Genomic DNA, 71,269 nt, shown 5'->3' with positions numbered 1-71,269 from the left:
CAGAACTACTGATATACACTGCTGAGGGGAACAGTGTGCGAGACAGGAGAGGTCTGCTGTACCATGTAGGTAGCTTGTTGGCTGGCTGACCAGGGATCGAACTTGTGCTGCAGAGGCTGTGGATAGCTTCATAGTACTGTGCTTACCCCTTGTGCCATCAGAGAGGCCCTGACTATGTATTCTTAATAACTAGGTGAATGAGAAATCTAATATAGAGTATTTAATTGGTCAGTTTTTTCCACTTATAGAGCTAATAATGGCATCAATTAAAAAGGAATTTTTAAAGATTTAATGAAATTATACAAGGTCAACCCAGTGTTTAGCACATAAATAATACTCAGTATTAGTTATTACTGTTAGGTTTATGACTTATCCTAGAAACATTATTCAGTAACCACTTCCTGATAGCTCATGTTGATCATACTCTTGTTCACTTTGTTTTAGCTATCACCCTTGTCTTAAGTTTTACTTGTTTTGCAAAAAACCCAAAATGATTAAAAGAACATTCTACCTACTTTGTGTCCAAACAAATCAAGAGAAAAATTGGTTTTCTAAAAAAGTAGGAGCGTGAAAGGGACATACAGATGGACACCTGGGATCAGGATCATGGTCATGAATTTAAAATGAAACCAGTTACCATAGTAGCATGCCAATTTTTCTCTTGATTTATTTATTTATTTATTTTTTATAAATTTTATTGTTATATTCCCCATACAATTGCAGCCCCCCATTCTGACCACAATCCCTCCCCTCCCACCCCCGCCCCCCTAAAAGTGTCTCTGGTTCATAGTTTTTTGTTGATTTTGATTTTCACTTTCTTATAGTTATTCATTTTCCTGGTCCATTATTTAAGTTTTCTAGATTCCTGCTATGAGTGAGACCATCCGGTATTTTTCTTTTTCTTTTTGGCTTATTTCGCTGAGCATGATCCCTTCCAGCGCCATCCATGTTGCAGCAAATTGCATGTGTTTATCTTTTTTGAATGCTGAGTAATATTCCATGGTATATATGTACCACATCTTCTTGATCCAGTCATCTATTTTTGGGCATTTGGGTTGTTTCCAAAGCTTAGCTATTGTAAACAGTGCTGCTATAAACATAGCGGTGCAGGTGTTCTTTGGAATTGATGTTTCTGTGTCCTTTGGGTAAATACCTAGGAGTAGAATTGCTGGGTCATATGGAAGCTCTATGTTTAGTAGGTCCAGAAATCTCCACACAGCTTTCCACAGTGGTTGGACCAGTTTGCACTCCCACCAACAGTGCAGAAGAGTTCCTTTTTCTCCACACCCTCGCCAACATTTGTTGTTGCTAGTTTTTTTAATATGTGCCATTCTCACTGGTGTAAGATGGTATCTCATGGTAGTTTTGATTTGCATTTCCCTGATGACAAGTGATGTTGAACATTTTTTCATATGGCTGTTGGCCATTTGCATTTCCTCTTCAGAGAAGTTTCTTTTAAGCTCTTCTGCCCATTTTTTGACTGGATTATTTTCTTTGTTGTTGTTGAGTCTCATCAGCTCTTTGCAGATTTTTGTGATCAGTCCTTTATCATTAGTGTTGGGTGCAAAAATGTTCTCCCAGTTGGTGGGGTTTCTCTTTGTTTTTGTTATTGTCTCTTTTGCTGTGCAAAAGCTCTTTAATTTGATATAGTCCCAGCTGTTTATCTTTGCCTTCACTATCACCGCTTTGGGTGATGTGTCTGTAAAGATGTCTTTGATGTGCAAATCACGTAGCGTTTCGCCTATATTTCCTTCTATATATTTTATGGTTTCAGGTCTTATGTCTAGTTCTTTAATCCATTTTGAGTTGATTTTTGTGTATGGTGTGAGGTGGTGGTCAAGCTTCATTCTTTTGCATGTAGCGACCCAGTTTTCCCAGCACCATTTATTGAACAAACTTTCTTTGCTCCAATGCATATTCTTTGCTCCTTTGTCAAAGATTAGTTGACCATAAATCTGTGGGTTTATTTCTGGATTTTCTATTCGATTCCATTGGTCTGTATGTCTGTTCTTGTTCCAATACCATGCAGTTTTGATGATTATGGCTTTGTAGTATAGTTTGAAGTCTGGGAGTCTGATGCCTCCATTCCCTTCTTTTTTTTTCAGGAGAGCTTTGGCTATTCGGGGTTTTTTGTGATTCCATATGAATTTCATCAATAATTGTTCTATTTCTTTGAAGAATGACATTGAAATTTTGATTGGAATAGCATTGAATCTGTATATTGCTTTTGGAAGGATGGCCATTTTAATAATGTTTATTCTTCCAATCCATGAGCAGGGGATGTCTCTCCATTTCTTTGTGTCTTCTTCTATTTCTTTTAACAGTGTTTTATAGTTTTCTTTGTATAGGTCCTTTACCTCTTTTGTTAGATTTATTCCCAAATATTTGATTTTTTTTGTTTCAATAACAAAAGGGATGGTCTTTTTGATTTCTTCTTCTTCAGATTTATTGTTTGTGTATAGGAAGGCTACTGACTTTTGCGTGTTGATTTTGTATCCTGCCACTTTACTGAACTGATTGATGAGTTGAATTAGCTTTTCTGTGGAGTTTTTGGGGTTCTCTATGTATAATATCATATCGTCTGCAAATAGTGATAGTTTGACTTCTTCTTTTCCTATTTGGATTCCTTGGATGTCTTTCTCTTGTCTTATTGCCCTGGCTAGGACTTCCAGTATTATATTGAAAAGCAATGGTGAGAGTGGACATCCTTGTCTTGTTCCAGATCTTAATGGAATTGCTTTCAGCTTTTCACCATTGAGAATGATACTGGCTGTTGGCTTGTCATAGATGGCCTTTATGATGTTGAGGTATGTTCCTTGTATCCCAAGAATTTCAAGGGCTTTTATCATGAATGGGTGTTGCACTTTGTCGAAAGCTTTCTCAGCATCTATTGATATTATCATATGGTTTTTATATTTCTTTTTGTTGATGTGTTGGATAACGTTGATTGATTTTCGGATGTTAAACCATCCTTGTGCCCCTGGAATGAATCCAACTTGGTCGTGGTGAATTATCTTATGGATACATTGTTGGATTCTGATAGCTAAAATTTTATTGAGGATTTTTGCATCAGTGTTCATTAGGGAGATTGGCCTGTAGTTTTCCTTTTTTGTGTTGTCCTTGTTCGGTTTTGGTATTAGTGTAATGTTGGCTTCATAGAACGTGTTTGGTATTGTCCCTTCCTTCTCAATTTTTTGGAAGAGTTTGTGAAGGATAGGCACTAATTCGTCTCTGAATGTTTGGTAGAATTCATTTGTAAATCCATCAGGTCCTGGGCTTTTGTTTTTGGGGAGGTTTTTGATTACCATTTCAATTTCGCTGCTTGTAATTGGTCTGTTTAGGTGTTCTATTTCTTCTTTATCTAGCTTTGGGTGATTGTAGAGTTGTAGGAATTTGTCCATCTCCTCTAGATTGTTAAACTTGTTTCCATATAACTGTTCATAGTAGTTACTGATTATTCTTTTGATTTCTGCTGTGTCCGTTGTCATTTCTCCTCTTTCATTGATGATCCTGTTTATTTGTGCTTTCTCCCTTTTTTCCTTTGTGAGCCTGGCTAGGGGTTTGTCTATTTTATTGATTTTTTCAAAGAACCAGCTCTTGGTTTCATTGATCTTTTGGATTGTTTTTTTAGTTTCAATTTCATTTATTTCTGCTTTGGTTTTTATTATTTCTTTTCTTCTACTGGTTTTGGGGTTTTCTTGTTGTTCTTTTTCTAGATCTTTGAGCTTCGAGATTAGGTTGTTTCTTTGCGTTCTTTCTTGTTTCTTGATGTGAGCTTCTATTGCTATATATTTTCCTCTTATTACTGCTTTTGCTGCATCCCATACATTTAGGATATTGGTGTCCTCCTTGTCGTTCAATTCAAAAAATTTTTTAATTTCTTCTTTGATCTCCTCATTAGTCCAATGGTCTTCCAGTAGTGTGGTTTTTAATCTCCATGAGGTAGGAAAGTTCCTTGCCTTCTTTTTATGGTTTATTTCTAGTTTGATGCCTTCATGGTCAGAAAAGATGGTTGATATGATTTCAATCTTGGTGTATCTGTTGATGTTTGTCTTGTGCCCCAGTATGTGATCGATCCTGGAGAATGATCCGTGTGCGCTTGAGAAAAATGTGTACTCCGTTTTTTTGGGGTTTAGTGTTCTATAGATGTCTGTTAAGCCCAATTGCTCTAGGTCTTTATTTAGAGCTTTGGTTTCTTTACTTATTTTTTGTCTTGTTGATCTATCCATTGTTGATAGTGGTGTGTTGAAGTCTCCCAGTGTGTACTCCGTTTTTTTGGGGTTTAGTGTTCTATAGATGTCTGTTAAGCCCAATTGCTCTAGGTCTTTATTTAGAGCTTTGGTTTCTTTACTTATTTTTTGTCTTGTTGATCTATCCATTGTTGATAGTGGTGTGTTGAAGTCTCCCAGTACGTATGTGTTTTCTCTGATGTCTGTTTTCAGAGAGGACAACAGTTGTCTGATATATTTTGGTGCTCCTTCGTTTGGTGAGTATATGTTAATGAGTGTTATTTCTTCTTGAAGTATTGTCCCCTTGATCATAATGTAGTGACCATTGGGGTCTCTTTTTATATTTTTGAGTTTGAAATCTGTTTTATCTGATATAAGTATAGCTGTTCCTGCTTTCTTTTTTGGTCCATTTGCTTGTAGGATTGTTTTCCATCCTTTAACTTTGAGCCTATTTTTATCTTTTGTAGCTAAATGTGTTTCCTGGAGACAGCAAAAGGTTGGGTTTTGTTTCTTAATCCAGGCTGCAACTCTGTGTCTTTTTATTGAAGAATTTAGTCCATTTACATTTAGAGTTAATATTGATATGTTAACATCTGTATTTGCCATTGTGTTTGTCTTTCCTTTGATTTTATTTATTTATTCTTTTAATAACTTTTTTTTTGGGGGCCTTCTTTCATTGTTATTCGTCGCTCTGAGGTTCTGGCTTTAGGACTCCTTGTAGTATTTTTTGGAGTGGGGGTTTAGTTGCAATGAAATTCCGGAGTTTCTGTTTGTCTGGGAAGGTCCATATTCTTTCTTCAAAGAGGAAGGAGAGCTTTGCGGGATAGAGTATTCTTGGTTGGCATCTGTTTTCTTGGAGTCTGTTGACTATGTCCCTCCACTCTCTCCTTGCCCGTAGTGTTTCTTCGGAGAAGTCTGATGTCAGCCTGATTGGTTTTCCTTTGAATGTTATCTGTTTCTTCCCTCTTGCCAGCTTCATTATTTTTTCCTTGTCCTGGATTCTTGGGAGCTTTACTATTATGTGTCTTGCTGTATTTTTCCTTTCGTCGTGGAAGTTTGGTGTTCTTCTTGCTTCTTGTATATCAATTTTCAGCTCCTTCTTCACATTTGGGAAGTTCTCTTCAATTATCTCTTTGAATATTTTCTCTGTTCCTACATCTCTCTCCTCTCCTTCTGGTATTCCTATAACTCTTATATTTCCTTTCCTCATGGAGTCAGATAGTTCCCGAAGTCTTTCTTCGTTCTTTTTCCTTCGTACTTCTCTTTCCTTCTCTGTTTTGGTTCTTTTTATTTCTGTGTCTTCAAGATTACTTATTCGTTCTTCCATTTCATCTATTCTGCTTTCATTGCTTTTCCCAGAATTCTTTAGTTCTTCCATTAATTCTTTGATCTCCTGCATTTCTTTTACTTCCCTCTTTAGGGACTCAATTTCTTTCTTCTGACCATTGTTTTCCCTCTCTAGGGACTCAATTGCATTCTTCTGATCGTTGATTATTTTTCCCTTATCATTGTTTTCCTTTATGACTTCTGTCAGTTTTTTAATCACAGCAATTTTAAATTCTCTTTCTGGAAGGCTCAGAAATTCTTCCAAGTTATTGTCGTTGCAATCTGGGGGCTGGCTTTCTTTTTGTGGTATGCTTTTTCTCTGGAGAGTTGCTAGGTTGCGTGTGGTTCTTCTCCTCCCTACTGTCTGTTTTCTAATTTGCCGTATGCGTTGGGACACTGTGTTGTTGGGACTTGCCGGCATCTTGGGTGGGCTTCTCTGTTCCCCTCTGGTTCTTCCAGGAGTCATCTGTCAGTTTCAAGCAGTCTTTACTGGAGAAAGGTCCCTGTTCTAAAATGCCGATGTGGGGACACACTCCCCTGTGCGCCTGGTCTGCCCCGGCGGTGGGTTCCTGCTCCCCTCTGGGCTTGGACTGCAGGCCAGAGGGGGTCTGGCGTGGGCGAACTTCCCCCGCTCACCTCTGGCTCCTGAGGAAGCCTTCTGCAGGTAGTCTTTACTGAAGAAATGTCCCTGTTCTAAAATGGTGATGTGGGACACACTCCCTGCGCTTCTGGTCTCAGGCACACTCTTCTGCGCGCCTGGTCTGCCCCGGCTGTGGGTGCTCGCTCTCCCTGTGGGCTCAGACTACTTGTTCAGAAGGGGCCCGGTGTGGGCTAACTCCCCAGCTGGCCACTAGCTCCTTCAGGAGCCTGTGCTGGGGTCAAGTCGCTAGGTGGCACCAGAGATCTCTCCTAGAGCCCTTGGGGAGCTGATTTTCCACCCCGTGGGACAGGGAGCAGAGCGGGGATGGTAGGGTACACCTCAACGGCTTTGGGGTGCTGTGTCTGCCTTGTGCCCCACCGTCGTGGGGAACCCACGCCCCTAATTTCGTGCCCAGGGTCTCAGTTCCAAAGCCCTCAGTTCCAGGACGCGGGCTGTAGCCCAGATCAGTGGCGCGGGAATGGCGCCTTTTGAATCCCGCTCCCCTGCCTGGGCGCCTTGTTCCTGCTCACTCAGGGAGGGCCTCCGCCCGGGTCTCAGTTCCAAAGCCCTCAGTTCCAGGACGCGGGCTGTAGCCCAGATCAGTGGCGCGGGAATGGTGCCTTTTGAATCCCGCTCCCCTGCCTGGGCACCTTGTTCCTGCTCACTCAGGGAGGGCCTCCGCCGTCTCCCCGCAAGCCTAGGTCGCAGGTGCAGGGCCCTGGGCAGCTGCAAACTGAGCGCCGCTTTCGCGCAAGCTTACCGGGCGCCCGGGGCTGTGTGCTGGTGCTGGTCTCCTCCTGGTGGGCGGGGCTCTCTTTAATGGCGCCTGGAGCTCACCTCCGCGGCGGATCCTGTAGGATTCGCCTTAGCTCCCATTCACGGGGTGTGGTGGCTGAAATAGTTCCTTTCCACTCACAGTCCCGCTTGCTGCATCCGTTTTTCTTGTTGGGCGTTTTGGTTTGTTGTTTCCCTCGTCTCTGCCGATCGGAGAGTGCCGCCTCTGTGGGCGGGGGAGGGGAGCAGGGTTCTGCGCTTCCCTCCCTTCTCGTCCTCTTTTATGGCAACTTTCTTCTTCGGGCAGTTTGCTGGAGTTGTCCGTTTATCTTCCGTGTCCCAGTTCTCACTGGGACCTGCCGCTTTTCCTCCCTATTAACTTTTTTTAATGGGAGATCTTACTCGCAGCGTCTCCTCGCCGCCATGTTGCTCCGCCCCTCCAAAAAAGATTTTTTCTCTCTTGATTTATTTCATCACATTCTTTGTTTGCTCTTTTCCTTTGTTCCACTCTATTTTGTTATATTAGGTTCCCAATCCTGATTTTTCTTTTTTTTTAATTTTTTTTTATGCATACAACAATGGGGGTGTAGGCCAGAGATGTGGGGATAAGAGGATTCACCAGAGACACATTGGGGAGCAGAAAATTTAGCATTTTTAGCATTTTTCAGGAAGTATGTATTTAGGATGACACAAAGGTAAGTGTTTCAATAATTTTATGAAACAAAAGTAAGTAGTAAGGTCCTCCCTGGTGGCGCAAGGAGTTAAATCTTAGCACTATGATAGCTTTGTCAGCAGTTAATGCACACCAATTCAATCCCCGGGCAGGGAGGTGGCCCATATGGCACAGCAGACCTCTCCTGTCTCACCAGTTCCCCTCAGCAGTGTATTTCAGTACATCTGCCTGTTCTGCTCTCCATTCTGTCTCTGGTGAATTCTCTGGCTCCCAGCTCCTGTACGTCTGGCCTACACCCCAGCTCTTGAATGCATAAATAAATAAAATAAATCTTTAAAAAATGTAAGCAGTAAGAGCAAAAGTTTGGAAAGTCTTAGATATTCAGTTCTTAGGATCTTAATCTTAAAGAGGACCTCCTGCACACAGAGAGGCATCTGATAGGAGACCTAATCTGGCTGGTGTAAAGAGGATATCACAGAATATCACTTTCTTCATTTTTGTATTCTAATCTTCTGAAAAGTTTCTATCTATGAGTGAATTTAAGTTAAACAGTGTTGTTTCAATCAGGAGAATTTTAAGTGGTACACTTTGCTTTGCTATTGATTTCACTGTAATTGACAATAAATCTATTGTAGTAAGAAATCCATTTGCAAATCATGTATTTTGGAACACATTTTCCAGTTTTACCTGTCCTATAGTTCTCAACCAGCTCAAACAAAGATTTTTTTTCCCTAGAAACAATTAAATTTCCAAATTAGTGTACATAATTAACCATACTATGTGTTTCTTAATCACCTTGCAAGAATAACTTTCCGGAATGTGTGCTCAGAGTTCCAACTTGGTGTGGCAAGAGTGGTGTGTGTCCCTATTGGCAACTGTACTTTCTGTCCTTTTTATCAGACAAATAATAACACAAACACTCTGAAATACTTTAACATTTCCATCTCCACTGATTCACATGTCAGGAAAATAAATTAATGTCAGGATGAAGAGAGAGTTGGGAGGCAGAACCATTTTATAATTGTCTTTTTTTACTTTTACCAAATACATATAGGCTGGAACAGTTGCGTGCCTACCTTTTGTGATGGCAGAACAGGAAAACAAATGTAAGCTTACCCCATAACCCCACCTAACTCCACTTACCACCTTGCAGGGTCTAATAGAGATATTTGGACAAAGTAAGCCACCAGTTCAAGCTCTATCCACACCTCTCCTGTCAAGCAAAAGGGCACCAACACTTGACCAACCTCTCAACTAGACAAACATGCCTGCATTAGGGGTCTGTCCTGGGAAGCAAAAACCTGGGAAGAAAATTTTATAAGTCTGGAAATACAGTAGGATAATATGGGCAAATGATTGTAGGATTTGGGACTCCAAAAACAGTCTAGAAAGAAGAATAGTGTCCTTGGAACTCTTCCTCTTCAGCTTAAAATAGAGGAAAATACAGAAAGAGAAATGTCAGAGTTCTGCCTTCTAAAACTTACGGATCTGATCAGATCCATAACACCCAGGAATGTATTTCTTCCAAGTGAAGACTAACCAATAGAAGAAAGATTCTGGAAGACTAAACACATGAAAAGATGAAAGGAAAAAAACTATAGCAACCATGAAAGCTCATCTGGTTGGATGAGGACGGTGAGGCTGAGCAGTGCAGGACAGTTTCTGCTTTGTGGCATCTGCTAGGTAGTTAATTTTTCTTATTGGTTGCTCCTATTTTACCCCAGGCACCTAAGGCTTTTAATCAGAACTTTATCTTCCTTTATCTTTAGCAAAACTCAGTTGTCTGATAACTTGTCTCCAAATAGCTATCTTCTGAAACACAGCATAGTTTTAATTGATTTTCAAGCAATAGAAAAATAGTGGGGAAAAGCAGTATCTTTCCCTGGAGATATTGCTGTTTTTTGTTTGTTTGTTTGTTTTTTTAACATGAAAACTGTAGGAAAAAATCATAATTAGAATCTAGAGAATCTTTTTTTACTAATTGAATGAAATAAATATTTCAGGGGTTAAAGACAGCGCTATCAAGCTATCGCCAGCCACTGCAGCACAAGTTCGATCCCCTGCCCTGCCAGGGAGCCACCCACATGGCACAGTAGACCTCTCCTGCCTTGCCTGCTGCTCCCCTCAGCAGTGTATTTCAGTACATCTGCCTGTTCTGTTTCCCACTCTGTCTCTGGTGAATCCTCTCACTCCCCGCACCTCTGGCTTACACCGCAGTTCTTGTATGCATAAATAAATAAATCTTTAAAAAAATAAAAAATGGTTTGGGAGAAGCAGCAGATCCTACTAACCCAAGCTGCTTGAAAATAACTGGCAGTAGAAAATCTTCACAACAAAAACTTCCTTTCATATTTATAGTAAAAATGTATTATTCTGCACAGAAATGACTTGGGTAACTCTAATTCTTAGATGGTTTTAGAAGACGTTAGATCTCCTATCCAACAGTAGTATCTGGTTTAGATCTTTGTACCTCTGAATGCACCTTGTTATATCTTTCCTTAGCTTCTTTTTATCTCTATTTTCTATTTTTAACTTGATTACAATTTGCTACTGGTCACTAACAATAAATGTTCCTGGAGGAAAAGAATCTTAAGTAAAGCACAAATTCCCAAATTTCTGCTTACTTTTGCCTACTTTAATAATCTAGATTTTTTTCAATACCTAATTATTCATGAGACTTAAGCATGGTAAACTTTCATGTTCTCTGATATTTCCAGGCGAACTATCTGCAAAGCATCTGCAGTACCTCCTTCTGGAGGCAACTGACTTATTTCCAGCAGGAATCCTTACTTATAAAAGCATCACAGTATTATTTTTGGTAAATTTTAATATTCAATATTCCTCTTGATAAGACTGGTGATAGGTTGTTTGTGGCGAATCATACTCAGACAGTATGTCAATATGTCCATTCTAAGGAAGAAGAAACTAGATGAGAAAAATGGACTTGTCGATAACTGCATAGCTACATAGGCAGAATTAGAAATCAGTTTCCAGTTTTTAAAGCCTCTGCTTGATTAAGTTAATGAAACAGAAGTTCTTAGCAGTCTTTTTAGCTCAAGAAACTGTATGTTGGATAAAATGTCACAAGTTAGCTTATTAAAAATGCAACTTTGAAAATGGAAGGAGCATTTTTAAGGGAGGAAATTTATTGTCCAACCTATTGCTTGTAAGATTTTTATGAATTGATTCTAAATTAAAAATTACCTAAAAATGTGATAAAATTATTGGGCTTAATTTTAAACATATATTTAGTGAGAGAGAAGGGATCAAAGTATATTACGCTTTGTGGGAGAAAGGAAATTTGAAATGGAAAGAAGAGAGAAGAAACTTTATTTTTCATTTTAGAATTTTTACAAAAATGTTTTGGGCTCTATAATGGTTTTGCATGGCCTTGTATATCAGGACAATGTAAGAAAATGTTCATGAAATTAGTTCAATGCATTCATGCCTCTCTTTAGTGGTATTATATTTAGAAACATTATCCTCACTTCAGAAAAACAATAACTGATTTGTCTTATTGGTCTTCAAGATCCAAAAGTTCTTTTGTCTCTAATAAACAAGAAATTAAACCTAAGATTAGACTCTCATTTCTTTGAGTTTCATTTCCTTTATAGAGGATCTGCGTGAGAGCCTTAAGCCTGGCTTGAACAGCATTGCTTTTTGGCAACTTCATCACAAGGTATCTCATTATTTCATGTCAGAATGTTCTCACTATCTGGGAAATTTCACTGGATAAATGCTTTCAGCTACACGCACCTGCAATAGCTGAATGGGCAGAACCAACATAGCTACAAAACAAGGTATTGCCTAAGGCAGTTCATAACTGCCTTCAAGTTCTAGGCATGCCTGTGTTTGTCGTGTCTTACTTTTGAGTGTGTTTTAAGTGTACCTTTATGCCAAGTTAATCATATTTAATTTTGCATTTCATGGTGGTTATGGGAAAGAGGGATTTGATAGAGTAATTATGTATGTTTCTTTAAGACTCATTTTTTCCTTAGCTTTCTTTTATGCAAAAAGTGAATTATCTGGATGCAATTTTCTTTTAAGAATTTTGGAGCTCTCATATAATATATTAAGTTGAAAATAAAGTTCTGCACATGAAAATTCTTTAAGAATTTATTGATGCATTTCTTTCAAATGTTGTTCTTCCTTCAATGTATGGATTCAGAAAGTTGGAGTTAGTTTTCTTCTAGTCTTTCCCCTCAATGTAAATCCACTAACTCTCTCTATTTCTCTCTCTGTGTGTGTGTGTGTGTGTGTGTGTGTGTTTCCCATTCTGTCATTCTTGTTGTTAGGTTTATTGTTTCATGTTTGCTTTTACACAAAATTGTGCGGCTTTTAGAGTTAAATGTGTTTTTACTAGGATGGTGTCTAGAAATAGCTGCACATTCATTCTTTGAAATGAAATTCCACTGGAGATCATTCTCACTGATTATGATATTATCTAATTGTATTAATCATAGTTATAGGTGATAGACATATGTTTGCTAATTTCATGCTCATTCTCCATGAGTAGGAACTACTGTTGTGCTATTTTTACAGAGAATGAAACAGGCAGAAAGATTGAATGATCAACATTACTCTAACAGTAAGTGGCATGGGCATGATTTAAATATACCCACTCTAATACCAAAATACTCATACCTATTCTTAATGCTATTTGACTGTATAATTTTAATACTACTACTAATCTTACCAATTGTCGTTTCTTCATGTATTATAAATGAGATTTTACTTGAGATGTTGCCTGTGTCATGGTATTAACATTTATTTTTTCTATTTATGTTATGAAATATTTTTTAGTAACGGTGAAACAAAATCAGACTTGCTAACTAACTGCTCACAGTCATGTAACTTATAGTTGAATCCAGATGCCAATGAGTTTATTTTTGTTTTTTGGAGTTTTTTTGTAGCTAAGGACTAAAACTCATTTTTATTTTTATATCTTAATATTTAAAAATTTGGTATTTATTTTGTTTTGTCAGTGTCTTTGATGATAACAGGGAAGAGTTTGGACATTTTATCAAAACAATAACTTTAAACTCCAAAAAAATAATGCCTCTGACACCAAATTGTGAAAACAGAAAATATTGCCTTGAGGGGAGCCATTTTACTTAAGGGAGAATCTCTATGAGACTTTTCTGGACAACAATAAACTAAGATATGTTTTGTGACTTTGGCAAGTCACAAAAATGTGTAAAGGGAATAGAGAGGTTTATGTTGAACTGGAGACTGAATGTCCCAGATAATATTATAAAATTCTTAAAAGGTAAAGATAAAACAAATAGAAACCCTGTTACCAATAGCAACACTGAAAATTCTGCTGGCCAAATAAATTACTTCAAAAGGCAAATTCCAGCTATAAAATTTTGGTTGGTCACTTCATTGCAGATAATAAACATTTTATTTTCAAAAGTGAATTATGGTATTATGGGTTTAAAAATAAATAAGAGTTTTCATATATCCTATATATAAAGTACTCAGTGTAGGAGAAAAACACCAATTAGTTTAAAATAACTTCATATTTCTTATGAACTGGAGATGGTCTGCCGCTTTACATCACACTCAATACTGTTAGTTGTTTTTATTCATGTGTAAAATAGTTCATTGAAATCTATCATTTGGATTATGCCCATTATAGTGCACAATATCATGAGGTAAGGACAGAGCCACACACACTTTATTAAAACACTACTTTTCTGTTTTATTTCAACTACTCTTCAAGAACTTCAGTTGCCCTTTAATTCCTCCAAGATTTTTCTAGAAATCCGTAGGGGATTTCTCAAGAACCCAAGGTCCTGTTGTAGTCTCTGATGTACTCTCTCCTCCTGTCCTAGCTTGCAAAGACCTATCTTCTGTGTTGCCAGTGCCCAAGTAGTAATCATTTACTATATCTTTCTAAAAGTCATACACCCTAAATTTATTATTTTTAATCCATTTCTGCATTCAGTATCCTGATGGATGGCACCAAAGTAAACCTTTCTCATAGTGATAGGAATAAAGGCAAATCTGAATGATAGTTCTCATACAGCACTAAAAATGACTTTACCCTTCACATGCCAACCCATTCTGAATTAAAATGTTTGCTTTGAGTCCCTTCACTCCTGGAGGAAGCTGTATAGATCCACATAGGGAAAAGCATATCTAAATCTTTTATGGCCATTATAGACATAAATAGAAACATTATAGATCAATAAAAATAAAGTGTTTTTCAACATAAAGTCATTTGAGCTTCCTTAGACAAATTCTTCTTTAGGGGTATCTTTGTAAATATCATCTTTTCTTAAAATTACTGCCAATAAAGCCAAAAGATAAAGCTTTAAACTTGTAAATTATAAACCTACCCATTTACCACCTTCATTAATGTAAAATTTGAAAACAGTTTCACCCTATGTTTTAACAAAAAATAGATTATAAAAATTGATCAGGGGCCTCCCCCAGTGCGCAGTGGTTGAGCGATGAGCTGCGAAGCTGCCCGCAGCCTCCGCAGCGCTGGTTCCATCCCCGGCCTCCAGCAAGGGTCCCACATGGTGCGCAGACCTCTCCTGTCTTGCCCGCTGTTCCCCTCAGCAGTGTGTTTCATCAGTCTGTCTGTTCTGCTCCCTGCTCTGGCTCTGGTGAATTCTCTCACCCTCCCGCTCTTCTGACTGTACCCAGTGCTTGCATAAATAAATAAATAAATCTTAAAAAAAAAATAGATCAGAACCTGCTCAAGGGTCTTGGAGCTGTACTTTGTGAGGCTCAGTGTTGGGTAATCTCATGAATTGTGCCTGTCATGGGGTCTTTGACTCTACCATGACAAAGCAGAAAGCTCTGTCTTCATCGCAGATTCAGTATTACAGAATTCCATGCATTACACTATTTTGCTCCCTTATTAGATTGGGTCCTTTTTTAACATCTACCAGTGCAATTCTAATAGGCTGCACCACTTTTGCCCAAAACCATTACTAAAAGGAATTACTCACCCGAGGTTAAATCATATACTAATTGCACTTATCTCTAAGGCCACTATGCCCTATGATTGATATAAAGCCTGTCACGAAGTTCTCAAAAATGGCCTAGTAAAATCCTCATTAAAGCGTCATGATGTAAAAATCCCTCCCTACATACTACAGTTTAAGAGCTAGAATCAAATATTCTTCCCATGCTAAAAGCCTCCCATCATTCATGTTGATGAAAACTGTTTTACTTATTTTATTTGCCAATGTTCACCGTCCAAGCAAAAATAGGTCCTTTTGGGACCCACCAACAAAGCTTTCCCTATCCCATCTTTTATATAAGATTAAGAAATAAAACAAATGTTTAAAGATGAAGCCAACAAATTACTATTATAATTGGCAGATGCCAGGCTGGAAAATATTACCTCAATTCTCAAAGAGATGTACAATTCCCAGAATTAGGCAGAATTCATCCGGTAAGTAAAAGCATAGTCTTATTCACAAGAAAGAGAAATAGCCATTCTGTAAAATTTCCTAATCAAATAAGACACGTCACCTCTCAGTGTACAGAGTGAGTAAAGGAGAAAATAGTATCTTCAAATTAAAAAACTAAGCTACTTTTGCTCTGAGAAAATCTCAGAAGCATCCTCATTTCCACTGGGGCAATGGCCATCTGTTCACTCTAACCTCACCAATCAGGCAGTCGATTTTTAACATTTTGAGATTTTAAGACATAAAATTCACAAAGCCCAACCTGAGAAGATGCTTTCTTGTGCTTACGAGAAAGTACCAGAAGCACTACTGTACAGGGTCCTTTGTGGTTTGGAGGGTTTCTGCAGTTTAAATATTTCTTGGTGTCTACTTCTGCTAAATCCTTGAAAGGATGCATTTCTTGATATGATATATTTGTTAATATGATATAATATGATCGTAACTACCTATTTGATGAAATGTAGCCAATTTTGCTTTTAAGCTGTTAAATAGTTGCCTTATATAATTTGATGCTCTTTTTCCCTTGCATATGTATTGATGAGTATATGTCATCCTTTTGTATTGTTCCCATAATCATATATAATATTCATCCTTGTCTCTTGTTACCTTTTTATCTAGAAGACTGTCTTATCTGATATTCCCAACTCAAGAATTGGAAGAATTAATGCTGTGAAAATGACCATCTTATGCAAAACAGTACAGAGGCTCAATTCACTCCCTGTCAGTGTTTGAATGGTATTCTCCGAAGATATAGAACATCTATGTTCATCAGATATGCTGGTCTGTAACTTTCACTTATTGCGATGTCCTTTTCTACTTTTGGTATCAGAGTAACATAGACAAATTGACAGAATCAAAAGAGATATTATTGCAATTAATAAATAAAGTTTGTAAGGTCTTTGTGTATAAAGATGAAAACACAAATCAATTGCACTTCAATATCCCAGTAACAAAAATTATTAAATAAAATACTAAATGATATCAGAATAGGTAAAATGTGGAAGAATGACTAATAAAAATTGTGTAAAACTCTTACACTGAAAATAAAAATACATTATTAAGGTCAATTAAAGAATTTCCAAATAAAGGAGTTTTTGTTGTGCACTTGTCACTTCCTCACAAATTGATCCATTTATTTAATACCAATAGAGATCACAGCAGGTATTTAATGGGAATGAACAAGCAGAAATTTAAATAGAAAAGCGAAAGATCTACAATTGACAAGGCAACATGAAGAAGAAGAAATTAGAGGCATTATACTACCAAACATTTAGTTGCATTATTAAGCTGTATCAATTAAAGTAGAATGGTAATTACAAAAGAATAGAAAAATAATCATATGAAATAAAATAGAATCTTGAAACAGATCTGCACATATGTGAATAAATGACTTATGACAAAACTGGCTGCAGTACAGTGAAGAAAGAACGATCTTTTTATTAATTTGGACTCAGTCAACTGAATATTTCTATCAGAATAGACATATCTGGAGTCCTAGCATACAATTATTCGCTCCAGATAGACTGTAGATTTACACGTGAAATATAAACAAAGAATCTTTTAGAAAAATTAAACAACTTATATTTTGCATGAAGGATATAAACGCTTACGATGAGGAAAAAATTGAATATTTAGACTATCAAAAGATAATATTAGCAGCTTTTTTTCCCCTGCTTGCTTGTGTCTGTGCAAGCATCCTGTTCTCCTTTCCTTTTCCTAATATACCTGTTCTTTAAATATATATATATGTATGTATGTATATAAAAAGAAGCACCATTAAGAGGTCAAAACTCATCCACAATCAAGGAAGATATTTGAAATATATATAATAAAAGAGGAATTATATCTGACAAGAAGCAGAACACATATACTTATATATACATATGTATAAACACACAGACATACCTGTACACACACACACAGCTCTCCAATCAGCAGCAACAACAAAAGACAGTCAACACAGAAAAACAAGCAAAATATTGAACAGGCACTTCACACACAAAAAAAAAGTTAAAATGAACTTTATCATGAAATATTAGTGAACATGGGGGAAAGTTATAATCTCAACATGGTACACACTCTCCAAAATGACTAAACTAAAATTATTTAAAATTCAGTGATGGTGAGATTGCAGAACTGACTCTCCCAAGCACTGCTAGGGTAAATAAATACATTGGAAAGGGCTAGTGGTATTTTTTTAAAGCTTTGCATATGGTATTATAATACTTTTTTTTAATACTTTTTTTTTATAGAGGCATGCTTTTTCTTTGTTTGTCTGTTTGTTTGTTTGTTTGTTTGTTTTGTTTATACATGCACTGGGTACAGTCAGAAGCGTGGGAGGGTGAGAGAATTCACCAGAGCCAGAGCGGGGAGCAGAACAGGCAGAAGGACCGAAGTACACTGCTGAGGGGAGCAGCGGGCGGCAGGAGAGGTCTGCGCGCCAAGTGGGACCCTCCTCCAGTGGCCGGGAAGGAGCTGGGGATCAAACCGGTGCCGCAGAGGCTGCGGGCAGCTTCGCAACCCAGCGCTCAACCGCTGCGCCACCGGGGAGGCCCCTGAATATGGTAATATATAGCAATTAATCCTTTGCTACACTCAAGGAAAATGCACAAAACACGTATATAAAAATTTGAACAAGATCATTAAAGCTGTAGATTTGGAAAAATCAAACTGGAAACTTCAAATGTCCATTAAAACAAATAAATATTGGTATATTCCCATGATGGAATGTTCTGTAATAATGAAAAGAAAAACTACATCTACATCCAGCATGGATATAAATATTTCAATTACAAGTTGAGTAAGAAAAGTAGAAAGTTAAAGAGTTCATCTATATAATTCCATTAAGGTAAATTTTAGGAAAGGCAAGCACAGTCTATGGTGTTGAAAATCAGGATTGAGGCACTCTTCTGTATTGGGGAATAAGCTTACTCATATGTGTTTTATCTGGAAAGATTTATCTGAATACTAAATATTTGTATACTCTTGTATGTGTGTGTTGTACTTAAGAGAAATAAGACTGGGCCTCCCGGATGATGCAGCAGGTTGGGTGCAGGGCTGTGATGCTGTCCGCATCCTCTGCAGTGTGCCAGTTCAATTCCCAGCCAACCAGGGAGATACCCACATGGCACAGCAGACCTCTCCTGCCTCACCCGCTGCTCCCCTCAGCAGTGTCTTCATCCGTCTGCCTGTTCTGCTCCCCACTCTGTTTCTGGTGAATTCTCTCACCTTCCTGTGCCTCTGGCCTGTGCCCCAGCTCTTGTATAAATAAATAAATCTTTACAAAAAAAAAAAAAAGAAGAAGAAGTAAGACTACGCTAACACTAGAAATTCAGAAACTGAAATAGAATTTTTGCACTCAAATACTATAGTACTATAGTACTATAGTATTTGAGTAGGCTGCTTGGAGATTTTACTTTATATCAGTTTACTTTAGCATATATTCCTGTCTTTTTGTCATTTATTTTATTTGTGTTTTTGGCTTTGTTGCAGAGGCCCAATGCAACTCTAGTCTAAAACCTCAAAATATGTCAATAAGAGCAATTCAGGCAAAACAATGGAAAGCTGTAGTGTTCACACTAATCTATTTGGAAATTTAGTTTTTAATCCATGGAAGGAATAATTATACAGAAAATAAGTAAAAATGTTTTCAATGAAACTGAATCTACACCAATTGCTTAAGCTGATGAATACTTCACGCATTGAGCAAATTGTACAGGAAAAATTACCCACTTCTTTTAAGAAAGAGCACATTTGGCTAAAGTCCCAAGATTGAACGTCATCATTCACTGAACTTCCCTATTACATCTCCAATTATGTTAAACTGCTGGTTTTAAGTTTTATTTTATTAATTTTTTACATTTCAAAATATGAATCCAGTCAGTACAAAAGGAGTGTATTTGTAGTTATTTATCTGTCTGTCTACCTCTATTAATTTACCAATTTGAAAGTTATTTGGAATAAGAATAATCACTTGGAAATAGTTGTTAATAGATAATACAGTCATTGAATCATCTTTGATGTTTATGTAGGATGCATAGTACAGGATGCAAAAATGTTACAGCAGGATTTTTGTCAGGTAACCAGGCAGCACACAGAGAGGAGCAGGGAAGCTCTTTATTTACACAGGCAAGATTTACACCGGCGGACCCAGGGGAGCTCTCTCCCCTAAGTCTGAGCTCCGAACAAGTAGGTTGCAGACTATTATTGACTAAAGCAAGGGGTACAGTCATCCGGAAATGCAGGAATCAGGGTGCTTGTGTCCTTGAGGGCACTTACCAGTTGTTCCCTAAAACTTTCTGTCTACAGGCTATGTCCCAGCTTCAGCTAATCAAAAGGTCAGCCTGACATTTTCCACTTCATTTCCCCCCTTTTAATTTTTATTGTATCTATGATGACACAGATCAGGGTACAGCCTTGGAAGACAGTTTTTTATTGTTCCAGTGTGTGCAAGAGAGATAACAGTCAGTTCCAGGCATTGTCCAGTGTACTGTTTTGTTTAGTCCTCCTGAATTTTCTCACCTCATCTCTGGAGTATATCTTGGTTAGCACTTCTAAGAATTTATTGTCCTTATCTGAGAAATCTGTTTATCTCTCCCAAAATCCCGGCCTGTACTGACCCTGAAGCTGCCTAATTAACCTTAACTTGCTCTGGGACTCATCCCCCGCCTTCTACAGATGGAGCCCCTAACTGCTGTTAGGACAAAGGGCATTGATCTGATCAGTAACTGCTTCCTGATGAAAATGGGCAACATGGGGAAGAAGTCAGGGCTCCACCACAGGGCGAAGATCTAAGGGATCTCAGAAGGACAGTGGAAGCGTCATATTTGGCTCCATCTGAAGGACCATTTGAAGTTGGCTGGTCTTTCGGTGAGAGGGGATGATTCTGGCGAGGGCGTTGAGGATACAAGGCCAGAACAAGAGAACAATAAAAGAAATTAGTGAGGGAACAACCAGGACAGAAGTTGGTTTCCTATAGTAGCAAAGATTGTTTATAACCAGCTAGGCCCTTGTCCTGCCTGTCTTTTAAGGTCATCTATAATACAGGTATTAATACCTCCAGGTTTTGGTTTTTTGGTGTTTTTTTTGGTTTTTTTTTTAACCTCATTAGCAGTGTTAATCCCCTTCCAGTTTATTTTATGAAAATCTACAGAGAGAATCACAAGAATCTTACTTTATGAAATCTTCAACAAGCTCAGGAGTTTTAATACTCTTTCTAGTATAAGAAAGAGGACATACATAGAGGATACAAGTTGAAGACAAATTTTTGTTCTTTCTCCTTTTTCTACTCTATTCATCATTGTACAAAACATTTCTCTATAAGATTTACGACAACAGTTCTCTTCCTCCCTGAAGGACATAGAACAGTCAGTCCCATCTTATGAAAGGCTACATTACAAAAATTACCATATTACTCATTTATTGGGCTTTATGCATTTTACCAAAGACATTCCTTTCTAATTAGTAAGTTGCAAATCAACTCTCAAACTTCACATTAACTTAGATAAGCTAGAGATTGTCATCTCTATTTATTTAAAAAATAAACAATTTCCAATATGACATAGTTTATATAAGAAAAGCATTTACAAACCTAACCAAATGTTTTCAGGTAATGTTCCTCTAATAGTGGGGTTCTGAGAATGGGCAGAGCTTAGGCACTATTGCCTAATTATGTTTATATGATGGTATTTTAAGAGAGAATCAAATATCTGGAGGAGAGTTTTTATTCATAATTCCATATGGTGTCACATAGTGACTAAAATGACATTTGGGATTCAAATGAACTTAGATATGTTGGTTTTCACTTTTGCATGCTTAGAAGTTTACAAATTTATAGAAGTCTTTAAAATTATACTATTTGTTTTTCTTTTTTAATGCAAGGCAGTTCCAGAAGATAATTTCATGATAGGAAATATTATTTATTCCCTTTCATACCACCCTATTTCAATATGTTCTTTTCCTAACTTCTCCTTATCTACACCCTTTATTCCCTTTCAGGAGGGGACACATTACTCCCTACTCCTTAACTGTGAGCTGAAAACTGATTTTCCTACAATATGTAGAAGGATAAAAAATGAAGAGTAACTTTACAATGGAAAAACCTGGAAAAGACTACTTCAGCAAACTGATGAAGAACAACAGTGATTAGTCATGTAATTAGTATACACCCTCACTGTGATAAGATGAAAATGGTACTTTAGCACTGTGGTCTTTTCCCCCAAAATATATCACCCCAGTTTAACTGTGAGAAAATATATAAATTCTACTTAAAGGACATTCTAAAAGATAGCTAATCAGTGATATTTGAAAATGTTAGGATCACCAAAATCAAGGAAGTTCTGAGAAAGTAAATCTGTCACATCTAAGAGGGACCTACGAAGACACGATGATCAACTTCAGTGGGGTGTTCCAAATGGGATCCTGTAACACAAAAATGACTTTAGAGAATAACTGAGGAAGTCTCAATAATATTCCAAGTTTAATTAATAGTAGCATATTAATGTTTGTTCATTCATTGTGACAATGTGCCATATTAATGTAAGATAATGAATGTAGGGGAAACTAGATGTAGGGTTCACAGGATCCCTCTATACCATCTTTGCAATAATTCTGTAAATGTAAATTTGTTGTAAAGGAAAATAATTTTTTCTAAAAGCTCAATTTCTATCCTTGAAACAAGAGAGGGAAAGTCAAATATCTACCATCTCTCTTACCATATCCCCAGACCCTTGGCAGCCTCTGAAGGAAACTTTACAGATCCCATGGGTGCCTGGACTTAACACTCAATGAGACTAGATGATCAAAGTAACTATAAATAAGACCTAGAATGAAAGAACTATCCACTTCTCTTTTTTTTTAAGGCCCATCCTTTAATTCATTTGCTATGATCTTTTCTTTACAGGATCAATTTTGTGCTAATACAGTCATTAGAATTGCAAAGCATTTGACATTTTCTTGTTTGCATCTAAAAAGTGTTAAGGTATATGGCTTATAATTATGTAAATTCGGTAAAGGAAAAGCTTTGAGTTGTGAGTATTGCAGACTCCTATTTCTGAATTTCCTTGAGTGTTCTTCAATAGCCTAGAAACAATAAAATATTAATAAAAATAAATCTGATTTAAACATGTGACAATATGCTCTAACAACATTAGTACAGTTAAATGGCATATTGAATGTGTTAATTATTCATTCCAAAGTTAAAAGGAAATTTATTAAAAGCACACAATAAAAAATTTTATATTAGAAATAGTGTATACTAATTCACAGTACTAAATTTCAAAGTTTATCGGGTTAAATAATTTGCTTTGAAGTGAAAATGTAGTAAACATTAACTAAATATTCTGTATCAAATTGTATAAAGTCATTAGGACACCCTTGAAATTGAGAAAATGCATGATTCTAATTACAGAGTAGAAAATCCTTTTGAACATCAAGTGGGCTTCAACTCTTTGCCTTCAACAAGTAATGAGAGAATCTAATAAGGGACACCCCAATAAAGGTTGTTATCTAGTAGGTCATTATTTTTGATGAATTTGAAGATTTTTGATAATTGATTTTTGTCAGAAGTAATACAACAAGTTGAGTACTGCTGGAAAATAAAACTTCTTTCATCTTAAAACACAACAATAAAATACAATAATAAAAATTTAAAGGATAGAATTGATGCAGCTTTAAATCTTTTTACTAAGATGTAATCATATCTAGATAAAAACTAATTTTAAAAAAGAATGCTCATCTGTCTTATTAAAGGAGACATTTATTGCATAGTTAATCTTAAAGATCCATGATTTAATGATTTAGGACCATAGGTTTATAATTAAAATGTTCATATATTCATGATTTTATTACAGACAAATATAATAGGATGAGTATCAGCATAAGCATGAATATAGTTTTGTGATAAAATTATTTAGATAAACTTATATTATAATTTTTTAAATAGAAAAATAATCATATGTGAAAGGTTCGGTGTGGTAAGGAAAAGGAGAGCCAGGCTAAACTTTCTCAAAGGAAGGGAAAATTTATTGCACCCGTGGGTGAGCTTTCCGGACCCAAGGTGGGGGTCCATGAAGTCACGCCCTTTGTCAGGGGAAGGGTCGTTCTTATAGGGTGAGGAGAGGTTAGGTGGGAGAATTGGGTTGGCAGGGATGGAAACAGGTTTAGGTGGCACAAAGTTGATTTTCATGGAACCGAGTTGTTTTTCTCCTGTAAGTTGTTTTTCGTGGAGCCGGGTTGTTTTTCTCCTGTTTATTGCCTCAGCTTTGGTTTGATGGTATCAGTGGTACTGGTGTCAGGGCCGTCTTATATTTTTTCTATATGGGCTTCCTCATTCCTGGCCCCTGAATCGACCTTTCAATATGAATTTCCAATTGTAAAATAGCTTTTTCATGTACTTTATATGAATAATGGTGAGAATCAAATCACCACAGTATTTGATCCATGGGGAACATTTACAGAATGTTTTGAAGGTTTGTGTATGTATGTATGTATATGCTATGTATGTTTCATTTGTGTGATTTAATATATGAAATAGATTGTGAATTAGCAAGAGAGGTTTACAAATAAATATTATTAAGATAACATGACTTTAAATGTGTCAATGTTCAAAACACAGAGCTAAGTAGTTACTGAGCTTGTGCTAATATCATAACTATAATGAAAGTAAAAACCTAAACTAGTCTTCTATGAGCATAGCTTTATTTGATGACAGCTGAATGGCTCCAGAGAAATAATGATGCACTAGAATAAAAGAAAGAAGTTTACAAAAACATGGATGGACCTGAAGTGGATTATGCTAAGTGGATAAAGTCAGAAAGAGAAAAACAAATACCCAATGGTGACATTTTATATGTGGACTATAGAGAAACAAAACAAAGGTTTAGATAAAGACAAATCAATAATAAACCCTGGAAATCTGATTGCAGAAGTGAGGCTACCAAAATGGGGATGGGGAGGAAGAGAACAAAGTGGGGAGGAGCACAATGGACTAGGGTGGAGGATTATGGATGTTTTGGTGGTGGGTGTGGTGTGGTAACAATACCTAAAGGGGGAGATCCTATATCTCTAAACATTGTAAACCATTGTTACCTCAGTGAAAACACAAAAAAGAAGTCAGAAGCTACTAACTGTAAGATAAGCTATCCAAAGGACAAAGGCTAGGAGGTTTTAGAGAAAGGAGAATTTATTTTGTGAAAGGTGGTAAGAAAAACTTTCACTGAGGTAAAACTACAATTGGCCTTTTAATCTAAGGAAGTGGAAATATTAACTCTCTTCTGTGAGTCTGTGTGAATAAGCTGGACAGAAAAGGGAGTGATGGAAACAGAAGCACTGGTGCAGGAAGCACAAAGAACTGCCACGCACTGATGAAGAAAATTGATTACAAAAGTAGGAAGCAACTATAGCCACAAAATTTCACAAACCAATTACCAAATTTTATAGATGAGAAAACAAAAATTTTATTTAATTGGTTTTGAACATTTAACATCTAACGCACACTCTTAAATTAAAATATTGTTTCCTTAGGAGTCTTTGTGGCTCTTTCTCTTTATTCAATAATGGCAAATGCTCACAATAGGCACATATGCTGGACAAACACTAGTCCTTACTCTGAACAACCTGCTGAAATTTTTTTTTAAGATTGATTTATTTATTTATACGAGAACCAGGGTACAGGCCAGATGTGTGGGAAGATGAGAGGATTCACCAGAGACAGAGCGGGGAACCGAACAGGCAGACTGACAAAATGCACTGCTGAGGGGAGCAGCGGGCAAGACAGGAGAGGTCTGCCGCGCCATGTGGGACCCTCGCCAGCCAGCAGAGAAGGAACCTGTGCTGCAGAGGCTGCAGACAGCTTCACAGCACTGCGCTCAACCGCCGCCTGCGCCACCAGAGGAGGCCCAACCTGCTGAAAATTTTTAAGCCATACTTGGGCTTCTTGAAAATAGTCCTTGAATTGATCAGTGAGGTACCACATGTGAGAAAGTGATTATATCACTGTCAGATACTATCACTATCTTTACATCATGTGCTTTGAATAGAGAAAAATAGAATGAGATAATACTAAGGGTTTTTATTTATGTATTTGAAAAATGTACCATTGATTGTGACAGCAAAATTTTATAACACAAATTATCTCAGTCATTTCAGTTATGGTTCAAGATGTTTATAATGTGGTAGAACTCTCCTCCAGAATAAGGAGAGTTCAAGACATTCTAACCAAACTTGAATCTGGGACCATGGGTTTAGCATGTAATTTGCCACATGCTGATATAATAGACAGGCAAATGATATTTCTACACCTGGAGATATAAATAATTACCTCTAAGGCAAAGTTGGAGTTGAGAAGACAAATGTTTCAAGAAAACATCTACCAAAGAACCTGAACTGATAGGCATAATGTGGCACAGTATGTAGAGGGGATTTGGGTCTGGAGAGCATGGTGGAGTTTCAGTCTAGAGCATTTTCTTTAGGCAATGTTTAGATTTTTACAGCAGCAATGACCTTATCTGGGGTGTTAAAGGTGCTATTAAGGGATTAAAATCTATTTAGACACAAGATGAAGTAACTGAAGTTCTCAAATAGTGACCATGGCAATAGATGATTCTCAGAAATTAGAAGAGACTGTTGAAACCAGGAAGAGTGTCCCCAAGAAAATGCTCCAGGCCTCTCAGTCCAGTCCTTTGGAGCAGAGCTGCAGTTCTCAGGAAAGAGCCCTAAGGAGCCCTAGGGAGACTGATGTCTTTGAAAGTTCAGAAATTCAATACTCAGATATTAGAAATTTGGATAATCTGGACTTAGTCATAGAAACATTTCCAAAATCTGAACCATATAACCTGTGTTATCCAAATAGAGGCACAGTAAGAAGATGAGCTATGACTCAAGGAACAATTTGAAACAGAGACAGTGGAACAGTGGGTCAAATTTTCAGGAACAGGAAATTAGTGTGGAACAAGGAACTATAGTGTCAGTGTGCAAACAACATTTCGTGGAATACTTTCATAGGGACAGGAAATTAATTCTAAGTCATATATAGAGAGGTTAGCCCTCATATTAGGACCAATACGGAATCTCAGAACAGTAGAAAAAAATGTGGGACCTGATTAATGACAGTGAAAAATCAGTTTTAAAATAATCATTTGATTGCTCAAGTCAGAACTGCCCATTTCAACAAACTACATTTCTTTCTTCATATTTGTGAGTGAGGCTCTTTAAATCTCTGTGCGAAACTGAAGTACAGTTCCAGCCATTTCCTTCTTATAAATAGCATCAAATTTCTCACTTTGGGCCACAGTGAAGTAATTCTTCCAATCACCTGTAGTCCCTAAAAATGACAAAAAAAAGCATGAAGGTATGAAATTATTCCTTTATGAAGAAAAAGATAATATATATCTAAAGAAAATGTTGGAAGATATAAAGGAGGGTTTTCTTTGTATTTGAATGTATAAAAACATCATTTCTGTCTTATTAGTAATTCCTCCCACCTTGAAAGTTGGCTTATCACTAAACAGAGTCTGACTTTCAAAATACTTTCTGAGAAGTGTAGATTTTCTTGTCTAATTTATGGAAGGTAAAATAGATTCCTGGAGAACATTCTTTTAGTGTTTCCAATAGTCCTAGGTCATGGGATTATCACTGGATTAATAAGCAGGGCATTTTTTATTTTGAGTTACTTTTGGAAACTGTCACAAAGACCAGGTCATCAGCACAACAAAAACATGAAATAGAAAACTGACAAGCATTGCTTTTCAAAATGTAGAAATGATAATGCTATGCTATTTAGAGGATGCTCACTTCCCTGAATTCACTAGATTTATGTTTATTTGCATTTTACATGAGGATAGCATTAAAATTAAACATATTATACCCCTGAATAATCTTTACAGAAGTAAAGTTTTCAGAATATAAATTTACACTAAATCCTTGTAAATATTTATTTGAAATAAATAAATTTTAAATTACTGCAATGTGCTTGAAGGAAAACATTTTTGTTATCTTATGATTGTTAAGTACATCCTATTGAATTGTAAGCTTTATTAATTCTATGATGGCTTGATGAAAGTTTCAGAACATTTTAATGAAAAACATCCCCATAGATAAGGTTTTTTCCAGGTTTTTATTCTTTGCTCTATGTCTCTCAGATGGCAATACCATAATATATATGAGGGTAGCACATACTTGAGATAGTACTCACCAATGATGATGCTATTAAAAAGTGAACATATATTTAAACTATAAAGATTACAATAAATTATTCCAATTATCTTTTATTTTGAGAGTAAATTATATAGATTTGTTTCACAAGAGAGAAGGAAATATAAATTTTTTCTATAAAAAAATGCGGTCAAAGTTTAAAATTTCCTGTTTTGCAGCAATTTAGGAAATTGATACAAACACTGGATATCATCTAAATATCATCGATCCTCTTCCACTCTTTACTATTGTTTGCCTAAATTTTGGTATTAACTTATCTAACATAGCATCCTTCAAGACTGAGTGGGCCTGGTTCTTTGTTTCTACTTCACTCTCAGCCCTACCTAGCATCCATTTACATGCATACCTCTTCCATTACATTATGAGCATCTTGAGGAAGATATGTCATTCAACCCTTAATAGTTTTTAGAAAATGAGGTAGGTAAGTCTGTTTGTGAAAATTTTTTACATGTTAATTAATGAATGCATGGATAATTTCAAATGTATGTTGAATGGATAAATGAATAAATATATAGATGAATCTTTAGTTATGCTAATAAGACTTACTACTTTTGCTTGTATTATTTATGGTCAGAAAAATATTCTAAATGTGTATATATTGTTTACCATAATCTTTTTCCAAAACTTTGCTATAGATTTTCTTAGTTATATAGTCATAGTTTTAACAGATTAATTAATGTATTCATAGTCACAGACTGAGATTGTAGTATAGCATTGATAAACCCTGCATTAATCAGATCACAAAGGATCTATTGTTTGCCACTTTAACAACTAATGTTAATAAGATCTCTAGTTAGATTTCCCTAATTAGATCTATATGTACTCTTTTCTGTGGAACTGGGGAAAGAATCCAGATATTGAAGTAATCTTCTGTATGTTTTTAACCCCAATTATATATCAAAAGTTGGTATCAATTTTCAGATGACTAGAGATAAAATTCTCCTGGAAGTTACATCAATGATAGAGCAGAATGAAAATTTGTCTATAAAGGCTTTTTTTTTTTATTCTTCCACCAGGAAAATATCTTGTGTGTGTGTATGTATGTATGTGTGTGTGTTTTTGAGAGAGTCTTGTTCAAACTTATAATGCACTATTCACAATGGAAAATTTGAGTTGCCCTCTTAACTCTGGAAGCTATTGTTGGGAAATTAAATGTATTTTTTGAAAGTAAAAGCATGACTTGAAAACAGCAAGACTACTTGTTAGCTTATCAAGTTAAAGAAAAATGACTTAGAAAAAAAATGCAACCATACAACTCTTTTCAAAATCAAGAGTTTTGATCCACGTGTTCATGTGCAAAACAAATTCTTCGGATTGTGCTTTTGTCCAAGAATACCAACTAGAATTCTACTTCTTTCTCTCCAGTTCAACAAAAAATATTGAAAATAGAAGTTACTGGCTAACTCCTTGAATTGAATTAGCCAGTTTGTGCAATGTATCTGTTTTTATTATCAAAACACTTTTTATACAAATCACATACAATAAGCTACAATACACAGGATTTGCTTCATTGGAAATAAAGCTGAATTTCAACTGTGTCGAATTTCTGATTGGTCATCTCTCTAAGTTAAATTTAGTTTCTATGCTTTCTCTAATTCAGATAGTATTTTTATGGAGCAAAATTTTCCCATACAGTAAAAACAAAATACTTTTCTCTTGAATCCTTCTTCATGAGTGTACACACTTTCAAAATGATAGAAGATTGTATTACACCAAGCAATATTTATCACTAAGGAGAGAAAGGACACTGATGTTGCCTTTAACAAAAATTTAAGATTTAGGACAACAAATTTGAAATGACTTACATAAGAATTGGTAAAACCATTCTTATTTAGCATCCTAATAGGAAGAAGAATAGATATGAAATACTTGAGGTATTCTGATAACAGTTTTACAAATACTATTCCTTTTAATAATTTCTAATCTAATACAGCAACTTTTATGGTAGGTATTTTGAGTGTCCTTATTTCTTGATGAGGAAAGTAGCTAATATTTAAAAAAGTGACTTAGAAGAGATTAGAACACTGACTTTCAATTCAGAGTAAGTTACAAGAGAATTAAAAAGTGGAGTAGCTAAATCAAAAAAAAAGTGGACAATAGGATGGTAAAGAATAGAACTGAAATTTTTAAGTGCTGAACCGAATATAGTATATACATAAGTTGCCTTTCAAAACTTATACAATATAATAATGTGATGCTATTTCAATAAGTTAATAAATCAATACAGTTATCTACGGGAAGAAGAAAATAAAAAAAGAAACTTTTTTTAAGTTTAAACTCAATAAAATATTCACCTTTGCGCATAAAAGGGGACTTGCTGTGATCCATCACTGAACTCGGCAGATGGGTATAATTCACCCGTGGGTTGTCCTTCATTATTTCAAATGAGGTGTGATGAACGATCTTATCCAACACCTCATCATTCAGGTTCTTTTCTAGAAATCTAGCAATCTTCTTGATTTCCTGCTTTGGATTCTATCATTGGATAGAAACAAACCCAAAACATAAAACAAATAAATCTTTAAAATAAATGAAAAGTTATGTATTATTTACAACCTTTTTTCCTGAGTTGATTTTTAGGTGATTCATAAGTTCTTTTTTTTTTTTTATAATTAATGTATTTTACTGTTTAACAGTTTAAGTTTTTTTTTTTTTTAAGATTTATTTTTATTTATTTATACAAGCACTGGGTACAGTCAGAAGTGCAGGAGGGTGAGAGAATTCACCAGAGCCAGAGCAGGGAGCAGAGCAGGAGGAAGGACCGAAGTACACTGCTGAGGGAAGCAGCGGGCGGCAGGAGAGGTCTGCGCGCCATGCGGGACCCTCCTCTGGTGGGCTGCGGGCAGCTTCGCAACCCAGCGCTCAAACGCTGTGCCACCAGGGAGGCCCTGATTCTTAAGTTCTGAATATTGAATCTGCATTTATTTGTATCTATTCACAATTCTTAAATTAATCACAGAAATGAAAAATATTAATTTGCATTTATCAAATTAAGAATGGAAATATTCTTTATTCTAGTATTTTTTTACATTCAAATTACAATAACATTGGGCCTGATATTAGTAATATTTAAAGGAAAAACATATCAAGCTACTTGAAGCTTAATTTGTAGACAGATTTGAATAGTGAAAGCTTTAAGGGACCTCAGTGCCATTTTATTCTTTCTGCTTTTAATATCTGTTCTTAATCAAAATTCCTTTTTTGATTTTATGAACCATACTTACATACAAATAATAAATTCATGGACAACTTCATGCTTCTTTGCCTTAAGCCATAAATAGTGATGTGACTTTGCTTGGACTTAAATTATTAAAAATAAACTCCAATGAAGATGCAAATACATCATGACCTAATTATCTTTTTTTTAAGTTTGTTTATTTATTTATTTATTTATACAAGAACCAGGGTACAGACCAGATGTGCGGGAGGGTGAGAGGATTTACCAGAGACAGAGCGGGGAACAGAACAGGCAGACTGACGAAATACACTGCTGAGGGGAGGAGTGGGGGCGACAGGAGAGGTCTGCTGCGCCATGTGGGACCCTTGCCAGCCGGCAGGGATTGACCTGATGCTGCAGAGGCTGCGGACAGCTTCACAGTGCTGCTCTCAACTGCCTGCGCCACCAGGGGAGGCCATGACTATCTTTAATGTAGAAGGTAAGCATCCACATTTAATAATTTGTCATATTATTTATGTGTGGTTTGGCAAAGAGTTCACTTTAAAAGAGGTTCTAGCAATATTTTATGTATCAGGTTTCTGTGAGAGAAGTATAAGATGGTTTCTTAAAGAATGTGATGAGTAGAAGGAGTACAAGTTCAAAAATTATGAGAGTGCAGAAAAAGCCAAAAGAAAAGTTAATAGTAGTACAAGGGAGGGCCTCCCCGGTGGTGCAGCGGTTGAGCTCTGGGTTGCGGGGCTGCCGGGCGAGGGTCCCTCAGACCTCTCCTGCCACCCGCTGCTCCCCTCAGCAGTGTACTTTGTCGGTCTGCCTGTTCTGTTCCCTGCTCTGGCTCTGGTGGGTTCTCTCACCCTCACGCACTTCTGACTGTGTCCAGTGCTTCTATAAATAAATACATAAATCTTTAATAAAAATAATAAAAACATAGTAGTACAAGGGAAAGAATAGGTGGACAAACAGTAATTTCTGTCAAGGATTCAAAGCATTCATAGGGTCACGTTATTTTATAGAACAGTAGCATTTAAAGCAAAGAGTGCTGGTGTTTAGTGAATCTTTCTCTGCTATATTTCTCTTTCACTTCATTGATTAAAAATGTATGCAGGCACTCATAAACCTGATGTAAGTTTTTAGACCTTACATCAGGTTTGAACTTTATTTTTTTTTATGCATAGAAGAACTGGGGTGTAGGTCAGAGGTTGGGAGGAGTGGTGAGGGGATTCACCAGAGACAGAGTGGGGAGCAGAGCAGGTGAATCTACTGAAATACACTGCTGAAGAGAGCAGTGGACGAGACAGGAGAAGTCTGCTGAGCCAGGTGGGTTAGCTCCCTGGCCAGGGATCGAACTCAGGCATCAGTGGCTGTTGATAGCACAGAGATTGATAGCACAGAGATTTTAATCCCTGAGTCACCAGGGAGACCCTGAATTTTATTCTTGATAAGTAATATTTTTTTTTCCTATTATTGTTACTGTTATATTAAACCACAGATAGAACATTCTCTAAAAAAGATTACATGACAGGGAAAAAACATTGTCTACTAAGTATGTTGCAGATAGCAGATTTGAGTGGCATTAAGAATATGTGACTATGCTTATAAAGTTGGGCCAGACTGTAAATCAACATGAATGAATTTCTTTGAATAAGGCATTTAGGTGAATAAGGAGAGAAATGGTTTCTATAGTGTCATGTGGAGAACAGTGTAATGTCAGATTGAGACTATGGATGCAAGCCCAGTCCAAGAAAGGTATTTCTCCATCCTGTAGAAATGATTAAACAATATTGAGAACCTAACATTGCACTTATCATAAAGGTAGTAAGGATGTCTAGGAAACAAAGAGAGATGTGCAGTACAGTTGTGCAGCCCACATTTTAACTCTGGTTAATCATCCAGTCGTAGGATATCACCCCTTAAAAAAATGGCTTCAAAAAGACACTTTAGCTTTGTAGCTGTGTATTGCCAGCAAACTTATATTAATTATCTCGAGTCCTGGATCAAAGGGTAATAATAAGTTCAAGACAACAGATTTTCCATGGGCTGCACAAAGCTATAATGGAAAGCAAAGGCCAAGGCAGCAGAAAAACTCTTTTGATAAGCTATTAGCCATATTCTGGAAGTTTCTCAGAAATACCTGGAGTAAGAGGCATTTTCCATGGGACATAATTTCTGTTATGCCAAATGGGACTGATGTCACTGAAATGTTTGTTATTACACCTTACTCATTCATTAAGTCAACTGTGCAACAAGAACCCCTATTTATGTGGTGGTGCTACATTAGTTAATGGGATTGCAGTTACAAAGATGATAGCTATTGTACCTCTGTCACTAATCTGAAAGTCTAAAAAGAATCCTCTTTGCTTCCAGGCTTTTACAACTAGAGAAACTTGATTTCCATTACTTTCCAGGTATGCTCGTATGCTTGTTTGTGGAATGGATGTTGGTCAATTTACATAAAATAGATGAAGAACAGTGATCTGGAACTTTGTAATAGTATTTGAACTAATATTAATTCATATAGGAGATGAAATGAATGTTTACAAGTCCCTAAGTTAAAAGAGAGGTATTAAGAAAGAAAAAGATGATGACTCATTTGAAAGAAATAACAGACAAGGCATATGAGCAAACAGGATGTTCAGTACAGATGAAAGGAAATCAATGAGGAAAGCTACTTTCAAACTTTCAAAAATGAGTTGGCAGCATCAGTAATTGAGTAAGAACAAATGATTACATATGACAGAAAAGCAAGATGAGTTTAGTTTTGACCATGCTAAATACAAAAAAACATGGGTTTGATTTCAGAGTCAGCTTCAAAATGAACTTTTCTGGGTATTTAGCATAAATGGTTTTGGCGACAGTGAGCATGGGAGTGATTACTAAAAGTTAGCAAAGAGTTTTTTAAAATGACTGTGAAAGAGAGACACAGAAAAACCATGAAAATAATATCCCAGTAAGTGTAGGACAGAATTTCAAAAAGAAAAAGTGGTCAAAATATAACAAAACTGTTAAAGGATAAGATAAATAAAAAGAAGTCACTGAGTTGATTTTTGTGTATGGTGTGAGGTAGTGGTCAAGCTTCATTCTTTTGCATGTAGCGACCCAGTTTTCCCAGCACCATTTATTGAACAAACTTTCTTTGCTCCAATGCATATTCTTTGCTCCTTTGTCAAAGATTAGTTGACCATAAATCTGTGGGTTTATTTCTGGATTTTCTATTCGATTCCATTAGTCTGTATGTCTGTTCTTGTTCCAATACCATGCAGTTTTGATGATTATGGCTTTGTAGTATAAATCACTTGTCATCAGGGAAATGCAAATCAAAACTACCATGAGATACCATCTTACACCAGTGAGAATGGCACATATTAAAAAAACTAGCAACAACAAATGTTGGCGAGGGTGTGGAGAAAAAGGAACTCTTCTGCACTGTTGGTGGGAGTGCAAACTGGTCCAACCACTGTGGAAAGCTGTGTGGAGATTTCTGGACCTACTAAACATAGAGCTTCCATATGATCCAGCAATTCCACTCCTAGGTATTTACCCAAAGGACACAGAAACATCAATTCCAAAGAGCACCTGCACCCCTATGTTTATAGCAGCACTGTTTACAATAGCTAAGCTTTGGAAACAACCCAAATGCCCAAAAATAGATGACTGGATCAAGAAGATGTGGTACATATATACCATGGAATATTACTCAGCATTCAAAAAAGATAAACACATGCAATTTGCAGCAACATGGATGGCACTGGAAGGGATCATGCTCAGCGAAATAAGCCAAAAAGAAAAAGAAAAATACTGGATGGTCTCACTCATAGCAGGAATCTAGAAAACTTAAATAAGGGACCAGGAAAATGAATAACTATAAGAAAGTGAAAATCAAAATCAACAAAAAACTATGAACCAGAGACACTTTTAGGGGGGCGGGGGCGGGAGGGGAGGGATTGGGGTCAGAATGGGGGGGCTGCAATTGTATGGGGAATATAACAATAAAATTTATAAAAAAAAAAGTCACTGATTTTACAGTCAGAAAACATTAGTGATCTTAGCAAGCAATGTTTGTGTACGCAGGAATGGAAGACAGCAAAACAATCATATTCTTTTGGATTTCACAGACTAATTCAAAAAATTAATAGTAATCCTTTTATGCCAAGATGTAGACAGAAGAATTGTTCAGGATAAATTTCTACCATTTTACCTCTTTCATATCTTCGTAGTATAAGAAAAGTATTGGGTGTTCTTCTTTTTTCTTCCACCAGCTCTTAACGTGATCAAACCAAGGACCGTATGCCACTAAAACCAGGAACACAGTTTATTTCTCTAAGTATTCATCCAATTATTTTTTTTTCTGAGCAATAAGTTAAATTGTACAAATATTTTGTGGAATTTAGTTACTAAGGACACTGACAACATAGGCCATTTTTTTTTTAAAGTCAGACATTTATTGATATAGAACAATCAGATTAAAAACAAACCCCATATAAAGTACAAAGGAAGTATTGCAAATGAAAAAAACTTGACGTCCATAGATTATACTTGGCCTCAGAGAGAAGGACATTTTTCTTTTACAAAATACTGATATCGAGTATTTATCTAAGTACTTTAAATGTGTGTGTAAGAGAACTAACAAATGATCTGGGAAAGCTAAAGGTTTCTACTGTGAATAGAAACTGAGAATGTACTTTAAGCAACTGAAATGAGATTCAAATTACTTTCGTTAAGTTGATGAAAAATATTAGGTTTGCATATTGAATAGCATAATAAAATATTACATATATTTGATTCAATTTTTTGAAATGGTATTTGAATGTATTTATCATTAACTAAAAATTAAGTGTTTTGAAAGGAAAAATAACAACAGTGATTCTTAATAAGTTCATGAAAATTGATTCAATTAAAAAATTATTAAATTTTAACCACAGCTTACTTACCCTTTCCAGTTACAAATCTCTCCAGATATTCTCCCCAGGTGCCAGGAAGAGGTTCTAAGTTATTCATTAAATCAAAATGGTAATATGAGACTGCAACATCCTTGGCATTTCGAGCCAAATATATCATCTGTAAGGGAGGAAGAAAGAAATTAATTGAAAGTTAATTTAGGGAATATAAGCTAGCAAGGTAATAGAACTCCTCTTTCTTTGCGTTTTTTTAAAGATTTTATTTATTTATTTATACAAGAACTGGGGTATAGGCCAGATGCATGGGAGGGTGAGAGCATTCACCAGAGACAGAGTGGGGAACAGAACAGGCAGACTGATGAAATACACTGCTGAGGAGTGCAGCAGGCAAGACAGGAGAGGTCTGCTGCGCCATGTGGGGCCCTTGGCGGCCAGCTGGGATCAAACCCATGATGCAGAGGCTGCTGACAGCCTCACAGCACTGCGCTCAACCGCCTGCACCACAAGGAGGCCCTTTCTTTGCATTCTTTCCAGCAACTGTTGAGGGTCTTTCTAACCTGTACCGTTCTCAGCGGTGTGAGTTGACCTCATTATAGTTTCTACCTGCATCTCTCTCTTATTAAAAATTATGATGATTTTTTTTCATGCATCTGTTGGTCTTCTGGAAATCCTCTTTAGTGAATTGTCTGCAGCTATGTGGCTGATTTATTAATTGGGCTGTTTATTTATTGTTAAATTGCATAATTTTTTTATCATAGATATAAACACCTTGTCAGTTGCGTAATGTGTAAATATTTCTTTCTATTTAGCAGGTGTCTTATTAATCTGCTTATATTTTCTTTAGCTGTGTAAGACTTTTTAAATCTGAGTATATTCCAGTTGTTGATTTTTACTTTTATTACCCTTGCTAATGTGAGCAACTCCCCAAAAACATCTTCGTCACTGATGTAATGAAATGCATTGCCAATAATTTCTACTACTTATTTTATTGCTGTAGTTCTTATTTCTAAATCTGTAATTTTAAATTTATTTTTTTGCAGGAGTTAGAGAGTAAACCAACTTTATTCTTTTACATGTGGCCATCTGGTTTTCCCAGCATCATTTATTTATGAGACTTTCCTTTTTGTGTTGTATTGTCATAGTGCCTTTATCATTTATTTAATATTGATATAGATTTCAATTTATTTTTGGCCTCTTGATTTGGTTCCATTGACCCAGTTGTTTATTTTTATGTCAATACCATATTGTTTTAACTGTTATTTTATTGGATAGCTTAAAACTAGATAACATGATGTTTCTGTTTCATCTCCCTTTCCTCAGGATTTCTTTGCTATTTGAGGACTTTTATGGTTCTTTTATGCTTTATAATAATTTCTTATAAGAATATTGTTGGTAATTTGATGGTGACTGCATTAAATTTATATATTACTTTTGTTAGAATAGTCATTTTAATTGTATTGATTTAAATCTGGAAAGCTTGAGAATGTAGGTTTAGACTAGAATATCTACATTTCTTAATGAAACAATTTCTTATATTACTCACTTCTCAAGTAAAACATTTGAACATTTGCTCACTATGTGAAAGAGTAAAGGAGTAAGATAACACTTAAAAATGTCGTAGTCTAAAGTATACCTTGCAGTTGTTTTCCCAGAAAGACTTAGGAAGAAGATCAATTGGAAGATGTGTCTTCACCACCCGGGGTGATGGAGTCTCCTCTAATTGTTCTACACCTGGGAAAATGTAATTTGAAATACAGAGATATTAGTCTCCATGGAACACATTCTGTATTTTTCTTTTTTTAAAAAAGAATTATGTCTGACTCACTCATTTTAAGAAACCCTATATTTTGAATTTAAAGCAATCTTATGCTTCAAGTCAGTCCTGAACTTCAGTTCTATAGCATTGACCCTCTGAATTCAGTCAGCCACACAATAGGAGTGATACTTTCTCAGTTGGTCCTTCTTGGCTTATGTGCTTCACTAACTCCAGTAGGAGAGAAAATTTGGTTACTACTCTTTAAGATGGCCTACATGTCCTCTTTCTTCTTATTCCAGATATTCAGCAGCATTTGAGAACCACACCTTGCCTTATGAATCCTTCCACATGCCTAAAGAACATCATATACTTCTAATTCTCACTTAGCTCACTAAGTATTTCTTTTCAGTTTCCTTTGCTAGCTCCTCTTTTTCTACCAAGCCTCTTCATGTTGGCATTTTTCATAGTTATATCCTGCTGTTCTCTTTGCTCTACACACTTCAAATAATATAATTGAATCTGAATATTTGAAATATCAAATGACCTCTCAAACAATATGTCTATATTAAATTGTTAGTAACCTGATCCCTAAATATATTACTTTACAGCTATTTTCCATATGCTCCATAGTCCCTTCAATGATCAAGATAAAATTTTGGGAGTCATTTTTCATTTTGTAATTTTCCTCATGTTATATAGACCATCAAAGAGCCAAAAATAGGGCCTCCCTGGTGGCGCAGGGGTTAAAGTCTCAGTGCTATCAACCATTGCCAGCCACTGCGGCATGAGTTCAATCCCCAGCCAGGGAGCTGACCCACATGGTGCTGCAGACCTCTCCTTTCTCACCCACTTCTCCCCTCCCCTTCACTAAATCCACCTGCTCTGCTCCCCACTCTGTCTCTGATGATTCTTCTCACACACCCCCATACACCTCTGGCCTACACCCCAGTTCTTGTATGTGTAAATAAATCTTTAAAAAACAAGCCAAAAATATATTTTTTCTAGTTTCCCAATCTCATCTTCATACAGCATCCAGTGAGGTCTTTATATTTAAAGAAACAGCAATATAAATTCTAACTATTTTTTGAATGCAATTCATATCTTTCTCATTGTGTTTAGAATAAAATTAAAGAATCTTAAGAATTAGAAACCCAAGATGATTTGTGCTTTTCTAATCTCCAATTGATTTGCAACCCACTTTTCCTTTCTTCCATTCAATTTCTCTTGCTGTCTTGTACTACACCAAGGTATACATAGATTTAGATGTCAATTATGAATAGATATCTCTAAACATTTATTCTAAAGTAAGTTCTCCAGGGCCTTCCCTGGTGGGGCACAGGCGGTTGAGCGCCACACTGTGAAGCTGTCTGCAGCCTCTGCAGCAGGGGTTCGATACTGGTCTGCCGGCTATGGTCCCACATGGAGCAGCAAACCTCGCCTGTCTCACTCACTGCTCCCCTCAGCAGTATATTTCATCAGTCTGCCTGTTCTGTTCCCCACTCTGTCTCTGGTGAATGCTCTCACCCTCCCGCACATCTGACCTGTACCCCGGTTCTTGTATAAAAATAAATAAATCTTTAATAAATAAATAAATAAAGTAAGCTATCCTTTTTTTCATAGAATCTTATTATTTGGACATGCGAGACTAATGGTATTCACATATTATTAATTTACTTATTAAATGTAACTATTACCATAAACTCCTTGGGGAGGTTACTAGTCTACTAATATTTTTTGCTAGACATAGCACAGTGCATAAATTCTTCTGAAGCACCCAATGAATATTTGTGGAATGAAAAAAATGAACTGAATTAATAATAAATTTTATGTAGTAGGAGATAATTATTTAATTACAACAATGTCCTAACTAGAAGTTCATTGTTTTAATCTGACAAATTCTAAAGGTCACAAAAAGTAAGGATTTTTTTATGTTACCAACTGTATTTTTAGTTGTTTTCATTAATAAAATTCCTTCTTCTTTGGTTATTGTAACTTCATATGTAATGATCTAAACTAGTCTCTCTTTATACCTTGGTAATTGTCCTACACAAAAACTTCCATTTATGTTACCAAATCTCTATTTTCTGTGTATGGAAATCATAAGTGCAATAATTAATATGCTATATAAATTACATTACAAAATTATAATTCCCAGGTGGTTTAAGATTACCTGAAGTTCTTATTCCAGGGAGAGCCATTTCCAACATTGGGACTTTAACATTAATAAAATCTCGCTTACATTTTTCAACATCTCCATTATTTAGAACCATGTCCACAATTTCACTAACCCAAGTGGTACCTGTGGTAGAATGAAACATTTTTATATAATCATCACCCACATCTGGGAGCAACAAAGTACTTATCTGAAGCCTGCCATTTTTCTTACTCTATTAGAAAACTAGTTCTGAAGAGATTCTCTTTCTATGCCCCAAGTGCCCAATTTTAATATATACAAAGTAGATAATTAGACTGACTGCTAGGAATATGAATTTAGGGTAATGCTGATTTTAAAAAGGAGCTGATTTTTCAGAAAACAAAGGTTGAAATCAGACATGCTGTTAGGCCACAACACTCACCTGATTTGGGATAAGTGGCTATTACAATATCATCTGGCTTGCTACGGAATTCCTCAATCCTTTCCCAGTTGTTTGCAAAAGAATAGATCATAGGATAGCCATGAACCATCTTCAGATCTTTTCTCTGGAAGTCTTCAAGGGAAGTCATTTTTGTACTAGACTGCACAAATTCTTGGTACAATACTGACAGATCATGAGGGAAAAAAGGTATAATAATCAGAAGCTGAGTAACTACGATTAATCTTAAGACATTATAACAAGAAAAAAATTAAAATTGACCTTTAACACACTAAGCACACAGAGATCTAAATACAAAGGGCATTTTTGTGTGTATAAAGTTATAGATTGCAAGAGCAGCTACTGGCTTAGTGACAAGAGGAACAAAGGTCTTTAGTTGAAACTGAAAAGAAATGGAATCGCTTATATCACTTTGAATTGAAAATCACATTTCTTGAAAGTACGCTAAAAGATATCTGGACTTATGGCAAAATAAATAAACCAATTATCATTATTCTTCAGTTGTATTTCATTATTCCTTGCAAGAGACTTATTCTTTCTCACATTTGTTTTTCTGTTCATAATGCATTTGTTTCTATGATAGTTTTTGCTCTGTACCTGGTTTTGACTAATTGAATTAATATATGCCTGGAATGATTATTGGGGTGTGTGTGTGTGTGTGTGTGTGTGTGTGTGCCCACGCACGCACTATTTAGATTCTTGGAAATGTGGGTTTACAGTCATTATTTATCCAACTATTTGCTATGTCTTTCCTCTCTTATGTCTGAGACTCTCCAGACCATATGAAGTTGTCTATAGCTCACAGAATTTTTTTCTTGCTTTGCATTTCATTTTGCATAATATGTACAGCTGTACTCCAAGTTTACTAACCTTTACTTATGCAGTGTGTAATCTGATGCTAATCCCATCCAAAGTATTTTATCTCAAACATTGTAGTTGTCATGTCTAGAAGATAATTTTAATAATGATTGTATTTTTTCTGTCTCAACTTTTCAGGCATATTGAATACAGTTGAGGTAACTATTTTAATATCATATTTGTTAATTCTGGTATCTTTATTCTAGATTGTTTTAAATTGAATATTTTTTTCTTTTCAATATGATTACCTTTTGCCTGCTTTCATGCCTGGTATTTTTTTACTGAATATCTGGTATTGTGCTCGAATTTACCCTCCATCAGAAAATTATTTTGAGGCACTAAGCTGTGGAAACCATTGGATTCATTTGATGTGTTTGCTATTTACTAGCATTTGTTTTGGTTGTTTCATACAAGAGGGTAAATCTGGTGCCTGTTACTTTATCTTGCTTAAAAGCTAATGATAGTTAATTTTATGTGTCACCTTGACTAGGTCACTAGTCAAGGCTTTCACATATTTGGCAAAATGTTATTCTCTATACTTCTGTGAGGGTGTTTTGGGATCAGATTGTACTTAAATTAGTATGTTCAATAAAGTTGATTGACTTCTGCAATGTAGGTGGGCCTTATTCAATCAGTTGATGGCCTGACTAGAACAACAAGGTTGAAGCTTCCCCCAAGTAAGAGAGAATGTGTCCTGCCTGATACCTTCAATATTTATATCACTTTTCTTCTTTGTTCAGACTGGGATTAAAATATCAACCTTTCATGGGCCTAGCCCCTGATAACCTTTGAACTGAAATATCACATCAGATCACCTTACTGTTAGGTCTTTAAACTCATAATGGAACTAAATAATCAGTTAATCTAGATCACCAACCTACCAGTTCATCCTGCAGATCTTGGAACTTGCCTTTCTCTAAAATTACATACACTAATTATGTATAATTAATCTCTATGTGTATGTATATATGTGTATATAAATGCACACATGTATATATAATATAAATATTGCTTTGAATACTCTTTGGTTAGTAACTATTACTACCATAATAATATTAACTCTGAATTAGCATCTCATTAACCTGCTAAGCTTTTGAAAATATTAATGTACAGAATTTTTGAAAATATTTTGGCTCCTATGAGACTAGTAGTCAGGGTTCTTCAGAAACAGAACCAATAGGAGATTATATATAGAAATAATAATAATATAGTTTATGTATATTTATTTCTATCTATATATATAAATGAAGATATACATCTATGTATATAAAGAGAGGGAATCTATTATAAGAAATTGACTCACACAGTAATGAGGAGGCTTATTCACATAGGGGAGGAGGGAGGAGAAAACAAAACTAATATTTGACTAAATATCTGGACTCCCTATGACCCTATCAAGTTGACATAAAATTAACCATCACAGAAATTCATCATTTACTTGTTTCCACTTCATTTTCACTGAACTTTATAAGTAATTTTCTTGTCTTGCTCTTACTAGTATTTTTCATTTTATGGCCCTCCCAAGTCTATGCCCTTTAACAGAATGTAAACATTTTAGAAATATAAGTGTAGCAGTCATAGGATCCTTCATAATTTATTGCTTCACTTATTTCTGAGTACCTGTCAATCAATAAACATAATGTATACAATGTATACCAATGTAACTATAGCTTGAATTAATAATTTGAGATGAAAATCATAGATGAGTTTATATTACCTCTACTAAAATACATAAAACTAGACTTCAAAGATTGCCACTTCTAGAGAGACAAATATAATTTCTGTCAGACAAATAGCTGTTATTTGTAAGTAATTTGATCATCCAGTTCCTGAAGGATGCTTTAAACAGTGAATTCACGTAAGTTTTCCATAGTCACTTGTATGATGGGAGCCACATATAAAACAGTCATTTAAAAGCTAGCTGTGGCTTAAACAGGTGTGCCTAAAATTGATTTGAATAGAAAGCATTCTTTTGATTGGGAAAAACATGTTGTAACAAGTTGGTGTTATAGAGGTAACTCCTCCAACCCACCCTAACACTCCAAAAAAATTCTAGAGGAGAGAAATCGGAACAAAAATTTCTTCATTTCACACTGTAAGATATGCATTATATGTCACATTTTTATACATTATTATTAATGGGTGTACACACAAAAACAAAGCTTTTTATTTCCCCATTTAAATCTGTTATTAAATAAGGGTTCTGGGCCTACCCTGATGGCACAGGCAGTTGAGCACAGCGCTGTGAAGCTGGACGCAGCCTCTCCAGCGCTGGTTCAATCTCGGCCGTCAGGCGAGGGTCCCACATGGCGCAGCAGACCTCTCCTGTCTTGCCCACTGCTCCCCTCAGCAGTGTATTTCGTCCATCAGCCTGTTGTGTTCCCCGCTCTGTCTCTGGTGAATCCTCTCACCCTCCCGCACATCTGGCCTGTACCCCGGTTCTTGCATAAATAAATAATAAAATAATTAAATATTTCATATTAAGTTGTTACTTTCTATATACTTTTTAAAAAAGATTTATTTATTTATTTATGCAAGAACCGGGGTACAGGTTAGATGCCTGGGAGGGTGAGATGATTCATCAGAGACAGAGCAGGGAACACAACAGGCAGACAGACCAAAGACACTGCTGAGGGGAGCAGAGGGCATGACAGGAGAGGACTGCTTCACTATGTGAGACCCTCCACTGCAGGGATCGAACCCACACTGAAGAGCCTGCAGACAGCTTCACAGTGCAGTGCTCAACCGCTTGCACCACTTTTCAATTATCCTCTATTTTTGGTAAAATATCTGGTTAGATTAATAGTTCTTTGTTAGTGTAGAAGGAGGATCTTATGAAAAAATAATTCTCTTTTAAAGCATGAAATACTATGGAACATGTCAGAAGTCTCAAAAAGGGAAAGATAACTTGGTTGGTCAAGAAGTTAGCAGAGAAAGAGTAGAAAAATTGAAATTGAGTCTAAGTACAACATTAGGAGTGAAGTAGATACTGAAATACTGAATAAATTGATGAAAAATCTTGCACTTTCCATTCAGAATCTTCTAGAACTTGAGGATAGTCTTAATTTCCCTGCTTGGTTATAAAGGAATGAGTGACAGTAGAAGTCAATATAGGATAATCATATATTAGATTTGAATTTTAATAATAAATGAAAGAATTTTCCTTAAATAATTTATTCTATTAATTTTGTAGAAAATATTTCTTCCTAGGTTATGTAAAACATATATAAATCCCAAACTTTATTTGAATGCTATTTAGTAGATTTACAGCTCCATTTACCAACTCTTTTTATGCATGCAGGTTATTATGGGAAAGCAACTAAATATTGAGAACACAGATTCCTTTTCATAATATCTGCTATAAAGCCTATGAACAAAATTGTTCCCAAAATAGTAGGTGGTTAACATATGTTATATATTAATAACATTATTCCTGACTAAATTTTATGTTTTATGCCATCTTTTTCATTTCTTCATTTATCTATTTAATTGCACTATTTTATATTTAATTAATTTATTCATAATCTCCTTTCAAATATAGTCATTTACAAGCACCAAATACTATTGGCATCAACTGAGGGCTTGCTAGATATGCAGCCCTAATCCAGTATCAGAATCTATAATTTAACAACAACTATCCCAAGTAATTTTTATGCAAAAGAAAAACTGAAAACCAAGACTTTAACCACTTTTAATCTTTTTTCTAACTATATAAGGTATATAAAAATGGTTTAGCAAGCCAATCAAGTGTCTTCAAGGAAATAAATTACATTGATTTACTTAATATATACTGTCATTACCCACCTGAAGATTTTATTTTGTAGATGAGATTAGGAAAGAAAATTTGAGATTCTTTTCAAAGACACAAACAAGTGAGTGGCAAACCAGAAATGGACTTCAGTTTTCCCAGCTCTGTTCACTTGGTCACACCGCAAATCTGCCTTGGGTGGGCCCAATCTAGAGTGAAAGAACGTCAGTGATTTATCTCATTAAAATAAGAGTGTTTATCAACAATGGATAGATCAACAAGACAAAAAATAAGTAAAGAAACCAAAGCTCTAAATAAAGACCTAGAGCAATTGGGCTTAACAGACATCTATAGAACACTAAACCCCAAAAAAACGGAGTACACATTTTTCTCAAGCGCACACGGATCATTCTCCAGGATCGATCACATACTGGGGCACAAGACAAACATCAACAGATACACCAAGATTGAAATTATATCAACCATCTTTTCTGACCATGAAGGCATCAAACTAGAAATAAACCATAAAAAGAAGGCAAGGAACTTTCCTACCTCATGGAGATTAAAAACCACACTACTGGAAGACCATTGGACTAATGAGGAGATCAAAGAAGAAATTAAAAAATTTTTTGAATTGAACGACAAGGAGGACACCAATATCCTAAATGTATGGGATGCAGCAAAAGCAGTAATAAGAGGAAAATATATAGCAATAGAAGCTCACATCAAGAAACAAGAAAGAACGCAAAGAAACAACCTAATCTCGAAGCTCAAAGATCTAGAAAAAGAACAACAAAAAAACCCCAAAACCAGTAGAAGAAAAGAAATAATAAAAACCAAAGCAGAAATAAATGAAATTGAAACTAAAAAAACAATCCAAAAGATCAATGAAACCAAGAGCTGGTTCTTTGAAAAATTCAATAAAATAGACAAACCCCTAGCCAGGCTCACAAAGGAAAAAAGGGAGAAAGCACAAATAAACAGGATCATCAATGAAAGAGGAGAAATCACAACGGACACAGCAGAAATCAAAAGAATAATCAGTAACTACTATGAACAGTTATATGGAAAAAAGTTTAACAATCTAGAGGAGATGGACAAATTCCTACAACTCTACAATCACCCAAAGCTAGATAAAGAAGAAATAGAACACCTAAACAGACCAATTACAATTAGCGAAATTGAAATGGTAATCAAAAACCTCCCCAAAAACAAAAGCCCAGGACCTGATGGATTTACAAATGAATTCTACCAAACATTCAGAGACGAATTAGTGCCTATCCTTCACAAACTCTTCCAAAAAATTGAGAAGGAAGGGACAATACCAAACACGTTTTATGAAGCCAACATTACACTAATACCAAAACCGAACAAGGACAACACAAAAAAGGAAAACTACAGGCCAATCTCCTTAATGAACACTGATGCAAAAATCCTCAATAAAATTTTAGCTATCAGAATCCAACAATGTATCCATAAGATAATTCACCACGACCAAGTAGGATTCATTCCAGGGACACAAGGATGGTTTAACATCTGAAAATCAATCAACATTATCCAACGCATCAACAAAAAGAAATATAAAAACCATATGATAATATCAATAGATGCTGAGAAAGCTTTCGACAAAGTGCAACACCCATTCATGATAAAAGCCCTTGAAATTCTTGGGATACAAGGAACATACCTCAACATCATAAAGGCCATCTATGACAAGCCAACAGCCAGTATCATTCTCAATGGTGAAAAGCTGAAAGCAATTCCATTAAGATCTGGAACAAGACAAGGATGTCCACTCTCACCATTGCTTTTCAATATAATACTGGAAGTCCTAGCCAGGGCAATAAGACAAGAGAAAGACATCCAAGGAATCCAAATAGGAAAAGAAGAAGTCAAACTATCACTATTTGCAGACGATATGATATTATACATAGAGAACCCCAAAAACTCCACAGAAAAGCTAATTCAACTCATCAATCAGTTCAGTAAAGTGGCAGGATACAAAATCAACACGCAAAAGTCAGTAGCCTTCCTATACACAAACAATAAATCTGAAGAAGAAGAAATCAAAAAGACCATCCCTTTTGTTATTGAAACAAAAAAAATCAAATATTTGGGAATAAATCTAACAAAAGAGGTAAAGGACCAATACAAAGAAAACTATAAAACACTGTTAAAAGAAATAGAAGAAGACACAAAGAAATGGAGAGACATCCCCTGCTCATGGATTGGAAGAATAAACATTATTAAAATGGCCATCCTTCCAAAAGCAATATACAGATTCAATGCTATTCCAATCAAAATTTCAATGTCATTCTTCAAAGAAATAGAACAATTATTGATGAAATTCATATGGAATCACAAAAAACCCCGAATAGCCAAAGCTCTCCTGAAAAAAAGAGAAGGGAATGGAGGCATCAGACTCCCAGACTTCAAACTATACTACAAAGCCATAATCATCAAAACTGCATGGTATTGGAACAAGAACAGACATACAGACCAATGGAATCGAATAGAAAATCCAGAAATAAACCCACAGATTTATGGTCAACTAATCTTTGACAAAGGAGCAAAGAATATGCATTGGAGCAAAGAAAGTTTGTTCAATAAATGGTGCTGGGAAAACTGGGTCGCTACATGCAAAAGAATGAAGCTTGACCACCACCTCACACCATACACAAAAATCAACTCAAAATGGATTAAAGAACTAGACATAAGACCTGAAACCATAAAATATATAGAAGGAAATATAGGCGAAACACTATGTGATTTGCACATCAAAGACATCTTTACAGACACATCACCCAAAGCAGTGATAGTGAAGGCAAAGATAAACAGCTGGGACTACATCAAATTAAAGAGCTTTTGCACAGCAAAAGAGACAATAACAAAAACAAAGAGAAACCCCACCAACTGGGAGAACATTTTTGCACCCAACACTAATGATAAAGGACTGATCACAAAAATCTGCAAAGAGCTGATGAGACTCAACAACAACAAAGAAAATAATCCAGTCAAAAAATGGGCAGAAGAGCTAAAAAGAAACTTCTCTGAAGAGGAAATGCAAATGGCCAACAGGCATATGAAAAAATGTTCAACATCACTTGTCATCAGGGAAATGCAAATCAAAACTACCATGAGATACCATCTTACACCAGTGAGAATGGCACATATTAAAAAAACTAGCAACAACAAATGTTGGCGAGGGTGTGGAGAAAAAGGAACTCTTCTGCACTGTTGGTGGGAGTGCAAACTGGTCCAACCACTGTGGAAAGCTGTGTGGAGATTTCTGGACCTACTAAACATAGAGCTTCCATATGATCCAGCAATTCCACTCCTAGGTATTTACCCAAAGGACACAGAAACATCAATTCCAAAGAACACCTGCACCCCTATGTTTATAGCAGCACTGTTTACAATAGCTAAGCTTTGGAAACAACCCAAATGCCCAAAAATAGATGACTGGATCAAGAAGATGTGGTACATATATACCATGGAATATTACTCAGCATTCAAAAAAGATAAACACATGCAATTTGCTGCAACATGGATGGCGCTGGAAGGGATCATGCTCAGCGAAATAAGCCAAAAAGAAAAAGAAAAATACCGGATGGTCTCACTCATAGCAGGAATCTAGAAAACTTAAATAAGGGACCAGGAAAATGAATAACTATAAGAAAGTGAAAATCAAAATCAACAAAAAACTATGAACCAGAGACACTTTTAGGGGGGCGGGGGCGGGAGGGGAGGGATTGGGGTCAGAATGGGGGGCTGCAATTGTATGGGGAATATAACAATAAAATTTATAAAAAAAAATAATAAAAAAAAATAAAATAAGAGTGTTCACAGTTTGTAAGAAGAATTTTCTTTCACAAAACAAACTTTCCCCTGACAGAAAGCTCACATGCCACAAAAGTGTTGTTAGAAAAGGATGAACATGAGTAACAAAATGAAAATAAGGCAGCCGATTTTAAATACATGCTAGTCACATCAGGAAAGAGGGTGCAACCAATTCAGGAAACTGAAGTAGAATTGCCTCACTGTGACCAGGGGATGATGATGAGTTCACAACTTTAAACGGGTAGCTGGTTGTAGGGAAAAAGGTGGCATAAGATAATTGGCATTATGCCAGGTATCTGGACGCTAGTTTCTTCATGATATTTACTTTAAAAAATAAACCTAAAAATCCTTTAAATCCTACCAGAAAATGACAATTTTAGGTGATTATGTTAAGTCTGCATGATACCACAAGTTCTCTTATTAAAATGAGCCATAGTTGAATATTAAAAAGATTGAAATTGACTTTAAAGAAGCTTAATGGAATAAAAGAAAAAAAATAAAACAATGTCCTTCTGAGGAGAAACTAACCAGGACATCTGACATAAACACTGAGATTCTTCTAATGAGAAAAAAAATTTCTTCCTTTTTGTTCCACCCTAACAAATTCAGCTTCATGTGGTCCACAATGAACTCAGCTACAGAAATAAATGCAGTGAACAATGTAGTCATATTCTGGAAAGTGCTTTTAAAATATTGTGTGTGAGAGTGAAGGAAAGATGGGAACAAAGAAATCAGACTTCAAGTGCATTCCTTTTTCCTTTATGAAGCTCAGATTTTTGCCAGAAGACCCCAATCCTGGCAGGCTTTAGATGAATTCCACTGAACCCAGAAAAATGAAAGTAATCATTGACAATCTAAAATATTCTGCACAGGATAAACAATACTGAACTTCCTCCTGTGGGGAAATTGGATTTCGGCAAAAACATTAAAATTACAAGCATGTGTTCAAAACGGAAATCATTAGTGGACACAATGCTCTGGGGATATAAAACTAGAACATCAGGAAAAGATACTTAGAAAAGCAAAGTTTACCTATAATTAAACGGCCTTTTCAGTTTTCATATTCAGTCAGTGGTGCTGCTGCCGTAAGGGAATGTTGGCAGCGATGGTAGTTCCCAGAGGCTGGCACAAGAGAAGTCCTGTAAGGTTCACTCTGTGTCCAGAAAAAAATAAATTCAAGGATTTGATGTGAGTGTGGCAATCATTGACTTTACAGGCAGTTATGAGATCAAAAAAAGTTTTAACTACACATACATACACACACATTCAGTCCCTGCTTTTTTAACAACTATCAGAGTCATCAAGCACTAGAAGGAAATGGATCAGGGTGGTGGCCAGTAGTAAACAAAGTCGCAGACTGCCAAGATTTAAAAGTTCCCACAAGGCTCTGAAGGCTCCAGAGAAATGAACAGGGAAGGAAGCTGGAGTCAGTGACTGGAAGCTTGTCTTCTCTACAATCTTTAAGAATGTCTTCTAATAATTTTTCTCATGATAGGAAGTCAGTGTGTGTGTGTGTGTGTGTATTCATCTGGAAGAAACATGCTTTTCTAATATCATGGCAAGAGCAAACATACAAACATACAAGCATACATAAGATGAACTAGCAACTTTGGCACAGAAACAAAAGCAGAAGTGATGGTTTCAGAATGTACTTGCTTTGTCATTATTATTTCTGCAACCTCGCAATTCTCTCTCTCTCTCTCTTTCTCTTTCTCTCTTTCTCATGTTAAGTCACATACACACAGAGAGAGTAGAAACATGAACGTGGAGAAGAAATTTTGTCCCCCAAAAAGGCTCCTGTCCTCCAACCCCACTAATTCCATCCCCATATAAGTCTCTTTTATGTTTTCCTTTTGTTTTTTGATGGTTCACTGTTGCAGGTGGGAGAACTGCATTGAGCCCTCCTTTTTGGGACATGTCATTTTATTTTATGAAGGTTGGCATGAACCACCACCTCAGCCACCATAAAAGACTCTCTTTTGTTCTAACGGCCAGACTCAATCCTTTGTTAAAGGCACTTGTCATAAATTTGCTGCAGCTACAATAAGCAAACCATTGCCCTGGCGATTATAGCTGTTTTGGCCTGAGCAGTCAAAGAGCTCAGACAAAACTGGTACATTCTTTTAGAACCTCCATTTTACTTACATATTCTTAAGCAATTTTTAAAAAAACATGTTTGTGTCTTTAAAAGATTTAGCTAACAAAAGCACTCCATGACATACCTCTTCAAAACATCTTTGGATACTCATTCCCAGAAGCAAAGAAAATGAAGGAAAATAATAATAATAAAATAATAAAAATAATAATAATCAGCTGGACTACATCAAATGAAAAAGTTTCTGCACAGCAAGAGACATAGTAACCAAAATGAAGAGACATCCCATGGAATGGGAGAAAATATTTGTGCACCATACAACTAAGGGAATAATATCAGAGATCTACAAAGAGCTTAACAACTCAACAAAAACAAAGCATATGACTCAGTCAAAAAAAATGGGCAGCAGAGCTAATTTGAAGGGAGGCCTACACTCTTATGTTGATCGAAGCACCATTTACATAAGCTTAGATATGGAAACAACCTCAATGTCCCAAAACAGATGACTGAAACAAGAAGATGTGGTACATGCACACAATGGAATACTACTCAGGGATCATAAAAGATAAACTTATGCCATTTGCAACCACATAGATGGCACTGGAAGGGATTTTGCTAAGTGAAATAAGTCAGAAAAGGAAAAAAGGAAAATATTGGATGGTCTCACTTATAGGGGGAATATGGGGTAACTGAATAAAGGATCTGGAAAAAGACAAAACTTGCAGGCAAACCATAGATCTGAGGTATACATCAGGGAAGAGGGATAGAAAGGGGTCAAAACAGAGGAGGAAGGAACAAAGGTACTATGGTTATGGTCACAGGTGCTGCAGTGGTGGGAGAATAATGGGAAATACACATGACTGGAGACATCAAATATTGTACAAAAAAAATGAAAAAAACATGGAAGACAATAAATAAATAAAATAAAAGATGTATCCAAGAGATTCCTAATTTTATTTGTTGGCCAGAGTCATTTTACTTTTGGTTTGCATGAGGGGTAGAAGAATCTGTGAGAATACTAAGAGAAATGTAGACGTTTATGAGAGAATATAGAGACAAAATGTTTACATGCACCTGGTATAGTTGTATTTTATTGTTGTTGTGGGAAACTTCTCAGTGCATTAGGCACACAATTCTGAAAAGTACTGCTCTCCAGCATATTAATGCCAATCTGTATTTCTTTTATCGAGAACCTAGAACATCTGATTTTTCTGAGATGAACTCTAAAATGCTTTGTTCATTTCTGTATGATTTTGTGACAGAAAAGTAAGGCTATTTTATTTTTCATTTTGATGACACATAAATACACAGGCTCCCAAATCACTTTCTATTCCTGCCAACCTTCATAAATAAAATCAAATGATAAGAACCAAAAATACAAGGTCAATACAGTTCTCCTACCTGTAACAGTGAGCCATCAAAATACAAAAGTTGAATAAATTGTATTTTCAATTACATATACAGATCTATCTTTGGAAATAAACTTTGCAGTTTTATTTTATTTATTTATTTATTTTTAATTTAAAGATTTTTTTATTTGTTTGTTTGCTTGTTTATTTATTTATACAATATCTGGGGTACAGGCCAGAGGTACCAGAGGATGAGAGGATTCACCAGAGACAGAGCAGGGAGCAGAACAGGCAGACGGACCGAAGCCACTGCTGAGGGGAGCAGCGGGCAAGTCAGGAGAGATCTGCTGGGCCATGTGGGATCTCCCTGGCCATGCTGCAGAGGCTGCGGACAGCTTCACAGAGCTGCACTCAACTACCTGTGCCACAGGGGAGACCTGCACTGTTATTTTAAAACCAACTAAATGGGCAAGATAATAAAAGATCATTTAGATATCCTGCACAGGCAAACTTGGAGACCTTTGGAATTATACTTCAGCCTTTGTTAAGTTTATCAGGGAAGTAGGTATTAGAAGAATCAGGGAAGCCACCATTAATGAAGTTATGGAAAACTACAGTAGGCACACTGAAAGTAGAGGCAAGGTCTAATGGTCAAGAAGGAGGACTATAAAACAAGGTCCCTGGACTATAAAAGTCAAACTCCATAATTTATCAACGTGGTGAATTGGAGTTGAACCCTAACCTATCCATGTATCCATTGCTCCATTAGGATGAATAATAACATCTTCTTTATACATTTTTTTTAATATGGGAAATTGTGCATAATACAAACTTTGCCATCTTAGCTATTTTTAAGTGCAAAATTCAGTAATGTTAAGTATATTCACACTGTAGTGCAACCAGTCTCTAGAAATGTTTCATTTTGCAAGACTGAAACTGCATAACCCTTACAAAACAATTCTCCAATTCCATTTGAAATCACTACTCTTGGTAGTTCATATAAGTGCAATCATACAATATTTGTCTTTTTGTGACTACCTTATTTCATTTAACATAGTGTTCTCAAGGTCCGTTTATATCAGTACACATGCCAAAATTCCTTGTTAAGACTGAATAAACTCCCTTTGTGTGTATATATAAACTTGTTTCTCAGGTTATCCTTGGAGAGTTTGCATTTATCTTTTGGTATTGTGGATAATGTTGCTATGAATATGATAAGAAAATTTGTATTTGAGACTCCTCTTTCACTTTTTTTATATAAATACCACAATGTAAATTACTAGATCATATGGTAATTATATTTCTAAGTTTTTGAGGACCCACCAAACTGTTTTCAATATTTTATGTTTCCATCAACAATGCAGTAAGGTTTTAATTTCTCTATATAGTTGGTGTGATTATTAAATGAGTTTACACAAATGATGTACTTAGGTTACATTCCAGCCATTATACATTTTCAAAGCATTTGATTAGTCTTAATGTTCTTATTAAATATACAGTTCTTGGGGCCTCCCTGGTGGTGCAGGCAGTTGAGCACTGCACACGGTTGAGCGCCGCACTGTGAAGCTGTCCACTACCTCTGCAACGCGGGTTCAATTCTGGCTGGCCAGGGAGAATCCCACAGGGCGAAGCAGACCTCTCCTGTCTCGCCCACTGCTCCCCCCAGCAGTGTTTCGTCAGTCTGCCTGTTCTGCTCCCCACTCTGTCTCTGGTGAATACTCTCACCCTCCTGCACATCAGACCTATACCCCGGTTCTTGTATAAAAATAAATAAACTTTAAAAAAAATTTTAAAAATATAGTTCTCAAATTATAAAGAAACACATGAGCTGAAACCTTGACAACTGTTTTGAGAAATCCAAAGTAGTATATAGATGTTATTATTATAAATAATTCTATAAATATATCTGTTATATAGCATACTCATACTATAAGTACCATGTGATACCATAAATATATCTATTATATAGCATACTCATACTACAAATACTATGTAATACTATAAATAATACTATGACTAATGTTTAATACAGGTATTAATAATATAAGCACTATCATAATACATAGATATGATCATTCTAGCAGTAACATACAAAATTCAATTACGCAAAACTTAAAGGAGAAATCACTTGTATTTTTTTCACTTTAGTCATGGATCAATATCGGAAAAAGAAAATTCTAATGAAAATATTTTAAAATTTTGCTTTAAATCAAAAATGTTTTGATTTCAATTTTTTTTGAGATTTATTTATTTATACAAGAACTGGGGTACAGGCCAGAGACAGGGGTGAGAGGATTCAACAGAGACAGAGCGGGGAGCAGAACAGACAGAGGACCAGAAACACTGCTGAGGGGAGCAGCAGGCGAGATAGGCAAGGTCAGCTGAGCCATGTGGGAATCTCCCTGGCTGGTCAGGAATCGAACCCGAGCTGTAGAGGCTGCGGACAGTTTCACAGCACTGTGCTCAACCTGCTGCACCACTGGGGAGGCCCTGATTTCAAAATATTACAGTTGAAATCAATTTTAAAATTATCTTATAAAATGAGTTCATGCATCATGGGATCCATAGGGAGAAAAATAATGAGGCTCTGTACAGTGGCACAGCAGCAGAGCTGCAAAGGAAATGGTGGGTCAACTCATTCAATTTGTTGTATGAAATATATGACAGGAAAAAATACTGAAGAAAATTTTCATGCAATACTTTGAATATTTGTTCTATTTCTTTGAGGAATGTCATTGAGATTTTTATTTGATTTGCATTAAATCTGTAAATTGCTTTTGTAGGATGGCCTAAATTCTATTTTTTATGAGAAAAATACTGATCACACTGTACTATGCAGATGTGAATTTGAGTATTCAAAAGTTTCCTTATTTGAATTGAATTGTCAGTTTCTTTGTGAAGAAAAATAATGTTCCAGCAAAGAAAAAAAATCTCTGAAATAATAAATTAATCTGTCATTCGAAAGTGTGCTATTGAACTTTTTGTTTTTAAGAATAAGATCTCTACTGCTATCCTGCAAACACAAATGCTTATTTGCATATTTTATTTGGCTTGTGGCATGGGAAAAATCACAAAACAAAATAAATTAAAAATTAAAGAAAATTGGTTGTGTAAATTATGAGAAGTTTGGAATTAAATGTACAGTGTCAAATAAAGTAGAGAATGTTATTATCAACTAAATTCTCACCACAAAAAGAAATTATTATGACTCTTTCTAAAGAAAATGAAGACTGACCCATGAACAACATTTCCACACCATCACTAAACTATGCTGACAAACCTCCCCTGTTAACTATGCACCACCTGAACATTTATATTTTGGTGTTGTCATGATCGCCAAATTGATGAAAAATAATAACTTAATAATTTTATAATACATCAGTAATGGCCTGGATTCTCAAAATATTATAATAGCAGCAAATGGCAAATAGCAAAAATTAAATTGTTTGGTAGTTCTAATTGGGTATTGTTCCTTTTTTTATTTATTATTTATATATATTACATCATTGTTCATTTTTGAACAATGTTTGCTTTCCCCTCCCCCCCTCAGGTGTAGTCCCCATAGAGTTTCCTTCACCAATGCACCTGTGCACCATCACCTCAGTCCCCTGTGCTCCTTTCTCCCTACCTCCTTCCTATCCCTCCCCCTCCTCTTCCCTTGCAAGATGTCTCTGGTTTATAACTGTCTGCTTGTTTTTGTTTTGTTGTGTTGTGTTTTGTATTGTATAGTATTTTTCTTTAATTCAGTACAGCCAACTTTCTGTAACAGAATCAATGCAATGAGTCACATCACAATTCAGTGGCACTTCTCCAATTAATTGAAACAGATTAAAGACACTTCTCTCTTTAGATTTGTCATTTTAAAGCTGGTTCTTTTTGAGTATTTATTCTGATGCAAAATGAAATTCTTACATAGATTTATGGCAAAGTAATATTTTGATGAAATTATATTATATGAAGAGGTGGATTAAATTCTGTCCCTAAAATTTGTCTTCTTTCTCCACCCACTCCTAGCGTCACATTTACTTTCATCTTTTATTAGAGGATCTTCAATATTAGCTTTGAGAAGTGTTGATGTCAATCTAAAGTTACAAAAAAAAAATTTAAAAAATAAAGTTACAAAATCAAGTGCTTAATTAAAAATTGGGTTTGACATTTTGGATAATAAATGATGCGCTTTGAATAATTTTGTGGGGATAGTAAGGTACAAGCTCAGTCAGTCACAAACTGGAAAAATGGGTCAATCATACATTCATAGTTCATGAAACAACTTGAGATTAAGAAAATAATAGCTAAGTCTAAATAATAAACTACATCATTGGGAAAAGGGTGGTGATGACGCTAGAGGAGTTAAGTTCCACCATATTTTAAATCAGAGATTTCCTTGTTCTTATTCCAGTGGGTTCTGCATGTATGTTTTTTCTCAGTTATCATTCTTATGAATAAGGGATTTCAAAGGAGAAACCAGTGTTTCTTTTTTGCAACTACTTGTTTCCCTGTAAATTCCTGAGGACAAAGCCATTTTTTTCCTCCTGTAATAATATAATGCTAAGAGTCATATCCTTGAAATTCGCTGTATCATCATAGATCTACCTGAGAAGTTAGGAATTAGGATGGAACTGAATCTACTTTCTTCTCTAAAGGCGGATTATGTTAATAGGTGTCATCAGAATGTTTTTCCCTGACTTCCCTCTTCCAATTGAAAATTTCCTCATCTGAATATTACACCTTAGTCATCATTAAGCAGGAAGAAGGATGGTGACAGTGGAGGGAAATTATTGGATAAATAATTCCAAGAAATAAAAATTTTGACAATAAGAAAAAATAAAAATACTTAAAGTATTGAGGTATTATAGATCTTCTTTCCTTAGATATCTTCAAGAACAAAGGAACAATAGTTCACAGATCTCTGAAGAAAAAAAAAATATGGGGCTTATCCTTCAAAAACTAATTGATTTAAAAATTCCCACGAGGACAACAGTGTATGTCCTGAAATATGAATGGTACCACCTGAAATTGTAGAATGCACAGCAGCACAACTGTACTTGCTGGTGGTAGAGTCTAACAATGATCCTGACCTTGGAATGCACTTGGTAAATGTTTTGATGAACAAAAGCTTTTTAGACTTATGTTAACAATCAGAATTATGTGATATATTAATAGGAACTTTTAGTCCTTAATATAGGAAATGGATTAAGTTTATTGACTCAGTGGTGCTTACTAAATATTATTTGTTATTAATCTCATAATTATTTTTTCTTTAATTATTAATTGACCCAATCCCAATGACCCTTTAATGAGACCAAAGTACGGTGATAAATTCAGTGAATTTATTGGTGAATATCAGTGAATATCAGTATCTGGAAGATAAACGAGCTCATATGCAGGCTCTCCCACTTCTATTTATTGAGTAAATACTGCTACCAGCCAAACATATTTTCTTCTTATTTAAGAAATAAAGGCTTGTCTGGCTAGTCAAGACAAGGTCCATGGGTTTGTGGGTGTGAGTATGGACTCTTGTTTCTTTCTCATTATTCATAAGTGAGTTTACAGGAAAATAAACAGAGAATGTCTCAGCACCAAAGTTGTAATCTTGGGTGCTATAGGAACATTTACTTTTATAACTGCCAAAGAGTGTAATAAAGCAAGGAAAAATGTAAAACACAAAATCAATGACAAAAGTAAGCCCAAATGTATCTGTAATTCTAAAAAAAGGATTGAATTGACGGTCTAAAATATAGAATATTATGTCAGAAAAAATCAGTAAAGTCTTTTATAAGAAAATAACTAGTTTTCTGAATCCTATGGTAATATTAATACCATTTTAAGCACTATAAAAATGCATAGGCAATAAACTGGGTTTAGTTTTTGTTTTTTTTTTTCTCTCTCTCTCCTTTGTCATCTCTCGCCTTTGCTAGCAGAAAACAAAAAATAGAACAGAGAGGAGAGCTTTGTAGGACCATCATGTGCTGCTCCCACATACAATCTAAATGAAAATCCATCCCAAATTTTTTCTCTGAAAATTTTCCTCTATTCATGAATCTGTTTTAAAATTAATACCCTTCCATGTTTAGATGGATCAGTAAGAAAGTCAAAATTGGTAGGCCACAAGTGGGGGGCAATCTGTGAAAGGATGCATTTGTAGAAGTTATAAACCTTAGAACAGAACAAAGGTGTAAATCTACTTTACCTTGGGAAAAATAATTTGGAAAAAAGTAAGATTTAAAAACAAAAGACAAAGTTATAGATTAATTTCTGGGTTTCACAGGTTGAATGTGGCTAAGAAAAGTGTTTTTATTTTTGTGCTATAAATAAGGATTTGTAGTGATGTTTGCTTTATGATTACCTGGTCACTAAAGGTAATTAAGTATAAACTTTTTGAACTGATTCTTGAAATACTGAAGGTATAAATGCAATAAAAGTTTCTAAATATAAGTATAATAAATTAATAAATATATAATAAATTAATTATATTTATAACATAAAGGAAAAGTAAGACTAAAAGTAAACGCATGTTAAAGATATACCTGCAGAAAACTAATAAGAAAATATTATTACGCAATAAGACCAGTGAAACAGACTTGAAGACACCTATCATTTCTAGGAAAGGTAGGTCATTAAATAGTGATATAAATTTCAACTCACCAAAAGTTTATGATCATTCTAAAATTATAAGGTACAAGACACACACTTTGCACCCTTCATCCACAAAAATAATCTCAGTATAGATCGCAAATGTAAATGTAAAATCCCAAGCCATAAATTCCTAGAAAATAATACAGAAAAATTGACATCACCCCCAGTATAGTGCAACTTTTTAGATATAAGACCAACAGCATGATTTATGAAAGAGAAAACTGGTGATTAAACCTCATTAAAATGAAAATACTATTGCTCTTTGAAACATACTGTTGAAAGAATGAAAACTACAAGTCACAAGCTGAAAGAAATATTTACAAAAAAAAATATTTATAAAGGATAATTCTTTAAAACATATGAGGAATGCTAAAAACTCAAAAATAAGTATACAAAAACTCCAATTAAAAATGGCTAGGCAGTTTTCCTGCTCATCTGTGACTATGTAGGTGTCTCTGTTTTCCTTTTCTCCTTTTTCTGATAAACTTGTCATTTTAAATAAAAACAAATGGGTAAAAGACCTTAATATAAACCTCACTATAGAAGATCTACAAATGACAAATAACTATATGAAATGATGTTTCACATCTTATATTATCAGATAAATGAAAACTAAAACAATAAAAGCACTCACCTTTTAAAATGACCAAAACCTCATCACTGACTAGATCAAATGCTGATGAGGTGTGTAACAGCAGGAACTATAAAGCAAAAGATACAGCCATTTTTGGAAAGACATTGTGGAAGTTACTTAAACATCTTTTTAGCATGTGATCCAACATTTGCACACCTTGATATTTACCCAGAGTGGATGAAAACTTATGTCCATACACATATAAAAATGCACAAGGATGTTTAGCGAAGCTTTGAATAAATTGCCAAACATTGCAAACAAACAATATGTCAAAATATCATGCAACCATTTTTTAAAGAAATCTATAAATTATAATTCAAAATATGAAGAAATCTTTAGAAGAGATTGTGCTAAATTTTGACACCTGCTTCTAGATTTTTACGAAAATTGCTATGCAGATAATTATAGTCATTTACTGTTTTAGAAATCACATTCTTAATGCTTTCAAATATTTTGCTTTCATAGATGGATAAAGTAAACACATCAAAGAGTGACTTGCCTGAAATGATTATTTTAAGATTATTTGAATTACAAAACAAATGAATGTATTTCTTTTACTTGCATCAAATAAAATGCATCTTTTTCTTTTTTAAAAATATAAACATATCCACTGCCACAATCTTATCACCTTTTTATACTGGGTGGTGGATGGATGAGACAAGTATGCACATTGAGGAATGAAGTTGTACTCCCAGTACAGTAACTGAGTACCAATAAATAAAACTTGAGAGAAAAATAAATAAAGCCAGAAAATAACAAAAAAAATGATATTTCATTTTCATTTTCGTAAAATTAAGGTCATAGTATATAGCTATTGAACTTTCCATAGACACAATAAGACCAGTAGAACAGACTTTATTATTACTTAGTCACTAAAGGTAATTAAGTATAACCTTTTTGAACTCATTCTTTGAGACCCTTTTAATTTTATATATTTGTAAACAAAGAGTTGATTCTTGGGTTAATTTATATTAACTGTCACACAGTATTTCAATTGACATAGTTGATTGAATGTACACCATATAACTATCTTAACATATTCATAAACTAATAAAGAAACTTAACCAGGAAATAAACACAGGGAAAGCTAGTTATGGATGTTCATTCTGGGGAGATAAAAACTCTACTGTTATAGACGAAATTCTTTATAAGCACAACTGAATGTGGCTTGTTAAAAATTCATTTAAGTTGCCCTATTCTACCCAGTCACGAATCAGATGCAATGCAATGGTGAATCAGACTTTTGTAAATATTGGTGGCTTGTGCATTTACTATTCTTGGCAGCATTTTCAGCTTTTCCTGAAGAACTATACTTTCTGAGCCAGGTTGACTAAATGACAAATTCATAAGGTTTGAAGGTATAGAAAGCATAGAATGGTGTCTTACAATTGGTATTCCTATTGCATGCACACTGTTCCTGTATCCTTTGCCCAGGGTGTAGCTAATTGAGTTTTACTTTGTCACAACTTTATTTTTAAATCCCCTTCACATTCTGATCTCTAGCACTTTCTGACAATTATTTTAGAAATTTAGCGTTGAAGGTTAGAACTGAGGAACTTCTAGCCTCACTTCTGACACTGCTATCAATATAGCTTGGAAAATATTCCTTAATTTCTCCAGTGTGAATTTTCTAAGTTACAACTATTTGACTTGGTCAGGGTGATATTAGACTTTACAGAACACAGACTTCCTTAGATTCAAATCCACATTTGATGCACACTGGGAAAGCCACATATATACTCTTGCTGTATTTCATTGTTATCCTATATTGCTATATAAATATGAATTATTATAATCATTATTCCTGCATTCACATTTTAATTCAATAGCAGAATAGACTAGAATAATAGATATGGTTTATGGACAATGGGTAGAATAGGGCATTTTTTTTTTTCATTTTTTATTTATACAAGTGCTGGGGTACAGGTCAGATGCGCAGGAGGGTGAGAGGATTCACCAGAGACAGAGCCGGGAACAGAACAGGCATACTGACCTGCTGCGCCATGTGGGATTTTCGCCAGCCTGCGGGGATTGCACCCACACTGCAGAGGCTGCAAACAGCTTCACAGTGCGGCACTCAAGCGCCTACGCCACCCGGGAGGCCCTAGAATAGGCAATTTAATTGAATTTTAACAAGCCAGATTTGGTTGTGCTTATAAAGAATTCTATCTATTACAGTAGAGTATTTACAGTAGAGTCAGAACAAACATGCATAACTAGCTTCCCCCTCAACTGTGCTAAACATGCTTTTCTATAGAGGACAGTCCCTAGAATTTATGTTTGAGTTTTCCATTTCATTGTCTTAGACAGTATCATCAGGTTGTCTACTTATGCAACTACATGCTTGCCAAAAACAACATCAATGTATGTCTGCATCTTTCCTCTTCTCTGGTTTTCTTAATATTTTCCTTTCTTACAATACCCTAATCCCTAAAACTCACATACTCCAAGTATCCGTAGACTCCATTGCTTCCACCCTGTTTATATTCAATCCTGCCAAATTTGCTGTCAGGAATTTTGAAGCTATCATCATGTCTTCAGTATAAATGCTTATACTACAGACACAACTGTAGAAATTGTAACTTCTGCTCTACAAAGAATTTATTTGCTTCCCAAAGAAAAGTATACTGTGGGTTGTCAAATTAACCTATGCTTTTGTTTTATTAGGCCTCTGGTCATAATCTTCAGCAGGTATCTAACAAGAGGATATAAGCACAAATTTTTTCAGGCTCATATAGACACAGATGTTATTTTATCTTGACATTGTCTTAAATAAAAAATGTCTGTGAGCTGAGAATGAAGCAGAATATATGAATTCATGACTATCACAGATAATTTATAATTAGCATTTGCTTAATATAAAAATGCTTCTCTTCCTTTCCCAATTTTGCCCCAGGTGAATACTAATGGTGTCTGGTTTCGTGGGCACATTTTTGATAATGTTGCTTGGAGGAAAAGAGAAAATCCACCACAATCCATCAGTAAGCTCCACAATGCTAAAGTCAGTGCTATTTCAAATTTCACTTCTAAATTTTGGTATCCTTTTTGCTTTAATTCTTTATAAAATACTCATAAAATTTTTATTTTGTGCTATTTGGGTGTAACTTCCAGTCATCAGCAGTTCTTATAAATCAGAGGGGAAAAATGAAAGCCCAAAATTCAATTAAACAGGCAAATATAACATTGAGAAAATTTCTCCATTATTAGATTGAATTCATTACTACAAATATTGGAGAGCTAATGAAATCAGGGAAACCCACAGTGAGACCAGCCTCTCCCTGATAAGGCTCTTAGTTGATAATATTAAGTATAAACTGACACAAGTATTTGTAACAATTGGTCCCTAACATATGAGTGAATGATTAAATATGTTCTGCTTAAATAGGCCTAAAATATGATCCCAAATACCAAAACAGTAGTAAAATTACTCCAGATTTTTATGAACACTGATGCCATAGAAAGAAACATAAGCAAATATTCTCTGAAAGAAATTATAAAGTTCACACAGTTATTACCTCACAATAAAATTGCATAACACAGGAGGAAGTGTTTTACTATAAAATAAATATTTTAGAAACAAACATGGTGGTTATATACTTTCAAATACGCCAGTTGTAGTATTAGAGAGAAATTAAACTGCTTATGCAAGAGTCTAAGAAATAAAATTAAAAAAAAATCAAAACAACAATTCAGGTATAAGAAAACACCAAAGCAAAACCTTAAAGATGAAAATATTGAATTAAAAATTCTACAGATTGGGCCTCCCCTGGTGGCTCAGTGGTTGAGCGCTGGGCTGCGAAGATGCCTGCAGCATCTGCAGCGCCAATATGATTCCCAGCTACCGGCGAGGGTCCCACATGGCACGCAGACCTCTCCTGCTGCCTGCTGCTACCCTCAGCAATGTACTTAGTTCCTTCTGCCTGTTCTGCTCCCCGCTCTGGCTCTGGTGAATTCTCTCACCCTCCCAAGCTTCTGACAGTACCCAATGTTTGTATAAATAAATAAATAAATAAATCTTTAAAAAATAAAAAATTCTACAGATGGGTAAATAAGCAAAAGAGTAAAACTTAAAGACCTAAACGTTTCTAAAGGACTAAAATAACGATATGAATAAGAAGAGCAATAAATGTAAAAAATATAAAATAAAATGAGAAATTTTAGTATGTGTAATTGAAGGTTCAAAAAAGAAAGAATAGAAACAATCATGGAAATAATTTTATTAAGACATTCCCCTCAGCAGTGTGTTTCAGTCAGTCTGCCTGTCCTGTTCCCTACTTTGTCTATGGTGAATCCTCTTACTCCCACCCCCATATCTCTGGCCTGTACCCCAGCTTTTGTATGCATATATAAATAAATATTTAAAAATAATAAATAGAAAGGAATAATAATTTGGCTGTGAATATATTTCAAAGGAAACAATTTTAGAATAACATACTATGCCACAGACCAGCTCAGCGGTGGCGGGAGATCGAGACAGTCGGGCCACCTGCCACAGACCAGCTCAGCGGTGGCGGGAGATCGAGACAGTCTCAGGGTTGAGTGAGAACGAGCAAAAGGTGGTCGAAGGAATTAGGGCGGGGGACAAGAAAGAATGACACACAGACACACTCAAGGGAGAGTGAAAATCTGAGTGTAATTTGCTCAAATCATTACGCATATTTATACATTTTCAAAAGGCATTAGGTCACACAAAATCTATTTTCCCAGCATAACAATGTTTCTTGTTACCTAGGCATAGAATACAATTTTCTAAAAAAAAAAAAAAAAAAAAAGAATACAATTTTCTAGCTAATAGTTTACAAGTTGCTAAGCATATGTGGTTACATTTCCTGAAACTGATTTTTACATATATAGTAAAAGTCAGGTAAGAAAATTAATTATGGACAAGTTGCTAAGTTACTACTTATTCAGAAACAATGATTAACTGGTTAATGATTAAACTGCTTTGTAGGTAATTCCATCAGGCTTGTTTGTAGGCAACGCTCTTAGCAGCCTTGTTTTCAAACAAAGAAGGGGTTTTTTACTGCAGGCTTATTGCCTAGATTGGGCTTATAGGCTTGTAGGCCTTGTTTGATCTGAACGCCAAAGTTTATTATGATGAAGCCCCTCTGGGACTGCGCCTGTCTTAGGTCGTCAGGAGTCACAGACATGAGGCTGGCCAGTGCCTTCTTTAGTCTGCCCCCAATCTTACCCGTCATTGACTGTCCAGTCCAGCGCACAGGGGAAGAGGGTCTTACGTACTCTATTTGTGAGCATCCACAGTACAGCCACTCTTTATTTCATCCAATTACTGGTGAGCAATGGTGGCAACAGTGGCATTGCCAACCATGGAGGCAGGAGCTGCCACAATACTAAATTACTATGAGAAAATTCTGTGAAATTGCACGTAATGAAGTTATTTGTTTAGAGCAAAGACAAATTAAATATATTTTATATATTTGAACAAAAGTTATGAGCTTTACCACCAATACAACTTCACTATAAGAAAATTTAGCAAGCATACGTCAACAAGATGGAAATAACAATATGAAATGATGTTCCATATCATATATTATCAGGTAAATGCATATTAAAACGGTAAAATTACTCACATATTAAAATGACCAAAACCTGGAACACTGACTACTATCAAATGCTGGGCAGGTGCATAACAGCAGGAACTCTAAATCATTTTGATAAGAAAATAAAATGATACAGCCATTCTGGAAGACATTGTGGCAGTTACTTAAAGTAAACATCCCTCTAGCATCTGACCCAGCATTTGCATTTCTCGGTATTTACCCAGAAGATTTGAAAACTTATGTCCACACACACAAAAGTGCACAAGGAAGTCTGCAGAATTTTATTCATAATTGCCAAAAGTTGCAAACAACTAAGATATCTTTTTGTAGGTAAATGTATCAATAAACTGCAGACAATGGAATATTTTTTTCCAGCATTGGTGAAAAGTGCGATGCAAGTCATGAAGAGACATGGGGGAACTTTAAGTGTTTATGTCAAGGGATATAATCCAGAAAAACTATATACAATGTTTTTTTTTTCCCAAATATAGAACCCTCTGAAAAAGGAAAAACTAAGAAGGCAGTAAAAAAAAATCAGTAGATTAGGGAGGTTGGGGGAAAGAAAGGATGAACAGATGGAGCACAGCGGTCTTTAGGTAGTGAAACTGTGATACTGCAATGAGAATACGTATATACATGTGTATATAATTTATATATATACATATATACATGTATTTATAGACACATAACTATATATGTGCATATATTTATACACATTTGTGTGTATATATAGTATTTTCTATATATAGATGTCATTATATTAAGTTTGTGCATAAAATACATTTCACTGATTCTTAAATTGCCCTATAAATGTACATCTGCCCATGATAATGTTTCCAGTTTTTCAGGGATTGCTCCTAATCTATCTGTTATAATTATATACTCTTATTTTATATATAGGTGTTTATTTTAAAATCCTTGTTTGATATAGAAAATGGAAAAATATTTTTCCATTTTCTTCAGCATAGTAGTCTTAGATATTTTCCACTTTGAAAAATACAAACACAGGCCCTGCTAATAGGGAGACTTCAAAGTATTACATACAATTGTATACTTACAAAAAGATTTAAACAGTAAAATGCTGATTTCAAGAAATGATGCTTCTATCCCTCTAAGAAAGAAAACGAACTGAAAGTAATGGAAAGCATGTTTCTCCATCCTACCTCTGATGCAGTCGTCCTGTGGCAGAACGTATGGGTAAAGAATGGGATTCTCTGGCTTTCATTCTTCCTTTCCCTCTCCTTTTCTCTCTTTCTCTCTCTGTCTCTTTATTTCTCTCTCTCTCCTTCTCTATCAGTAATTCTTTAAAATTATTTTTAAATATTTCTTTCATCTCTACTGTTTAACATTTAATATAGAGAGTCTGATCTATACATCATTGTTGCTTTGATTCTAATAATTCTCCCCACCCCTTCTTAGGTTCCAAATTTTCACATACAGAGAGCAATGAGAGTTCAATTGTTTAGAAAGTTTTTTTTTTCTTTTAAAGATTGATTGATTGATTGATTGATTGATTGATTGATTGATTGATTGATTTATACAAGCACTGTGTACAGTTAGAAGCACGGGAGGGTGAGAGAATTCACCAGAGCCAGAGGGGAGAGCAGAACAGGCAGACTGATGCAGTACACTGCTGAGGGGAACAGCAGGCGGCAGGAGAGGTCTGCGCGCCATGTGGGCCGGGGATCGAACTGGCACTGCAGAGGCTGCGGGCAGCTTCACAGCCCAGCACTCAACCGCTGCGCCACCAGGGAAGCCCTGTTTAGAAAGTTTTAATTCAAAAAATACTAGAGAAACTTCCCCCCTCTTTCCTTATAGTGACAAAAGGTGATACCAATAGATAACATGTACTGTTTCTTCCAGCTGAAATAAATAGCCTCGGAATTCCACAGGGATTAAATTATGACTAAGAAAATTTAAGTCATTATGCCATCCCACAATTCTCCTTGGTTTGTTCATTTTAAGCTTTACAGGAGCCACGTTTTCTGCACTATTGGCCTGTTTCTACCATTGGTTAGTATAGGCTTGTAGATCCACATGTTCATTGACACCAAATATGGGAAAGCACATTTTAGAGAAAACATCTCTTTTAATCATTCCTTAAGAACTCTTCAGTCAGAAGGAGAAATACAAACACTGAGTGAGTTCACTTATATAGAATACAGATAAATAAAACAAAGGAACTGACCAAACCAAAGCAAACCTCAGAAGTAGGACTGCAGAATTGAGGCTACTAGAGGGGGAGGAAGGGTAGGAGTGAGAACAAAAGGGGACACCATAGTCCATAGCAAAGAACTACTGGGTGTTTTGATGGTGGCTGTGGTGTAGCAACAACATCTGAGGAGGAGTGAAGCTATTCCCTAAGCCATATACAATGTTATAATCAAAGTTAATGCAATAAAGGATAACAATAAAAAGGAGCTCAAAAATTAAAAATTCAATTTACATTTTAAATTATCTAAGTGTTTTCATCCTAAATAAGGTATTGTGAATTTACTGGTAGTGCAAATTTTGGCTTGCTTTCTTTGGGTTTTTTTATAAATAGACAATAAAAACTCCAATAATTTACTATCATTGCTTTACTTGTGTATTTGTGTGTGTACATGTATAGTATTGTGTAATATTGCATGATTACTGAATTTATGAAAGACTATACTAATTAAATCAAGAATTGCAAGGACAATGTCAGTGCGTTCTGAACCAAAATACCAACAACATGGTCTAAAAATTACCTGAATGAACATGGCGGCGAGGAGACGCTGCGAGTAAGATCTCCCATTAAAAAAAGTTAATAGGGAGGAAAAGTGGCAGGTCCCAGTGAGAACTGGGACACGGAAGATAAACGGACAACTCCAGCAAACTGCCCGAAGAAGAAAGTTGCCATAAAAGAGGACCAGAAGGGAGGGAAGCGCAGAACCCTGCTCCCCTCCCCTGCCCACAGAGGCGGCACTCTCCGAACGGCAGAGAGGAGGGAAACAACAAACCAAAACGGCCAACAAGAAAAACGGACGCAGCAAGTGGGACTGTGAGTGGAAAGGAACTATTTCAGCCACCACACCCCGTGAACGGGAGCTGTGGAGAACCCTGCAGGATCCGCCGCAGAGGTGAGCTCCAGGCGCCATTAAAGAGAGCCCCGCCCCCCAGGAGGAGACCAGCACCAGCACACAGCCCCGGCCACCCAGTAAGCTTGCACAGAAAGCGGCGCACTGATCCAGATCGCAGCTGCCCAGGTCCCCTCGCCTGCGACCTAGGCTTGCGGGAAGACCGCGGAGGCCCTCCCTGAGTGAGCAGGAACAAGGCGCCCAGGCAGGGAAGCGGGATTCAAAAGGCGCCATTCCCGCACCAGAGATCTGGGCTACAGCCCGCGTCCTGGAACTGAGGGCTTTGGAACTGAGACCCGGGGCACGAAATTAGGGGCGTGGGTTCCCCACGACGGTGGGGCACAAGGCAGACACAGCACCCCAAAGCTGTTGAGGTGTACCCTACCATCCCCGCTCTGCTCCCTGTCCCACGGGGTGGAAAATCAGCTCCCCAAGGGCTCTAGGAGAGATCTCTGGCGCCACCTAGCGACTTGAAGCCAGCAGAGGCTCCTGAAGGAGCTAGTGGCCAGCTGGGGAGTTAGCCCACACCGGGCCCCTTCCGAACAAGTAGTCTGAGCCCACAGGGAGAGCGAGCACCCACAGCCGGGGCAGACCAGGCGCGCAGAAGAGTGTGCCTGAGACCAGACGCGCAGGGAGTGTGTCCCACATCACCATTTTAGAACAGGGACATTTCTTCAGTAAAGACTACCTGCAGAAGGCTTCCGCAGGAGCCAGAGGTGAGCGGGGGAAGTTCGCCCACGCCAGACCCCCTCTGGCCTGCAGTCCAAGCCCAGAGGGGGAGCAGGAACCCACCGCCGGGGCAGACCAGGCGCACAGGGGAGTGTGTCCCCACATCGGCATTTTAGAACAGAGACCTGTCTCCAGTAAAGACTGCTTGAAACTGACAGATGACTCCTGGAGGAACCAGAGGGGAGCAGAGAAGCCCACCCAAGATGCCGGCCAGTCCCAACAACACAGTGTCCCAACGCATACAGCAAATTAGAAAACAGACAGTAGGGAGGAGAAGAACCACACGCAACCTAGCAACTCTCCAGAGAAAAAGCACACCACAAAAAGAAAACCAGCCCCCAGATTGCAACAACAATAACTTGGAAGAATTTCTGAGCCTTCCAGAAAGAGAATTTAAAATTGCCGTGATTAAAAAACTGACAGAAGTCATAAAGGAAAACAATGATAAGGGAAAAATAATCAACGATCAGAAGAATGCAATTGAGTCCCTAGAGAGGGAAAACAATGGTCAGAAGAAAGAAATTGAGTCCCTAAAGAGGGAAGTAAAAGAATTGCAGGAGATCAAAGAATTAATGGAAGAATTAAAGAATTCTGGGAAAAGCAATGAAAGCAGAATAGATGAAATGGAAGAACGAATAAGTAATCTTGAAGACACAGAAATAAAAAGAACCAAAACAGAGAAGGAAAGAGAAGTACGAAGGAAAAAGAACGAAGAAAGACTTTGGGAACTATCTGACTCCATGAGGAAAGGAAATATAAGAGTTATAGGAATACCAGAAGGAGAGGAGAGAGATGTAGGAACAGAGAAAATATTCAAAGAGATAATTGAAGAGAACTTCCCAAATGTGAAGAAGGAGCTGAAAATTGATATAAAAGAAGCAAGAAGAACACCAAACTTCCACGACGAAAAGAAAAATACAGCAAGACACATAATAGTAAAGCTCCCAAGAATCCAGGACAAGGAAAAAATAATGAAGCTGGCAAGAGGGAAGAAACAGATAACATTCAAAGGAAAACCAATCAGGCTGACATCAGACTTCTCCGAAGAAACACTACGGGCAAGGAGAGAGTGGAGGGACATAGTCAACAGACTCCAAGAAAACAGATGCCAACCAAGAATACTCTATCCCGCAAAGCTCTCCTTCCTCTTTGAAGAAAGAATATGGACCTTCCCAGACAAACAGAAACTCCGGAATTTCATTGCAACTAAACCCCCACTCCAAAAAATACTATAAGGAGTCCTAAAGCCAGAACCTCAGAGGGACGAATAACAATGAAAGAAGGCCAAAAAAAAAAAAAAAGTTATTAAAAGAATAAATAAATAAAATCAAAGGAAAGACAAACACAATGGCAAATACAGATGTTAACATATCAATATTAACTCTAAATGTAAATGGACTAAACTCTTCAATAAAAAGACACAGAGTTGCAGCCTGGATTAAGAAACAAAACCCAACCTTTTGCTGTCTCCAGGAAACACATTTAGCTACAAAAGATAAAAATAGGCTCAAAGTTAAAGGATGGAAAACAATCCTACAAGCAAATGGACCAAAAAAGAAAGCAGGAACAGCTATACTCATATCAGATAAAACAGATTTCAAACTCAAAAAGATAAAAAGAGACCCCAATGGTCACTACATTATGATCAAGGGGACAATACTTCAAGAAGAAATAACACTCATTAACATATACTCACCAAACGAAGGAGCACCAAAATATATCAGACAACTGTTGTCCTCTCTGAAAACAGACATCAGAGAAAACACATACGTAGTGGGAGACTTCAACACACCACTATCAACAATGGATAGATCAACAAGACAAAAAATAAGTAAAGAAACCAAAGCTCTAAATAAGGACCTAGAGCAATTGGGCTTAACAGACATCTATAGAACACTAAACCCCAAAAAAACGGAGTACACATTTTTCTCAAGCGCACACGGATCATTCTCCAGGATCGATCACATACTGGGGCACAAGACAAACATCAACAGATACACCAAGATTGAAATCATATCAACCATCTTTTCTGACCATGAAGGCATCAAACTAGAAATAAACCATATAAAGAAGGCAAGGAACTTTCCTACCTCATGGAGATTAAAAACCATACTACTGGAAGACCATTGGACTAATGAGGAGATCAAAGAAGAAATTAAAAAAATTTTTGAATTGAACGACAGGGAGGACACCAATATCCTAAATGTATGGGATGCAGCAAAAGCAGTAATAAGAGGAAAATATATAGCAATAGAAGCTCACATCAAGAAACAAGAAAGAACGCAAAGAAACAACCTAATCTCGAAGCTCAAAGATCTAGAAAAAGAACAACAAAAAAACCCCAAAACCAGTAGAAGAAAAGAAATAATAAAAACCAAAGCAGAAATAAATGAAATTGAAACTAAAAAAACAATCCAAAAGATCAATGAAACCAAGAGCTGGTTCTTTGAAAAAATCAATAAAATAGACAAACCCCTAGCCAGGCTCACAAAGGAAAAAAGGGAGAAAGCACAAATAAACAGGATCATCAATGAAAGAGGAGAAATCACAACGGACACAGCAGAAATCAAAAGAATAATCAGTAACTACTATGAACAGTTATATGGAAAAAAGTTTAACAATCTAGAGGAGATGGACAAATTCCTACAACTCTACAATCACCCAAAGCTAGATAAAGAAGAAATAGAACACCTAAACAGACCAATTACAATTAGCGAAATTGAAATGGTAATCAAAAACCTCCCCAAAAACAAAAGCCCAGGACCTGATGGATTTACAAATGAATTCTACCAAACATTCAGAGACGAATTAGTGCCTATCCTTCACAAACTCTTCCAAAAAATTGAGAAGGAAGGGACAATACCAAACACGTTTTATGAAGCCAACATTACACTAATACCAAAACCGAACAAGGACAACACAAAAAAGGAAAACTACAGGCCAATCTCCTTAATGAACACTGATGCAAAAATCCTCAATAAAATTTTAGCTATCAGAATCCAACAATGTATCCATA

The 71,269-nt window shown here is 36.0% G+C and overlaps 1 protein-coding gene across 1 annotated transcript; it reads right to left on the bottom strand.

Annotated features, from left to right (window-relative positions):
• Positions 1 to 26,279: 26,279 nt before the first annotated feature.
• On the bottom strand, positions 26,280 to 39,832 carry SULT1B1 (sulfotransferase family 1B member 1; the record flags this gene model as incomplete). The annotated part of the gene is made up of 7 exons (XM_084234247.1): positions 26,280 to 26,392; positions 29,577 to 29,757; positions 34,653 to 34,747; positions 35,386 to 35,512; positions 36,986 to 37,083; positions 39,279 to 39,407; positions 39,685 to 39,832. The coding sequence occupies 7 exons, from the start codon at positions 39,830 to 39,832 to the stop codon at positions 26,280 to 26,282; spliced, it is 891 nt and encodes a 296-aa protein (XP_084090373.1).
• Between the last annotated feature and the right edge of the window lie 31,437 nt (positions 39,833 to 71,269).

The sequence above is a fragment of the Talpa europaea genome, assembly GCF_964194135.1.
Source record: "Talpa europaea genome assembly, chromosome: 5".
Taxonomy (NCBI): Eukaryota; Metazoa; Chordata; class Mammalia; order Eulipotyphla; family Talpidae; genus Talpa; species Talpa europaea.
The sequence above is the reverse complement of the archived record's forward strand: the minus strand, read 5'-3'. Positions and strand labels throughout refer to the sequence as shown.